The following is a 72,089-nucleotide window of genomic DNA, read 5'->3' on the forward strand; positions in this document are numbered from 1 at the left end:
TCCTAGACTGGTTTGGGTCCGATCGGGCAAAAAACCAGGGACTAGTTCGCAAAAGTAGGTTTTTAACATAATTGCAAATATTTCATGAACAATTTGATTGACAGCAATGGTTCTAGAGGCAAAGTTGTTCAATATGAGGAGATCTATCAAATGATATGCATATTTTGTGGATGTGTGCAACACCACGTGATTACAGAGCCATACAACTCGTTAGCGCCAACTAGTGGCTGATTTCTTTCAAAATTCTTATAGACCTCTAGGGCCATGAGTCAAACATGCCCATTGAGATTCGTTCTGATCGGACTCCGTTAACCTTGTCTAATAGGTGCTCAAATTTAATTGGCTGTGGCGGCCATGTTTTTTGAGATACGCCAATGTCCTTATAGACATGCATGGTACCTTGGACCAACACACTGCATACCAATTTTCAAGTCAATCAGACTAGCGGTCGGGTGGTTATAGCCCTTTTCCTGTTTTTTTTCGTGTTATAGCGCCACCAAGTGTTCAATCGTCGCGATTTTTATATCGAGACCGAGGAATGAGCCCATAAACATGTGTACCAAGTTTGGTGAAGATATCTCATTTTGTTCTTGAGTTATAGCCATTTTATTAAAATAGGCTCCTCCCACAACATTCGTTTTACGCCCCTTAGCAACCGTGAATAGAAATTTCAACTTTTTTTCGATAATTATTGATATTCAGACTCCAGAGAACATTTCTGCACTTGTTTGGTTCCGATCAAGCGCAAAACCTAGGACTAGTTTGCAAAAGTAGTTTTTTGACAAAATTCAAAATGGCGGAAAATCTATCACGGCGGAAATGAAATCGGAGATATACATTTTGTTCGTCATGGACTCACCTTTCCAATGATATAAGACACTTGAGTCTACGACATACGGTTTAGGAGTTATGAGTGGTTTCGCGCAATTGATTGCTTTAGCGCCACCTATTGGCCAATCTGGCTCATAATTTGATAACCTCTCCTCGATTTGTGTACTACCATCTGACAAAGTTTCAAAGTTCCAGCCCTTACGGTTTGGGCTGCACGATGCGTTTTATGGCAGAATAATATTATTTTGTGTGTAGTACAATAAAATGAACAGCGGGGGGCAGCAAACGACCACTTATTGGCTTAATATACCAGAACTCTGTAATTTCAATCTTTTTAACTGTTATAGAGGCAAATATTGTCCAATTTGTCTGAAATTTTTCATGCTTGTTTAGAGTTATAGGATACATGTTCTGACTTGTTTTTTAAGTAGATCTGAGCATTCATTGAATAGATATAGGCATTCGGGGACACTTGGTCAAGGCCACATCTTGAAATTACCCTGTTATAACCATTCAGATGCAAAAGTTGAACTTTTTTATTTATATATATAATTATTGCTCTAAATAGTCCAGAGAATTGTACTGCAGTGGTTTGGTTCGATTGGGCAAAAAACCTAGGACTAGTTTACAAAAAGAGGTTTTTAACATAGTTGTGAATATTTAAATAACGATTTGATTGCCAGTATTGGTTCTTGAGGCAAAGTTGTTTAGCATGTGGAGATCTATCATAATATATGCATATTATGTGGATGTTTTTAACCCCACCTGATTACAGAGATGGAAAATACCATTTACAGCCAATACAGGCAATTCACCATAGGGAATACATGGTTTTCAAAGCTTTTTAACAGTTATAGCGCCAACTATGGTCCGATCTCCATGAAACTTTGCATGCTTCTTCAACATGTTATGTCACATATACTTAACAATTTTCGTGAAGGTTTGAGTTTTCCATTAGGATTTATAGGCTATTGAGTGTATTTTGCTACGTCCCTCTTCTAAATGACCCTGTTATAGCCATCCAAATGCAAAAGTTTAACTTTTTTTCAATAATTATTGATCTAGAGAGTCCAGAGAATTGTCCTAGACTGGTTTGATTCTGATCGGGAAAAAATCCAGGGACTAGTTCGCAAAAGTAGGTTTTAAACATAATTACAAATATTGAATGAACGATTTGATTGACAGCAATACTTCTAGAAGCAAAGTTGTTCAACATGAGGAGACCTATCATATGATATGTATATTTGGTTGATGTGTGCAACACCACGTGATTACAGAGCCATAAAACTCGTTAGCGCCAACTAGTGGCCGATTTCTTTCAAAATTCTTACAGACCTCTAGGGTCATGAGTCAAAGACGCTCACCGAGTTTCATTCCGATCGGTCTCCGTTAACCTTGTCTTAGAGGTGCTCAAACTTCATTGGCCGATAGCAGCCATGTTTTTTGAGATACGCCAATGTCCTCATAGACATATATGGTACCTTGGACCAAGACACTGCATACAAATTTTCAAGTCAATCGGACTAGCGGTCGGGTGGTTAAAGCCATTTTCATGTTTTTTTCGTGTTATAGCGCCACCTAGAGCCCAATCATCGCGATTTTTTTATCGTGACCAAAAACTCAGCATATACACATGTGTACCAAGTTTGGTGAAGTTATCTCATTTACTTCCTAAGTTATAGCTTTTTTTAAATATTATGCTCCGCCCATTTTGACGTTTTGAGGCCCCTTAGCAACCGTTAAAAGAAATTTAAACTTTTTTTTGATAATTATTGATATTCAGACTCCAGAGAACATTTCTGCACTGGTTTGGTTCCGATCGGGCAAAAATCCAGGGACTAGTTCGCAAAAGTAGGTTTTGGACAAAATCCAAAATGGCGGGAAAATTTGCATACCGGAAATAAAAAACCTGCTATATTTTTTGTTCGGCTTGAGCCAAGGATTCCAATGATGTAAGACACTTGGATCTGGGACAAAGGGTTATTGAGATATAAGCAAAATAGTGCAGTTTTTTTGTTTTTTGCGCTATAGCGCCACCTATTGGCCAATCAGGCTCATATTTTGATAACCTCTCCTCGATTTTTGTACTACCTTGTGACCAAGTTTCAAGTCTCTAGCACTTACGGTTTGGGCTGCACGATGCGTTTTAGCGGAGAATAATAATAATAATAATAAAAATCAGTACAATTACAATAGGGTTTCAGCACTTCGTGCTTGAACCCCTAATAATAATAATAAAAATCAGCACAAATACAATAGGTGTTCAGCACTTCGTGCTTGAACCCCTAATAAAAATCAATACAATTACAATAGGGTTTCAGCACTTCGTGCTTGAACCCCTAAAAATCAGCACAAATACAATAGGGTTTCAGCACTTCGTGCTTGAACCCCTAATAAAAATCAGTACAATTACAATAGGGTTTCAGCACTTCGTGCTTGAACCCCTAATAATCCAGCATATAAATCGATCTTCTACCCACAATGTTTACATCTGTACAATCTGTACAAGTTATATCAGGCCCTTTGAAATATGAATAAGACCTCATATAGTAAACTTGGACATCTTGGCAATCTAAGTCAGATTCACTTCTGTCCCGTTCCTCCATGAATTTAAAAAAAGTTATGCATTGGAAAAAAGTTATATTAAAGGCCTTACTTAAACCTTACTTACTGTGATAAGGAGGCTGAAACATCCACATATTTATCATCAACATGTCCTTGACATAAGAAGCCTTTTTATCAAATCATATATAGGCCTATAAATGATTGACAATCACGTATCTGCAGCAGCAGTAATTCGCCACCAACAGTATGGCATTCGTATCCCAAACCAAAGTTCCATTTTTAACAGCAGAAGTTCATACTCTTGGCTACTTGCTCTGGAACATATTGAAAATGCAAGAAGACAGAACTTCATGGTGTTACTGTTTCAAGATGTCTACAAGCTCTGAAGTCTTTGAAGACAAATCATCCAAATAATCATTATTATTAATCAAAGCAATGTGTACCATTTTAAATCAAGACATGACCAAGTTGTATGGTGTTGGATAGGTCAGACTCATGGACATTTATTGAAAGGTGAAGCACCACAATGTCAATACTGTACCAACCTTTCTATAAAACATCCTTTTGGACTGCCCAATTTTAATGCTATGAGACAGCACTTTTTATCTGGATAAACTTTTAAGGACTTATTTATGGATCTAGAAAAACATATAACATTTTAGCACATATAGCACAAGTACATTTAAAGAATATTTTATAGAAATGTACTCATCTTATGTATTTTTTTTTTGTTTGTTGTCTAAGTTGATTTTTTTTTTATTACATTGTATTTAGGATATTATTGCTGTTAAATGCTCAATATGTATGTAATGTGATGCTGATATGGCTAAACTCAAATGCTACTATTGCAGTGACCCACCAGGAGGAGGACTGGGCACCCCTGCTCTATTATTATAAACATATAAATATTAATATTTCACCCTGCTTATGGGTAAAATATTAGTATTTATATATTTATAGTAGGCTACTCAAAATAAAATAAAGAATTAAAAGAATACATTTATTATACGATTTTTGAAAGAAATAGGGAGATAAAGTTTAAACATTGCACAGGCAGTCCAGATACACTTCAGAAGATCAAGACGTGCATTCGGAACAGTAGGTGGTGGTGCGTGCTCTTGACAGAAGCAGCTACGCAATCTCTGCGTCATTGCCAAAGACTTGGCACACTTCATGCAAGTAATGATGGAGGACGTGTACCAACCCCAGTTCAGCCTACACCTCGGTGCAAAAAGACTCATAATGTTAGCCCGAGATCTGTCGAGGGACCGATTGGAGTCCATTTTTAAGGTGAGTAACTAGTTATTTTTAATACTTTTGTGCATTCTTTTCCCTTTAGTAACTTTCGTTTATGGTAATTTAGCTAGCCAGCATAGTGATTTCGCCGGCGCCTCCCATAGGGTTAAATTGGAACGTAAAGTCCAAAGGTTAGTAAAAATGTCTAGTTTGTAACGTTAGTGTGTTTACACGGCAACAATGTGCAAAAAAAAAACAGACAACAACGCTGTCAAAACGATCTGCGAAAGTGACAAAAAAAATTGTTATGCATGCCAGGCCAACACGTGTTACCCCGCGAACGCTTAATGCCCATCCCTATGGTTAGTGACTGTAAAGGCATCGTTTTCAGAACCTTGCCCTTTGAAACCTTTTTTCAAAAACTTGCATTTTCAGCACCCCAAAATGTCGTTGTCGTGTAAACGAACGACCAAAACGCATAAAAGTTTTCGTTTCAGTTGAAAACAAAGTTAAATACCAGTTAGGAAGCTCTGGGTTTTCTTTAACCGTCGAGTTTACGATTTGGGGGTGTTTCAGTGGAAAATGGCAGAATCACAATACTGTATTGGTAATCTCAGCCTCAGACATTATGCTCACAGACCTTTGGCCTACATATATAGAAAGATGGTTCACTCCTACTAGTAATCCATGGGAGAAACGGCAACGCATATGTCAGAGCCAATCGCTGACCACCCTCATGAGAGATCGAGGATCTTTTGCTGTGTCGGGGACCAGCAAAGAACAAGCTTTGACACCATTTGCAGGTCCTTCAACACCAGTATCCTGTCGTCCAAAAGGGAGCATCTTTACACACCCATCCAATACGTTCCAAAACCCTCTCCGAAGATCCAAATCTGTAAGAAAGCAGATTTATGTTGCAGACATTGAGGATGGCGGGAAAATATCTCCATACAGTATGTACTTAAAACTCCAAATTTTTTATCTCATAAATTGTATTTCAAATGCTGTAGTTAAAGGGTTAGTTCACCCAAAAATTAAAACTGTCATTAATTACTAACCCTCGTGTTGTTCGACACCCGATAGACCTCTGTTCATCTTCAGAACACAAATGAAGATATTTTAGTTGAAATCCGATGGCTCAGAAATGCCTCCATTGGCACCGTGCACATTACACCGCTCAAGACCCATAAAAGCTATTAAAGACGTCGTTACGAAGTCCATCTCACTACAGTGGCTCTACAATAACTTTATGAAGCGACGGGAATAGTTTTTTGTGCGCAAAAAAACCCCTAAATAACGACTTGTATAGTGATGACCGATTTCAAAACACTGCATCATGAAGCTTCGAAGCGTTATGAATCAGTGAGACGATTCATGATTCGAATCACATGTCAAACCTCCAAACTGCTGAAATCACGTCACTTTGGCGATCCAAACTGCTGAATCGACTCACTGATTCATAACGCTCTGAAGCTTCATGATGCCGTGTTTTAAAATCGGTCATCACTATATAAGTCGTTATTTAGTTTTTTTTTGCGCACAAAAACTTTTCCCATCGCTTCATAAAGTTATTGTAGAACCACTGTAGTGAGATGGACTTTGTAACGACGTCTTTAGTGCCTTTTATGGGTCTTGAGTGTGTAAAGTACATTGTGCCAATGGAGGTCTTTCTGAGCCATCAGATTTCAACTAAAATATCTTAATTTGTGTTCCGAAGTCTTACGGGTGTCGAACGACATGAGGGTAAGTAATTAATGACAGAATTTTCATTTTGGGGTGAACTAACCCTTTAAAGGTCCCGTTCTTCGTGTTTTTTTGAAGCTTTGATTGTGTTTACAGTGTGCAATATAACATGTGTTCATGTTTCGCGTGTAAAAAAACACAGTATTTTTCACACAATTTACTTATCTGTATACCGCTGTTCTCACCGTCCTAAAAACGGCTGGTGATTTCCTTGTGCTATGAAGTCCCTCCTTCAGAAATACGTAACGAGTTCTGACTGTGCAAGCGGTTCCTGTGCTGTGATTCGACCACAGCTTAGCGCACGTGAAAGCGGTTCCTGTGTTGTAATTTGACAGCAGCTTAGCGCACGTTGGAAAGGTCACGCCTCTTAACGGAGAGATGTATGCGTTCAATAATCTCTACAGCGTCCCTGGGAAAGCCAAACAAAGGTGATTTGACTCCTGGATGAAAATAACCGCGTCTCGATGACATGGCGATAAACACACTCAACGCAACAGTTCCTTTTCTCCACGCGACCGTCCGCTTCTCCACGTGGGACAGCAACAAGACCGCGCCCCCTTTTTCGCGTTTCTTTGTGGGCAGAGGTTAGTCTGTTCTACTGCTCTACTGACGTAATTAAAGAAGGAAGTACCAGGATGTAGTCCAAGCCAGCCGTTCGCTGTAGGCTTTGAAAGGGAACTTCTGTTAAATAAAATATCTCGCTTGGCATTGAACTTTGAGCTTTATAATTTTACAGGTATTATTTATGCTCTAACAGCAACATTACACACTAACTAAAGTTTGAACAATGGAATCGCGAAGAAGGGGACCTTTAATGTTAAGTTGGATCCGTTGTTCTCAACCGTAGTCCTGGAGTACTACCATCACTGCACATTATAGATGTCTCCTTAATCAAATGCACCTGATTCAACTCATCAGATCAATAGTAAAACTCCCAAGACCTCAGATTGGTTTGTCAGAGAGAGAAAAAATTTGCAGTATTTGGGGTACTCCCATACTAGAGTTGGGAACCATATAACTGGATAATGAACACTTTCTCCATCTTAGCTACAGTGCATGTCACAATATCTGAAGGCCAGGGTGTGCAGGCGGGGGGACAGACAGTGCAGGAATATTTAAATTCCGCTGACAGCTACAGCATTTGCGATGCAAAGGGGCTGGCAATTGTGGATACATCAGAGACCGTCTCAGGTTACGTATGTAACCTCTGTTCCCTGAGAACAGGGAACGAAACGCTGCATCAGCTGACGCTACAGGGAACGCCCTCGGCGTGACTGGTGTCTGAAGCTACTATCGAATCACGGCAAAGTCTTTGACTGACGTCAGCCCATGACGTCATCGTCGTGCGACCCGGAAGTATATAAGGGCGCTGTGCCAACACAGATACATCTTTCGTCTGAAGGGACTGTATGGCAGATAGGCCCTGAAGCATGGCAACGAGACGCAGCGTTTCGTTCCTTGAGCAACTCCCCCTCAGGTCACACTGGGCTGTCAGCAACAGCATTCCCTACGGTCATAGCCCAAGCTATGCACCTAAACGGAACCCTAACACAGCTGCGTGAGGTTCTATCTAGACTGCTCAAAGGCCCGGGACCACTACTTCAACAGAAGGGGTCCCTTTAAGGGAATGTGGCCAGGGGACCCGAAGGAGCCCCAGCCAGTCACTGCTCGGGAAACAAGTTATCCCGAGTGCCACCAGGGAGGCCTGACCTGGTGCCCTAAGTGTTATGGACACTTCGGTTTAGCCAACCCCGTCTGTTCAGAAACAGAGCCTCTGGATGGTGCCCAGTAGGCATCCAAACTAAGGGACTGAAAAACTGGCAGTCCTTCTTAGCCCGGAACTCAGAGATGGGTTATCCTAGAGAGCAATACTCAGCGTAGCGCTTTACAACCCTTGCTAGCAAGGGGAGTCTGCCTGCTCAAATCAAGGATCTACCAGGTGCTTGTGTTTCAAAGCAGTAGGGAGGCCGGAAAGGCCTACGGACTGATCTAACAGGGAGGCCTCACGAGAGGCCTGCGACCGTCTGACCAGGATCAGACGGCTGTGTGCTCATAGACGACCCTCAGTGAGGGGAGCAGCTGAACCTGCCTGGCGGGTAACCCCCAGCTGTAGGCCAAGCTACCACAAGTTCTACCACAGAGAACTGGTAACCAAGAAGTGCCTAAACTTGGGAACTTTGCCTTCAAGGAGGCCCCGTGGGCCTACTACCTGATAGCTGGTTTTTCCCCCGGCAGGCCTATAGAGGCCTACTACCTAACAGCTCGCTATGCTAGCTACCCGAGCATCCTGACTCCGGAATCCACCCTCAGGGAGGCCTAGTGAGGCCTACTACCTGACAGCAATATATGCCAACTTTAAGAGCGTTCAAGCTCACCTTCAGGGAGGCCTAGAGAGGCCTACCACCTGCCAGCGAAGCATACTAACTGCTGAGGTTACGTCTAGGGAGGTCCCGTGGGGCCTACCACCTGATAACAGTTGAAGCTGACTGTCAAGATAGCTGGAAAACTGAAACTCGTTTTCTCAAGGAGGCCTAATGGAGGCCTACTACCTGACAGTCAAGCTACACAGGCTAGCCGAGCATTCTGACTCAGGAACTCGCCCACAAGGGAGGCCTAGTAAGGCCTACTACCTGATAGCCAGCCTTAGGGAGGCCTGGTGCGGCCTACTACCTGACTCTGGGGAAGCCCAGTGCGGGCCTACTGTCAGATAGCAATTTATGCTACTGTTCGAGTGACCACAACCTGGGAGCTCACCTTCAGGGAGGCCTAGTAAGGCCTTCCACCTGATAACCTGCTAGGCAGCATACCCGGACGCCGTGTGCCGGTGCTCGCCTTTGGAGAGGCCTAGTTAAGGCCTTCCAACTAACAACAGGCCTTCAGGGAGGCCTGGTGAGGCCTACAACCTGCTAGCCGGCAGGCTAGTTGTCCCGATGTGAACATCGGTACTTACCTCCAGTGAGGCCTGGTCGAGGCCTTCCGACTGATAATGTGCCTTATTCAAGAGGCCTAGTGAGGCCTTCCACTTGACAGCCGACCCTCAGGGGAGCGTAATGGCTCTTCTATAACCTGATAGCCGGCTAGGCTAGCTTTATCTCGATGCCAAAACATCGGTACCTGCCTTCAGGGAGGCCTGATAAGGCCTACCACCTGATAGCCTGCCAAGCTAAAATACTCCCGATGCCACACATCGGTACTCACCTCCAGGGAGGCCTGACTGAGGCCTTCCACCTGACAGCCGACCCTCAGGGAGGCTTACTGTGGCCTATAACCTGATAGCCAGCCGGGCTATTTTTTCCCGATGCCCCGCATCGATACTTGCCCCCCAGGAGGCCTGGTGAGGCCTACCCTAATAGCAAGTCCTGCTAGCTGCCCGAGAAACCTACTCCGGAAGCTCACCTTCAAAAAGAAGCCTGACGAGGCCTTCTATCTGATCGTAAGCCTACTAGGGAGGCCTAGTGAGGCCTACCACCTGCTAGCACTAACTCCACCGTGCTAACCGTCAAGTGACTGAGACTCAGAGCACTCCTCCAGTGAGGCCTAGCTTTAGAGGCCTGCCAACTGATAACAAACATTTTGCACAATGTGTTTAGTAACAAAGAAGACCCTGGGGGCTCGTCTCCACGGAGGCCTGATGAGGGCTACCACCTGATAGCCAGCCAGGCTAGCCATACCGATGCCACACATTGGCCCTCGCCCTCAAGGAGGCCTGATGAGGCCTACTATCTGATAGCAAGCCCTGCTAGCTCCCCGAGTACCCGACTCAGGAACTCGTCTCCAAGGAGGCCTGGTGAGGCCTACCACCTGGTAGCAAGCTTACACTGACTGCTACGAAAACCTTGACAGTCAGACCACTGGCTGACTAATAGCTACCCATTGTACTGCTATGGGGACCCGTTCCCAGAGAGGCTTGCAAAGCCTACAAGCTGTAACGAGTCTTACAATAGACGAAAAGTAACTACCAGACCTTTAATGAAAACTGGCTGCTACTTAAACCAAACGACTCTCAAATGAGAGTCAGAATCACGTAGTGAACAGCCAGAGGTGACGTCATCCACATCCCAACTGACGCTCCAGCGTCAGTCTCTATAAACACACTCTAAAAGAGACAAACTACTCCCACCTGCAGTGGCTTAGGGAAACCAAAGACACACAATAACCCTAAGCGGTAGACAAACACTCCATTCTCCCAGAAGGGCGTGCTACCGCTTAGTACTCCGCAAACATTTCAAAGAAAAGAGCTGCGGCCTAAACACCACTCTCACTATGAGAGGAGGCCCTCATTACATACATGTGATAACCATGAGCGGTGGCCTGCCTCGCGCCATCTTGACCGCCAAGGGAAAGCCAACACACGCTCACCTACACAGCCCAGAGCCTGGCGCTGTGATAAGCCACTTGCTACAGGGGAACTTCAGTTTTCTCTGACATAAACACCCATACTCTATACAGGAACCGGGGGTCTGTAAGAAATACATCTTTTAGTGTTACACACAAAAAATGACTACTCTCACCTGCGGCACGTAGAGCGAAGACTCACCACACAGCTCTCACCGCCATGTTCTACCGCCCTTGCATGCCTGAAAGCGGCGTTCTCACTGAGCAAGTCCGGGCGGGCCGTCAGAACATAGTTCTACTCATCATGGGCCCACCTCAGGCCTGATGTAAGAAGCGCCTGGGAAAAAGTAATTAAAAGACATTAAAAAGGAAAAAGGAGAGGGCTTAAGATGTAAACGCCCTCAAGGGAAGTGATCCATCACCAACACTGAGCGCGGTTGTCCTGGATCACTACCCTCAGGTCCTTTTTCCTGCGGGAGTTCCGTCTCCTCTGTGCCCTACTCCTCCACGGAGGGGGGCCACGAGAGGAGACGCTAACCCTCTGGTCCTGCCTACGGCCCTCAAGCCGTGAAGGACCAGGTCCCGCCTGCCTGGGTGGGGGCGCGTAGAGCCAGGTCTGTGGTGCGGCGCAGCTCAGCAACCGCCTCAGGGGACAGCCCGGCCCCCTGGTCGAGATCCTCCAGCAGGTGTGCCTGGTACGCCTGCAGCACCGCCATCGCGTGCAGGGTCGCACCAGCCTGACCTGCTGCTGCGTACGCCCTGCCATTCAACCGCAAGGTTGTTTTCAGCAGTTTGGATTGCAGAGTTGGAGCTCTCAATGTCGATGCCTGCCCGAAAAACGAGATAGTTCGCGAACGTCTTGTCTATGGGAGGCATCGACCCATACCCGTGTCTACCCACTCCCTCGACATCAGCGAAGCTTGCCCGCTGATGTTGGTGGATGCGGGCAGACAACGGGTTCTTCCATGCCGCCCGGACCTCAGTATGCAGGTCCGGGAGGAATGGAAGGCTCATCTGAGGTGCTGGCCTATGGCCGGGGAGAAATCGATCATCGAGCCTACCACGAGCGATCTCGCCCCCAGCGCGCCGCCAAGGCAGGCTCAGCCTGTCCGCAGCGCGCTCCATAGCATCCAGCAGCTCAGCATACGCGGGACAGGGTGGCTGAGAGGGTCCAGGCTGATCCTGGTCGCTGTTACCACCCTCCTCAGCCATCTCCTGCCCGTCCCGAAGAGCACCTGCTGCAGAGCTCGGCGGAGAACTCTCGTTCTCCACGTCGACCTGCAGCTCGCCCTCGTCAGCCGCCAGATCGTCCGAGAGAACCACACCTCTCTCCAGACGATCAGCAAGCTCCATCTAGGAACCCCACGATGTACGCCGCCGCTCCGCCTCAGCGCGAGCGGGACTCACATCGGCAGCTCCAGATGTTGTACCCTCTTCCCTCAGGAAAAGGGCCAGACGAGAACGGAGCGTTCTCACGGGAAAACGCTCACAGTTTGCACAGGCAGCTCCCTCAAGAACTGCCTGTGCGTGCTCTTCGCCCAAGCAGAAAACGCACAGAGTGTGTGTCTTCCGGTGTCAGAAACCTCTGACACGGGTCGGCACACTTCCTGAAACATTGTTTCTTCTCTGTGCGTTTCATCTCTATTCCTTCTCTAGTTTCTTTTACTTTACCAGATCCGCAGATACCGCTTCAAACAAACAGTCCCTGAAGACGAAAAATATGTATCTGTTTTGGCACAGCGCCCTTATATACTTCCGGGTCGCACGAAGATGAAAGATCAAAGACTTTGCCGTGATTCGATAGTAGCTTCAGACACCAGTCACGCCGAGGGCGTTCCCCGTAGCGTCAGCTGACGCAGCGAGAGTTCCCTTTCGAATGGGAACAAAGGTATTTCACTGCAAATGTCCACATGTTTATCCCCTAAACTTCCATACGTGTTTATCTACTTCACAAAGAGTCCTTTCACACAAAAGGAATGTGTTGGTTAAATATGTTTCAGTTTGTTCCCATTACCTTTTTAAGCAAACTATTATTGTGGTACACAAGAAAACTAGACAATTGAAAAATAAAAACTGGTCAAAATAAGTAAAAATTTTGTATTCATGGTGTGTTAGGCTATTGTAAGTGGTTTTCCACCATCGGGCTGAAAGGTTCTCATAGTGTAACCATTCCATTCCATGCCGATCCGGGCCAGCTGGTATGGTTTTGTTTTCCACTGAGAGGCTGATAACGGCCATTCTTTTGAATGTAATATAAAAGCGTCAGTCGTTACTTATGATATGAGATATAATAACAACCTTGCTATGGCGGATGATCAAATATTTATTTTAATTGTATTATTAATTTGTGTTTATGTTGCTCAAATAGAGCGCTTGGCCAGCTACAGAGAAACTGGTAGCCAGGCAACAGACAAGTGACCAATCATGTATGTCGACATCACTTGCATTCTACCAGTACGATTCAGGTTAGACAGCCTGCCAAGAATTCCGTGCCGAAAACGGTTTGTAATTATGCCGTGCAGTACCAGTGGAAACACGACTGGAACCGTTCCTTGCCATACTAAGAACCGTTCGGCCCAACGTTGGAAAAGCGAAGTGGTTCATGAAGCACACTGTAACATTGTGACTGAAAAAGCCCAACAAACAAGTGCAAGAAATTAGGTTTTCCTCACATATTGTTTGTGCAGTTTTTTTTTATTTTGTATAGTTTTGAAAATGTAAGCAGAAACTGTTAAATGTTATGTGGGCATAATTTAATAATGTTGTTGCATTTTAGATTTGGAATTTTGGAAAATATCGAGCCGGAAGGTATACGCCATCAGAACCGTAGACCTGGCCAAGCTCAAGACCGGAAGACTTGAAAGTGCCTCCAAAAAGTAAAGACAAGTTTGTTTTCAAGAATCAAAATGTATTCATTATAATTTAAGAACAATGTAGAGTTAAGAAGGTTTTGGGAAATCCAGCCCAAGTCTATTCAAAATTAGTGATAAAAGGAAAGCTTCTCTCAACCTTTAAAGCAAACAAAATTATTGTTACATGCTTAAATATATACAGTTATGCAACAATACACTGTATAGTAAAACCATTATCTATCGGTTACCTGTACATCTGTAACTGTACAGGTAACCGAACAATCTGCAATGCACTGCTTTGATCTCACTGATCAACAGTTACCACCTTTCATTCTGAAACTTATACCCTAAGCAAAGAAATGTTAAATGTTTAGAAATCAAACACCAAAATAGGGTTGTGCCAATAGACAATAGTATCATGTATATATTATATTATTATTATTATTATTATTATTGACGGGTTAGTTCACCCAAAAATGAAAATTCTGTCATTAATTACTTACCCTCATGTCGTTCGACGTAAGACCATTGTTCGTCTTTGGAACACAAATTAAGATATTTATGTTGAAATCCGATGTCTCAGAAAGTAAAAAATTGAGGGGGCAAAGGTCTATCCATATAAACTTCCCTTGTTCACTTCACGAAGTGGAACACGCTTCAAAATGGCAGCGGGGATTCCCTCGAGTGCTTAGGGAAGTTTGTGTCTAAAATGCAGCAGTGGATCATGTGTCAGAATGCCGGCTCCACGCCTTATTCTCAGCCATAAGTCTTAGTGTATCATGAATTTATGTTAGAGGCCCAGAATAAAGTTGAATAAAGTTTAGATTTTTTTTCTGCACACAAACTATTCTCGTCACTTCATCAAATGATTGTAGAACCACTGTAGTGGGATGGACTTTGTAACAACGTCTTTAGTACCTTAGAGAGGAAATGTCATTGCTGCCAATAGAGGCCTTTCTGAGCCATCGGAGCATCACAGCATATAGCCGGCACAACATGCGCATTAAATCTTGCATTAAAATACTCCTCATTGAAAATGTTTTAAAAACAGACTACAAAACTATATTCACAAATTTGGTCAAGAATGCTTTGAGAATTTACCAATATCTTGAACTGTTGTGAAAACAGCATTGTCATTGGTCAGTATTTTGTTTCATTTCCATAGCACATTAACAAAATGTTTATGATAGGCCTAATAATATAATACAAATGACAACACATAACAAATCATTATTTTATTATATAATAAAAATGTATAGCTAGTAACAGTCTATAATAGGTCCGCACAATCAGTGAACAATGAAAATTAAAAGCAACTTGTTAAACACCTACAAAAGCTGAAAGAAAACAAAGATCATAAACCTGAAGAACAGTGAAAAACTTGCAGTGACCACATACAAAAACATTAAGAATCTATTATGGTTTAATTTTAAAGTAACATTAAAAATTTGTAATAAAACTAATAATGATGACTTTACACTAACTCTAACTACACTAACCTCTTGATATTGTTGATTTTACTGATAGACTGCAGTGAATTGAAACTGTGATATTGTCTGTGAAGTAATGGACATGTCTTTTTCACCTTTTTCAGGGTTGGCTCTGAAGAAAATGAAGTTCTAGATGGCCTGCTTGACATTGAGCTTGAGATATAAAACTCTGCATCAAGGCTAGCTGAAAACATGTGTGAAAAATTTAGCGAGCTATCCATTTCAGTCGACCACATTAAGTCTAATGTCATGCAGGTAGTGCAACAGATTGAAGTGTTAGAGGAGATGAGAGAGAAAGTTTCTGAAGTGTCAAAGTCACTATCCATTGCTTCCTCTCTGCGAGATGCGTTAGCATGCAAGATGTGCACCAACATGCCCAATTCTGTGCTTGTTATAACTGCATGTTGTGGGCAGGTGGCAGGGTGTGGCCCTTGCATTCAGACGTATCTTAACGACAACGACAGCTGCCTTTTGTGTAAAGCAAATATGTTCACAGGCAAACTGGTGTTTTTAAGAGGCCTGAGTGAGGTGTTAGCTAAACTGTCGAATGCAGCGACTTAAATGGGTCTGGCTGACTGTGTTACTCTCAAGTTCGGAAATAATACTGTTTTACATATTTTTATATGTATTTGTTGTATTTTGATAGGAATCTTGGGCATGGGTTCAAGGTTTAGAATGGCATCTGTCTTGAGTAATTTTAGTTTTTCTGAATCACATTTTCCATGTGTAGGGGTGTAAATTCATAACAGCCAGCTGAATTTATTTCCGTAGTCCAGTGCCAAATACAGCATCTTAATGGGTATTACTGTACTTACAGCAGTTTTTGTTCCCTCATTTAAAGAGAGACACCCTCCATTTTTTTTCTATGTACACTTATATGAACCACAGGACATTTTGGCTCTCCTAGCAGAATGTGCTGCGCTGAAAAAAAATTGCTGTAAAAAAACGGCAAAATTTTGACAGTAAAATTCAATTTCCATTAAAACAGTAATATACCATAGAAAACAATGCATTCTGGGTAATATTTGTAATTTTCGAGAAAATAGCCAACAGGAATATACCGTGAATTAACAGTGCTCAAAGTCGACACTCAGAGGCTGTGCTCCAAATCACACCCTATACACTCATTCACTATTCCCTACACTAGTTTACTGATAGTGAGTGAAAATAAGTGAGTGAATTCAAACACCTGATGAACACCTGCTGTTATCACCGAAGGAAAGAGATACATGAACAGAAAAAAGTTGCTTTCATCAACTGAAGATAAAAGAAGACATTAAATCTCTGAAGATCTCAGCAGAGGAGGATTAAACAACTCCATAAACAGCATTACCAGCTTCACACATTACTAACCAGACTGACTTTATTTCTGTCAGACGTCTACAGAACATATTTTTACGTTACCATTATGGTGATTAGTGTTTGCTTTAGTTGGGCTCTTGACAGAGATGTATAGTAACGAAGTAGAACTACTACGTTATTAAGTACTAAAAGGCAGTATGTGTACTTTACTAGAGTATTATTTTTTTCTCCTACTTCCCCTTTTACTTCAGTACATATTTTTGATGAGTTTAATACTTTTACTCCGATATTTTTTTAATGTGCTGCATCGTTACTCGTTACAATTATAAAAATGTTATGAATCATTCTATTCCAAACCCACATTACCGCGCATGAGAGAGAGAGCGCGCGAGAGAGAGACAGAGCGCGAGAGAGAGAAAGCGAGAGCGCGCGAGAGAGCCCCGCGAGCGCGCATTCACGGTCTTTAAAACAACACGAGGGTCTTGCGCTCAAATTGCTCTCTATTTGTTTACATAGTTAATGTGCACTGTGAAGTAACATATACAAACAATGAACAGCTGTATTTTTATTAACTAAGATTAACAAAGATTAATAAATACAGTAACAAATGTATTGATCATGGTTAGTTCATGTTAGTTATTAGTCTAATACATTAACTAATGTAATGTTAACAAATCAGACCATATTGTAAAGTGTTACAAACAAATAATTTACTCAGAACACCTCTTGAAATGAGAATATAAGTGTGCTTACCCCATTTTTTTTTAGTAAGAGTGGTTATAGTAAGATTTAATCTTAATGAACTACAGTATTTTCAGGTTATTTATATGACAATATGTAGAAAAATTACCTACCAACATTGTGATTGTCCTTTAGCTTAATCATTTGAAATAATAAAAACAATATGATGTTCAAACTTTTGACTACTTTCTTTAATAACTACATAACACAATACTTGTACTTTTACTTTCAGTACTTGAGTAGTACATTTTAAAATAAACTACTTGCAATACTTAAGTACAAAAAATGTTGAATACTTTATGAATAATAACAATAGTTTTTTTCTATAGCTGCTCTAACTGTGTGTTTTAAATACATTTGTTATAGCATGCAAAGCCGAAAGAAAATGTAAACAGATGATGTTGACTATTTATTAATGGTCTGATTCACTGATCTCCTTCATAACTTTATGATGAAGCTTTATTTTTTGATAACCCAATAATTTTACAGCATGAGTTCCATCAGTGTTGCAACAACCAGAAAATTTGAAGGACAGGAAAAAAGCTTGTGGTCAATACATTTTGAATACTACAGTCATTCAGACTCAAATAGACATCAAGAATCGGCGTATGAATCTCAACAATGGTGACAATCAAAAGATTCATTCTGCAATTCATGCTGGGTACAGGCATTGTGCAAAAATCATCCGTGACTCCCAGCATGCATTGCGGCATGAATAAATTATGCTGATGAATAGCCTGGTTATTTTCTTTAATTCTTAATATTTACCTTTATTTTTGGTGTTGTTTTTGTGTTTACTTTTGGTAGTGTTTTGTGATGTTCAGAGTTGATCTGTTCATCTATTTTGTTGACTGTCACCATTGTTGAGATTCATATGCGGATTCTTAATGTCTATGTGAGTCTAAATGGCACCATAGTACAACCATTTATGTATTTCATGAGTTTAAAAATCCTTCATAACTGATTCTTAATCACTGTTTGATATTTTACAAACTGTCACAGTTTTGGTAATGAAAAATAGGGGTAAAATGAGATGTATATATTTAAAAAAAAAGGTTTTGTTTAGGGATTAGACAATGAATGAGATGAACGAACCAAGCATTCCATTACGTTTATGTCACAACCAATAACACCTGATCACAAGTGTTTTGCTACAACAAATGTGTCTAAGAAACACACAGTTATAAAAGCCAAAGAAAAACTATTGTTACAAAGTCAAGGGTCAAGAGCCCAACTGAAGCAAACACTAATCACCATAATGGTGACCAAACATTTTCAATTAAACATCAAAAGTTAATTTTATCTGTTAATTTTCTATAAGAGCTTCTGTAGATGTCTGACAGAAATAACGTAAATCTGGTTAGTAATAAGTGAAGCTGGTAATGCTGTTTGTGGAGTTGTTTAATCCTCCTCTGCTTTAATGTCTTCTTTTATTTTCAGTTGATTTCATCTAAGGCTGTGGCTGAAGTCAGTTGTACTTCTCTTTCCTTGAGTGGTTCTGCTTGTTAACAGCAGGTGCTCATCACTAATTCTCAATTATCACTTAATTAATATCTTAATTATCTCATTAACTTCAACAATGCTTCAATTACTCTAACACTCTGTAGTGTGGACACATATAAGTGTTCATTTAAAACTGAAGATTTTGCTGTGGAGTTTAAAGGGTTAAAGGAATTAGATGAAAATTAACGGTAAACAACTGTAAATTAATTTACGGAAAAGTACTGTAAAAAAACAGCAGTTTACTGGCAACCAGAGCTGCCAGTAGATTACCGTAAAATCAAAGAAAAAACAGTAATATACTGTAAAACGTAACAGTCAGATTATACCAGATGAATCAAGATATTATGAAAGTAAGTTGTGCAAAGTCTGTAACTGAAAAGGAGAGTAAATATTAAAATGACCTGTTTCTATGTGTTGTTGCACAAGATGATATAGAAGAGATCTTTTAGTTTAATTAATTCGTTTTGTGGTTCACCATTGTGCTGGAGAGTAGAGCATGTGCTTCAGTCCAGGATGAGCAGAGAAACAATGATGAAATGTTGCCTGATGCTTTATTTAAAGTCAGTGACTGTGTTTGCTAATGCAGTTATGAGCTGTTTGTTGAGTAATTTATCACATACATGTGTGCTATTGCTAGCGATGAACTGTAAAAATTGAAGTTAAAGTCATATACTTTCACTACTACACATTACATGTTTGTAGTTTATATTAAGAAATGTTCCTTTTCAGTGGACTCAAATTAAATGTTTACAGTACAAACTTCATATGAATACTAGTTTTAAAATGAGAACTGTTTGAAGCAATCAGTTTTTCAAATGAAAAGGGTTACCTTTCATGGTATTATTACGGTAACATACTGTAAAAAAGGAGAGCTGTAAATAAACAGTAGAGGGCTGTAAATTAACAGTATATTGCTGGCAACCACAGCTGCCAGTAGATTACCGTTATTTTACTGCACAATTTTTTACAGTGTGGCCTAGGGTCATTTCACTGTTCAAAAAAAAAAAAAAAGGCACGATAGTGATACTGTTACAAGTAGACAGGAGGCAGACACAGATGTAAACAGGTATGGGTAGTTTATTAGACCACAGTAGAGCAGGTGTTGTGGAGCAGGTGAGTAAACCGGTTGTTGGTAGATTAGAAGGTGATATGAGAGAGAGAGTTACTGTCTTTTGTTTTGAAGATGGAAGGACGCTGGAGCTTGGAGGTTATTGAAGATTGGAGATCGCTGGAGACTGGAGATCGCTGGAGTACAGAGGGACAGACAGGAACACACCCACACAGCAGACAAGGAACACGTAAGGAAGGAGACACGTAAGTATCAGTAGTAGAGTCCTTGAGGTAAGCATAGCCTGAAGTATATGCAAACAAGACCGGACGTGGAGTGCTGTGTGCGTGTGCTTCTTATAGTGCTGATGATGAGTGCCATGATGAGGTGCAGGTGATAGTGATCAGTACTCTGGGGATGGAGTGCGCTGTGATTGGTGGAGGGTGGAACCTGACGTGTCTGTGACTATAGCTGTGTCCCAATTCAAGGGCTGCATCCTTTGAAGGCCGTGTCCTTTGAAGTGCGCGGCCGACGCAGCCTTCAAAGGACGCACAGAGACTCGTTTACAGTGGAAGGTATAGCGGATTGCGTCACCGCGGCGCGACGAAGACTGTCCCAATTCGTAGGTCCTTCGAAGGCTCCTTCAAAATACGGCCTGCAAATGCGTCCTTCTTTTCCCATGAAATGAAGGATAGTTGGATGGATGCTTCGCAGCCTTGCCTTCCCCAGAATTCATTGCGCGCCGCGACGTCAGATTTTTGAAGAGAAATTGCCAGATTACACTTTTAAATGCAAGTATTGGGTTTCAATTTCCTCCAGTAATCTAATGTATCTACTGATAAAAATAAAATGTTGACTAATATGTTACCAACATACGATTTTATATAGTTTATATTCTTTATTATGCACATAAATGGGCCGAGGTAAACATCTTTAGCTGTTTTGTTTTTAGGCAGTTGAATATAACTTTAAAGTCCAGTATAAATGTTCATTTCAGTTCTCTTCAACGGCAGCTGTCAACAGTTGCTAAATATTACAAATAATGTAACGAAATACATTTACTCTGTATTTGAGTATAATTGTGAAGTACCTCAGATTTTTATTCAACTTCATCTCAGAGGCAAATATTGTGGTTTTATGAAAAACTGACTTTTTACACATGGATATTACATTTTGATATAAGTTATCGTTTAAAAAAGAATCTAAAAATAAAATACACTAGAAATATGTCTTATAGATCAGAGATAGGCACCGTTGGTCTTGGAGGACCACTGTCCTGCAGAATTCAGCTCATAGAACAGTTATGCATGTTAAAATATTTTATGGTTTGATTTGAGGATGTGAGGTAATTTAATTTATTCTTCCCTCTTTCTGAAAACATCTTAGCGACATGGCAGCCGTCGAATAAGTCAGCACTGCAAACCTGTTGGTAGACAGTGGAATATGCACTGATCCCAGATGATGTCCCGCTGACCCAGAGAGGCTTCACCACGGTCAATAAAGCCCAGCTCAATAAAAGACTACATAAAAACATTTTCTTCCATCTGTTATGTACAGTTAATTTAAAAATTTATTTAGTTTTTCTAATCTTAAACGTAACTTATGTAGGCCTAAATAGTGGTAAAAAGTACTGTAAATAAAAATGTAAAGAACAATTAATTTTTTCATTTACAAATTAATTGACATGACAAAAATAAATGTACAGAATTATTTATCTTATTAACAAATTATAACTTGCATAACAAAAATAATATGTAGAACGATAATATTTAATTTACACATTTTAATTTACAAAACCAAAATTTTAGTTCTCAACAATCTCTCAAGAAGAGAAAACAATCAGTCCATTCTCTCCCTGCTCTCCTCTGTCTGTCTCTTCATGTCCTCCCTCAGTATCTCCATCAGCTCATCCTCTCAGTCTCTCCATCAGCTCATCCTCTCGGTCTCGTTTCCTCTTGGTGGAGTTGCTCCTCATCTTGGTCATCCTCTGCTGAACTTGGCCCTGGTGTGTCCTCAGGGATGGAGGCAATGAGGACAGTGGGGTTGTCCCAACACCTCATTCATGAAGACAAACCATGGCCAAGTTTCCCAATTCCTCACCTGTCCCAGGACACTTTCAATACTAAGGCAGAGGAAATAAACATGTCACTCAATAACAAACACAACAGCACAATACATTTCAGTAAAGATGTGTCTGTTAACTTGCATACTTTGTTTGTTTGTTTTTAAGTTGTAATTTTTTTTTTAACCTGCAAGGCAGGGGTGCAATCTTAAGAAAATTAAAAAAATATGATGCATCAGTAGCCTACAAACATACAAAATACTCCAGAAATCATATTTATAGATACTCAAACTCTATATTCTTTTTTTTGTGGGGTTTGTATAGGATAAAGCCTCCCTATAGCCTAACGTTACTACACAAGAACCTATGGAAATACTACAAATGGGTCGTACTCCAATCCACACTGGCCGAGTTTTTCGGCCCGCTAAATAAATACTCATTTGCTGCCCTCATTTTAATAAAGCTGTCATCCATAAAACTTCATCCATAAAACAAAACGAAATATTACATCAGATCACGTAACGAATAAAGCCGTGCAGTGGTAACACAGAAATAAAGACCACCGGCTTTTAAAACGTTTCGTTGGTTATTTGAGTAAATGAAAAAACACAATACTTACATTTATAAGTGTATTCCTCGGCCGCGGGATGGGCAGAGGAATACACTGCGAAGGATCCACTTGTTCTGGTTGGTTCTATCCTATGGTTCTATCAGTGTTGCCAACTCTCGCGAGACAAATAAGCAACCGCAGCTTCAAAAACAAGCCCAAAACAAGCCCAATATTATTATATTATTTATTATCATCAATATTATTTATAATAAATAATTTTTTTATCAATAAATGAGCCTGCAACATATTAAACTGAAACCTCTCAGAGTTTGAAAAGCAAAAACAGATGTGATTTTATAAAAATCATCAAATTCCAATAAAGGACACACAATATCCTCCGATCAGCTGTGAACAGAAGAGGTTTGGAGAGTGAAGAGTGACATGGAGGCCAATTATGGTAACCCATAGTCGGAGTTAGTGCACACATATTAGGGGCAGTAAGTAGTGAACACACACACTGCAAACCGTGAAAAAGACAAGCCCTGCATCTCATTGTGCACACTATCTGCCCTAAATAGTACTGAAAATTACTAATGTCACACTATTTAGGATGGAAAGTGTGCACATTGGGACACAAGCACTAGAGCGCTGCAATATAGCCACATATTTAAAATAAAATAAATTCGAACCATACCTACTGTTATTATTAATAGACTTGTTTTTTTATAATAGCCTGTAATTTTAAATACATTACATACACAAAAATATTTTTTTTAATTAAATTAGGTGTCTCTCCTCCCTCTTTCCTCTCCATCTCTGCTTGTGCTATTGTTTGTAAAAATGTATACGTCTATTTATGTCTACTGACTATCATTACGTGCATTTATAACGTCACATGCCTGCACGTTGAACGCGATTTTTCTTCAATGAGGGGGAGAAGGAGGCGGGATATAAAAGGACGGATTACTACAGCACTTGTATCGTTGCACTGAATGGCTATTAGCTGTGAGAAGACAGTGTCAGTCAATGTATTGGACAAAACAGCGACCATAAATGTAAAGAAACGAAGTTGCTTATTATATTTTCCTAACAAGCAACCACATTTTTTAAAATAAGCCCAAAAAACCGCAACCCGCGACTCGTGATTTTTTAACGCGACTTGCCAAAAAAAGAAGCCCAAAGTCGCGTGTTATACGCGGACATGGCAACTATGGGTTCTATCCTTCGCGGCCGGGGAGAAGGACGGTGGGTAGGGTTGCCAAGTCTCTGCAACAAAAGTAGTCCAAAACTGCCAATGCGATTTTCTCCATCGAGCGGCCAAATTCTCCACTGGAGTTGTACGTTTGGGGGTGTTGGAGCGGCGAAATCGTACTTATGGGGTAGAAACAAACCCGCGGAAATAATTTTTCACCCGCGGAAACAACTTAAAAGTAGCCTAATTCGGCTGAAAAGACGCGGACTTGGCAACACGAACGGCAGGCTGCATTTGAAGGCCCCTTCGAATTGGGACAGCCTTCGTCGCGCTGCAGTGACGAAATCGGCCTTCAAATGCGGCCTTTGAAGGATGCAGCCCCCGAATTGGGACACAGCCAGATACAAGGTTTGTGTATCTTGTGGGGTTATATAAGAAACTAAATTCTGAATTTAACAAATGTTATAAATGCTTTTATTATGGTAATTAGCATGTTAAAATAAAACTTGCCTTTTCAAATGTACTTGTCATTAATACCTGTTACGTGTGACACTTACCCTACACCAAGTTCACGATAGTCATAGCTGATAAATACAGTGACATGTTGAGTTACATAAATCATGTTAATTAATGCAAATAATGTAGTATGTCCTTGTACTGTTGCCAGAGGTGGTCAGTAACTAAGTACATTTACTTGAGTACTGTACTTAAGTACACTTTTTGAGTATCTGTACTTTCCTTGAGTAGGCTAGTATTTTTTCTGGAAACATGACTTTTACTTCACTACATTTGAAAGACAAATATCTTACTTTTTGTATCTGTCATGCCAATTAAGAACAATTTGACAATATATGATGAGGTTTATAGAGAAATTAGCTTGAACCATGGACTGTTTGAGCAGTTAAGAGTAGACCACGGTCGTGAATTTTATTTGTGTCTTTATCAGCAGGACAATCTCGAAGCCCTTCAAAACAATACCTACCGCCTTCCATTCATTTAAAGTCAGTCCAGGCAAAACCATGCCGCCGAAAGAAAGTGGGTAGAAATAAATACTTGCATTAACTATCCTATCAAGCATGCTTTGTGTAATCTTACGAACAATGGTTTCTTGGACATGGATGATCACTGTGTATCTTACATTGCTTCCAAATGCTGCTTGGTGGGATTACAGAACTTCGTTCCTGCGTGGAACGCACACACGATTCCACACAAGGGCATTCCTGATGTTCTGTTCGCAGCCCATCTGAGGACCGCACGAATCCCGTCTCACCTTATACCACCCGCCGAGGATGTGGCTGCGGACTATATTAGCAATGGAGGGAGTTTAACATATCCATCTCCCTATGGACAAGACCCCCTTGATGGCTACCCTGACCGCCAACTGCAGAGGGAAAATTTGTGGTCGTCAACATACCAGTGTGACCATATTTTTTATGCCACTCTCATTGGTAACAGTGGTGTCTTTTGGGATGCTCTGGACATGTACATGAACATTACACACCGAACATTACACACCATTACACATGAACTTTGTTTCCACGGCAACATTGAACTTTTCATTGAATAGGCCTATACTGCTTCTCACATCTTCTCGTGCCCTTAAATTTAGCAGTCATTAACTCGGTTCATTACAAGTCGTTAGCCGAGAATGATAGGCTTTGATATGCTTATGTATATGTAGGCTATAATGATATGCTGCAAGTCAAGAGTAGAGGATTCATAATTTGTATCGGTTAATTATCAAATGGCGAGTTCTTAAACCATTCGTGTACATCGAGGCATGCATCAATATAATAAAGTGTGAGTGTGTGTGTGCGTGTGTGTGTGTGTGTGTGTGTGTGTGTGTGTGTGTGTATGTATGTGTGTGCGTGCGTGCACTAATAACAAATAAGTATAGATAAATACAAACCAGCGAGCGAAATAAGCCAGGCCACCGTTTTGCCCGCTGCTCCCGATGGCCAGACCTGAATTCTACATTTAGCACAGTATTATTATTATATATTTATTAACAATAAAAACTATGGCGTCCTCTGTGTTAGCCTTTTAAACTATATAAGTTACTTCTCAACGTGCACGCAGGCTATACATAAACAATGTAAAACAGTCCGCGACCCTCCCCCGCTATATGGCACAGTCCACGTAAATTGGGAAAAAATAGGAAAATAAAATCGGTTAGATTTCAATTTATTCAAAAGATAATTTCTTATGTCATAATTTAGCAAAAGGAAATTTGAAAAAAGGAGAGAAAAGGGCAAAAATCCACTGATGAAGTAACCAAAAAAAGGAAAAATGGACGTTTGTTTCAATATTTTATTTTTTGCATTTGCACCATAAGGTCTGACAATTGAATTGTGAAGCGTTACACGGACCCATTGTGTCCACGGCAAGCAAAATAAGTATTACATGATAAATAATGGTTAAATGATTACAGAAATGTTATTCATTTTAGAGTTTTAAAGTTAAGTTTTGTTTAACGTAATCCTTTGAACCAAGTTTGCAGCAGAAGTCACAAACAGCGAAATGTTTAGTGATAACTCAATAAGTGCCATAATTAATGAGGATTAAACTTTCACTTTAGAATAGGGGCTCAAATTGTCTTTATTACATATTTTAGCAATTTATAAAGGCAAAATCAGCAGTAATTAAACATAATTACTAGCTTATTGTTCAGTTAACTTAACAGAAAATACACAGACATAATTACATCGCTACAGAAAAATAATATATGGCTTATTAAGTTGTAAATAATGTCTAATATGCCCTTACTGTAATGTTAAGTTAATCATTAATAACTATTGTGTCCATGCTTAACTAATCCATAATTGTGAACAAGCAAATAATTAATTACTAGTTTAACTAATGCATAATTACGGACCCTTAAAATGTAAAGTTAATCATTAATTACTAGTGTGTTCGTGCTTAACTAATGCTTAGTTGTGAACAAGTTAACCCTTAATTAATGCTTAACTAATGCATTATTCTGGACCCTTAAAATAAAGTGTTACCGTTACGACTAACCCCACGTTAGGTTGTTGCCCGCTCTCCCCTCAACTTATTCTACAATTCCTAAAACTAACCATTACCGAACAGTCTTCTAAAACTCTTTTAAAGTTATTTGAGAACAACACAAGGGTAAGTAAATTATGACCTTTTATTGTAGGAAGAACTATCCCTTTGATTATTATTAATTGGTTTGTTAATTACTGCATAAATAAGGACTAATATACCTTTACCATACATTCAGTTAATCATTAACTACTGGTGTGTTAAAACTTAACTACCACATAATTATGGACCCTTAAAATAAAATGTTACCGTAAATGTCTTACTTAAGTTTATTTGTCATCTGTTTTTTGTGTTTATTTAAAATAAGACAAATCTGATATTATTGTAATCGTATCTGTTATTTAACAGTTGATATAGTTCTTTAATGCTGATCAAACAGCAGAAGACACAAGCCGGGGTTAAATCCCAGTTGTGCAGGCGGGGTGTGTTGTCACGAAGAGCCCCTATTAGAATTATGATATTCTGTTCTCTACTTTTATTAATTCTTTTGAGAAACCATGAGAAAAAGGTGAATAAAGACTGAGAGTCAATGTTCAGAAATGATTCATTATTATTATGTTTATAACTATGCTGTATAGCTGTATTTAGTGATGTTTTCGCTGTCAAACTCAAAAATTAGATTATGTTTATTGATTAAAAATGCTATAATTTTATTTGAAAAAGTTAATATTTGTATTTTAAAATATTTTGGTTTGTCTTGTATATTTTTTTATTATATCAGGTAACATTTTAAGCTGTCGTATGTTCATGTTACAATATGCCCCTCACACCTATGGGGCATGTTGTCACATTTCACTTCCATTCTTTCAGGGTAAATCAAGAAAAAAATCTATACACTGCTAATGAAACAAAACCACATAATTGTACTAGACATGTGTGAAATGAATGTGGGGAAAAATAAATACTCTGAACCACAAGTAGATTTACACAAACTTAGAAAGTCAAAAAGCATTAGGTTGTGCCTCTAGTTTCAAAGTTACTTATAGTCAGCAGAATGTCTGTTGGGGGAACATCAAAATAAAGTTTTACCAACTTTATCTCATGCATATTATCATAGCATCACAGTGGAAAATTAGGAAACGATTAAAAATACAACAGTAAAAAGATAACAGAATGATCATTAATATTTCTCATACTTTTACAGAAAGAAAATTATTTTAAAAGGAAAAACAGACTATGAGGCCAACCATCACATTTATTTATTTTTCCTCATTTGGATCTTTCAGACCCTTTTCCATATATGCCTTATAATAAATGTCTGAATAAAATATTATACCAATTTTTTTTAGAAAGAAATAAGTCATAATAGTTAGTCATACTATCACACTATCACGTTTCCATGAGTGTGAAAGCCAGTCTTTTATAGAAGTATTTCTTGAACTGACACACAACCCATATATAATTGAAAAGGAATCGCAAAAACCGTAATGACCCATGTGTTGTTTTGCATGATTTGAATAAACATGAATCTAATGGTCTGTCTTGTTGCAGCACATCCGCTCAAGTAATACAGAATGAACGTAGTATAAACAGTCGCAATTAATGTAAATTATTGAATAATAATTTATTTATTTTGCCACATAAAATATCAGTTATGAAATAAAGAAACATTTAGAAACCTACAACCAATGTGGCTTCAGTTCCACATTAATTAAAATTAGACAATATGCATGTCTGTGGGACTAAACTAAAAGTGTGTCAGGACACTCATCAGAGGAACAAGTAACAGCATCAGAGAAGCACACAGACAAGAAGCCTCAGATACCTTCACTTGGTCTGGGACCCACTCATCTGTGAACAGGGAATATAATGCAATGCAGTGAAATGTAATGTATTCACATTAGAAATCATCATAAACCTTTATTACAAATGATTAAAATTAATGAAATGTTCACCTGTGTTTCCTCCAGACCACACCAGAGGACCCATGGATATGGAAGCACTGTCATGGAAGTCCAGAGACCTGCCCTCTCTCCGCTGGTGTCCAGAGTCACAGTCCTGATAGAGAAAAGAGCAAAATCCAGCTGTGTGAATCCCTGTTAAATATCACTGAACTAACATTAAACAAAGGAAAGTCTCCAGCAGAGGACAGCAAACACAGGTATTTCAGTAGCGTTACACACTGACACTGAAGCATTTAATAAAAGTTCTAATACAGTATTTAACCATAATTTTTATATAAAGTGTTCAATTACATTTATTATCAGTTACTCATGAAACATTATCATTATGAGAGGTTTTGTAAACTGACCGTTGGGCAGCGATTGCTTGACAGAAGGCAAAGGTGAACAGCACAGTGCAGGTAAAGCTTAGTGGAGTTTGCAGTGAAGATATTAATCCCAAAAGAGAAACGACTGAATGACGATACACCGTTCTGCATAAGATTCACTATGTCGTCATTTGGATTGGGACGCCTGAGAATATCAATAATAATAATTTTACAAACATTGAATCCTGGGCCTTAGTCTTGAAACACAGACATAAAGTATCTCAGGCTATCCAAAAAAGCACAGCTTTACTCTGAAAGGATGAGATCCCAGCGGAGGCTGTAATCAGGATCATTCACAGGTGTAGCCCAACACGTGTCCATCACCATGGCAAACTGGCGGCTGTCGACCCCCTCAACACGAACTTCCACATGCATCTTCTGGTTGAGCTCTGCATCCACTCTACCAGTGAAGGGCCGGATAAACTCATCATCCTCATATGGAATCATCCGGACCCGATATCTGGCTCCACCAGCGGGAAGAGTCTTGTGCACAATGCTGATGAAATAGGAAAAAAAGATTAGTTAACCCAACTATTTTATTTCTGGCATCATTTACTCACTTGCGGGTCATTCTAAACATTATGAACTGTGACAATTTTTCTTTCATGAAGCACAAAAGGGGAAATTTTCAAGGTTATAAAAGTGTCATTAAAATAGTTCATACTCTTGCTCTCTTTTTCTTAACGCATTATAGTCCTTCATGTCTATTGTGATCTCAAATTTCTGGCCAGTTAATAATACTTAGAAAATCAAAATCAACTGCTGGCGGTAGATCCTTTTCCTATTTAGCAGCCAAACTGTAGAATAGTCTTCCTAGCCTTGTTCGGGAAGCAGACACACTCTGTCAGTTTAAATCAGTTTTAGTTTAGACTAAAAACACAAATCCTATGGCCAGCTTCAGCTCCATACTGGCATGATAAATTGATCTTCAAACAAAAGGAACTGAATGAATATTTGAATGCTACTAATGCCAATCTGAATTCTGACTTTTGATGCTGCCTGAATTATAATGACACCGTGTTCGTTCGTTAGCCAGAGGAGAACTGGCCCCCCGACTGAGTCTGCTTTTCTCCCAAGGTTTTTCTTCTCTCTCCATTCTGTCACCTGATGGAGTTTGGGTTTCTTGCTACTGTCGCCTCTGGCTTGCTTAGTTGGGGTCACTTAATATTCAACAATATTAACAAGTTTGTTTGGCCATATAATCTTAAGATATTAGGTTAAACTTATTTGACATGCTGTCCACTGATGAGGGGATCAATGAAGCAGCTTCAACTCAAGCTCTGATACACCCCACATTGGCTAAATATAGAATATGATTATTTAGGGCAAGGTACCTAAGATGTATGTGGAGTTTGGGGAGGTTGTGGGATGCTGAGACTGAGGAAAGGTAAGCAGCTGCTTATATACTCTGGCTGTTGATTGGAAGATTAGATGGGCTCTCTCCTCCCTAAATGATGTTTTATTAACAAGGTTCGGGAAGAACACGTTCAGATAATTGACACAGGTGGAGAGCACTCAGCCAATCAACAATAGAGGTATATATATATGCAGCAGTCCTACCTCAGTTTGTTGACTGTTATCAGCAACCCTCCACCACCCCTTCTCCACAATTTTAGCGCTGACCACTTACATATATACAGGGGTACTCTGGGTTCGGGCCTAATTCCAAGCTCAAAGCCCTCCCCCCGGACAGCACGCCAAATACGCATTTAAATTTACTCTCTATAAATTATAGTATGTAAGTGTGAACTCGTGAAATCATGTTTAAGAACGTTTCGGTTACTAACGTAACCTCGGTTCCCTAAGATGAGGGAACGAGTATTGCGTTTTGCTAAAACGCTATGGGGGAATTCCTTTCCTCGAGATATTGAAGCAAATTTTTATCCAAAAATACCTTTTATACGCAGTGCAGCTGCACAACTCTCAGCAGGAAGCAGCTGCGTGCTGATTGGCTGTGCCGCTGCAACTGCAGCAACCTATAGCGAGACCGTGGGGCGGGACGGACCAATCAGGTCCTTCCAAATTCCCGCCACAAGGGGCAACAGAATTTGCATAGCCTAGGGTATATAAGACCCACTCTCGCAAGGTTAGTCAGGTTAATCGACTGAAGCGACTCCTGAGCAAGTGAGCAAGCACGGCAAGCAAAACGCAATACTCGTTCCCTCATCTTAGGGAACCGAGGTTACGTTAGTAACCGAAACGTTCCCTTACGAGAGTACTCTCGTATTGCGTTTTGCTAAAACGCTGTGGGGGACCAATGCAAAACGCCGTGCTTGCTTAACGGCTCTAAAGCCGACGACACCAAACCCAGGCCAACCTAGGTGGGCCCGTAGTATGATATCAATAATTCAGAATGAGCCAGACCTGAGTCGGGCCCTCATGAAAATGAACACGATATTCGTGCAATAAAAAGTATAGACCAGACATAATCGGGTGAGGAATAATGAGTGGCCAGATACTTCGGACCGTATAAGGAATATGCTTATGACTTAACAATATTCAACCCAGGCCGGACTTATCGAGCCTTAAGGGGTTAAATCTGTTCATACAGCAAGAAGCCCAGCTTGTAAAGCCGGAACATCTAAATTATAGAATCTGATAAAAGTGGACGGGGAGGCCCAGCCTGCCGCCGCACAGATATCATTCAGAGAAATGCCAGTAGACCAAGCACACGAAGAGGCCATGCCTCTAGTAGAATGGGCTTTAATGCCTAAGGGGCAACTGAGATCTTTAGACTCATAGGCCAGTGAGATAGCATCCACTATCCACCGTGACAGGGTCTGCTTTGTAACCGCGCACCCTCGGGTGCGGCCGCCAAAGCATACAAAGAGCTGTTCAGTTTGCCTGTAAGCAGCGGAACGCTCTATGTATATTCTCAGCGCTCTGACAGGACAGAGCAAATTAGCATCTATTTCATCTGACTGTGATGAAAGTGCCGAAAGTGAAATGACCTGTGTTCTGAACGGAGTAGAAAGCACTTTAGGTACATATCCATGTCTTGGTTTGAGGACGACTTTGGAGTCGTTTGGCCCAAATTCCAGACACGAGGCGCTCACAGAGAGCGCGTGCAGATCACCCACTCGCTTAACTGATGCAATCGCTAGCAGAAAAGCGGTCTTTAGTGACAGGAGCTTTAAGCTCACAGAATGCAGAGGCTCAAATGCAGAGCTCTTCATGGCATCCAGGACCGTGGACAGGTCCCATATAGGGACTGAAGGGGGGCGAGGTGGGTGAAGCCTTCTAGCCCCTTTAAGGAAGCGAACAATGAGATCGCTCTTTCCTAGTGACAGTCCGTTCACTTGAATGTGATACGCTGCTATAGCAGCCACATAAACTTTGAGCGTGGAGGGGGAGCGACCCGCGTCCAGAAGCTCTTGTAAAAATGTAAGCACCTCTGACACTGCACAATCATGTGGGGTCAGACTTCGCGCTTTACACCAGTCTGAAAAGACTGACCATTTGCCTGAATAGAGCCGCCTAGTTGTGGGGGCTCTAGCTTCAGTAATAGTATTCATTACGCTTTCAGAAAGGTTCTCATGTACCCGTTGATGGGCCAAACATGAAGCGCCCATAGATCGGGACGGGGATGCCAGATCTGCCGTTCCGCCTGCATGAGGAGGTCTCTCATCAGCGGGATCGGCCACGGAGCTGTATCTGACATCTGACTCAGCAGTGAGAACCAAGGTTGATTTCTCCAAAGCGGGGCTATTAAAAGCACAGCGCATTTGCTCTCCCTGATCCTCTCTATGACCTGAGGTAACATTGAGATTGGGGGAAACGCATAAAGAGGAAGGTTGGGCCATTCGTGGGCCAACGCATCCTCGTACTTGGAGAAATATATTCGGCATTGAGCATTGTCTTGTGAGGCGAAAAGATCCACTTTTGCCTCTCCAAACTTGCCCCAAATTATCTGAATTATATTTGGGTGAAGAGACCACTCTGTTGGGGACACTTTGCCCCTGGAGAGCATGTCCGGACCCAAATTCAGAATGCCTGGCACGTGAGTCGCTCTCAGCGAGCTCAGATTGTGCTCTGCCCATATTAGGGCTTCTTCCGCCATTGAGTGCAGATCGATAGATCTCAGACCGCCTTGGCGATTTATATAGGCTACCACCGACCTGCTGTCCGTTCGGATCAGGACATGGTGGTATTTTATGTACGGAAGGAAAGCTCTTAGCGATATCGTGATCGCTTTCATCTCTAGACAGTTTAAATGAAGGCTCTTCTCCGAGTCTGACCAGAGACCGGAGATCGGCCTGCCCTCGTGAAGGGCTCCCCAACCTAGGTTGGATGCATCTGTCGAGATAACTTTCCACTTCGTAACAGTGCCCAAACTCACGCCCGTCTTGTACCAGACGGGATTTTTCCAAGGAGCCAGAGCCAACACACAGCTGTGGTCTACCTTGATTTGCAATCGGCCCGAAAGCCATGCGTGAGCTGGAACGCGGCGATTCAGCCAGTGCTGTAGGGTGCGCATGTGCAACAGACCCAGTCTGAGAACTGGCGCCGCCGAGGCCATGAAACCCAACTGTGACGTCAGCCGCGCGCTCATCTGCAGTGAGTCCAATACTGTTCCCAGAAACAAAACTTTCTGTGTGGGAGACAATAAACTCTTTGCCACGTTGATTCTGAGTCCCAAGCATTGTAAATGGTTGAGAAGCCAAGATCTGTGGTTTAATAACTGTCTCTCTGACTGAGCTATTATGAGCCAGTCGTTGAGATAGTTGAGAATTCTCATTCCCCGAAGCCTCAGCGGGGTTAGCGCCGCTTCCATGCACTTTGTAAACGTGCGAGGGGCTAGAGATAGACCAAAAGGTAGCACCTTGTATTGGCATGCTTTCCCCTCGAAGGCGAATCTCAAGAATGGCCTGTGATGGGGGGCTATTTGTATGTGGAAATAGGCATCCTCTAGATCCACAGTGAAAAACCAATCTCCCGGGCGAATGTGCGCAAGGATTTGTTTCATTCTCAACATTCTGAACGGGCGCTTCATAAGGGCTTTGTTCAAATGTCTGAGGTCTAGGATGGGTCTTAGACCACCGTCCTTTTTTGGTACAAGGAAGTAACGGCTGTAAAAGCCTGACTCGCTCTGTGAGGGGTGTACGGCTTCTACCGCTCCCTTTATTAACAGTTTTGATATCTCGGTTCGAAGCACGTGACTTTTGTCGCTTCTCACCGTTGTCTCTTCCACGGCGCGAAAACGCGGTGGTCTGCGAGCAAACTGTAGCGAGTAACCTCGTTCTATTATGTTCAACACCCATTTCGAAATGCCGGGAATGGCCCGCCAGGCCTCGGCCTTCGAAGCCAGGGGCTAAATTAATCTGTGGGGCGAGTCGCTGAGTAACAGGGACTCGGTGGCCAGATAACCTTGCGCTAAGTTGGCGCTTATGAGGGAATTGTTTCCCGCCGCCTGAGTGCAGAGTATTGGTGCTTGTGTACAGGCGAGCGCTTGAGTGCGGGCTCGTTGACTGTGAGAATAATGTTTCCAGCCACCTGAGTGCAGGGGGCTGGGGAACATGGGGGAGTGCTTGAGTGTAGGGGTACATGCTTTAATGCTGGCACACTGCCTACAGAGAAAAAGCTCTTTTTGTGACTCATATGGGTCGCCGTGAAAACGGCGTTTGTGTACAGGCGAGCGCGCTTGCTTGCGGGCTCGTTGGCTGTGAATGTGGCGTTCCCAGCCGCCTTGAAGGGAGCTGGGGAACGTTTTAGAAGAGAGTGAGGCGGTGCACCGGCCGAAGCGGGCACTATCCGCCTTCTCTTCTCTTCTCTATCCATACCTCTGGCTAGGACAGCTTCAGAGGCTCAGGTTTCGACACATTGCTGGGTCGTGGACCTCGACGCTCCGGCGGTCTGCTGCGGCTCGTAGAGCGGGAACGCTGACCGGGCTTGGAAGCCGCGTGAGGCTGGCGAGCTGAAGGCGGCGCCTTGGTGGGCTGGGCTGGTCCAGCTTTAGCTTGACGGCTAGCGGAGGAGCTGGAACGCTTGGGCAGGAAATGTCGCATTGCCTGCGAAGCCTTCTGTGCCTCAGTGAAGCGCTCCGTGAACCCAACCACGGCGGAACCAAACAATCTTGAAGGCGAAATGGGCGCGTCCAGGAAAGTGGTCTTGTCCGTGTCCTTCATCTCCGTTAAGTTAAGCCACAAATGGCGCTCCAACACCGTCAGGATGGCCATGCATCTGCCGATCGCCTGAGCACTGGCCTTGGTGGCGCGCAGGGCCAAGTCAGTGGCACCGCGCAGATCCTTCAGAGCCTCGTTATCAGGAACAGACTCGTCCAGGGAACGGAGGAGTTTGGCCTGGAAGACTTGAAGCACCGCCATGGAGTGTAGCGCTGATGCCGCCTGGTCGGCGGAGGCGAATGCTCGACCGGCGAGGCTGGACGTAGTGCGGCAGGCTTTGGAAGGGTGCACGGTCTTTGACTGCCATCCTCTGGCGGAGGGCGGGCAAAGGTGTGCAGCGACAGCTTCCTCGAGGGGAGGAAGGGCTTGATATCCTTTTTTCTGAGCGCCATCGACTACCGAGAGCGCTGGAGAAAAAGAGGATTTGGCGCGAGAAGAAAATGGCGCCTTCCACGATTTTGTTAGCTCCTCATGGACTTCTGGAAAGAAGGGAGCGGGTCTTTGAGCGGTCGGTTGACGGCGGTTCTCGAAATACCACTCATCCAGTCGGCTTCTCGTGGGCTCCTCGGGCTGAGACCAGTCAATGCCGAGGTCGTCCACGGCCTTGGTGAGCAAGCGCATAAGCTCAGCGTCGACAGCGTCCGACCACCCACTCCCGGATGCAGCAAGGGAAAGGCTGTCATCCTCTTCCTCCTCCGGTCCGCCGAACGAAACAGCAGCAGCCGCCATGGGAGGGGAGCTGTGCTGCTCGTCGACGAACAACACGGGCGGTGGCGAGGCACGCGGGGACATGCCCGGCGTGTGCTCGTCAGAGCGCTCCGGTGGCCTCTGGTCGCGACGTTTTTTCTTCCGTGGCTCTAGAGGCTGGGAGCACGGGACGGGATCCGAGTCGAAGCTGGCGAGCCGAGCCCGAAGGGTCTGCAGCGCCAGCTCGTCGCACTCAGGGCAGCCGCCCTGGTTGAGTGCAGCCTGCGTGTGGTCTCATCCGAGACATGACACGCAGATGATGTGCCGATCCTCGTCCGTGATGAAACCTCTGCACGAGGCGCAGGAACGAGACATTTGCAACAATGTCTCGGCTCTTTTTGAATGTTTGAAGAACAGAAGGTATTAAAGGATATGGTGCCGGATGGCGCAGCTGGAAGACAGGCTGAAGGCGGAGAATCCGACGTCCTCAGGCTGCGTGTTCCGCTGGGTGCGTGTCGACGGCAGGCTTCGATCCGGAGCTCAACGATTGCAAGTCGCTGAAGAAGAATTAATCTGACTAACCTTGCGAGAGTGGGTCTTATATACCCTAGACTATGCAAATTCTGTTGCCCCTTGTGGCGGGAATTTGGAAGGACCTGATTGGTCCGTCCCGCCCCACGGTCTCGCTATAGGTTGCTGCAGTTGCAGCGGCACAGCCAATCAGCACGCAGCTGCTTCCAGCTGAGAGTTGTGCAGCTGCACTGCGTATAAAAGGTATTTTTGGATAAAAATTTGCTTCAATATCTCGAGGAAAGGAATTCCCCCATAGCGTTATAGCAAAACGCAATACGAGAGTACTCTCGTAAGGGAACTTCACTTAATGAGTTTGTTTGCCCATATAATCTTTAAGATATTAGGTTAAACTCATTTGGCTTGCTGTCCACTGATGAGGGGCTCGATGAAGCAGCTTCAACTCAAGCACTGATATACCCCCCAAAAAGAGCAGAATACATTTGGGACAGCAAGTTGGTTTTAGCATGATAAAACTACTTAAGGATTTAAAGTATACGGGATAACCAAATGCTTAAAGCATGATACAATACAATACAATATAGTATTTAATTTTACACCACATTTAAAAACAACCAGGGCTGACCAAAGTGCTGTATATAAAATTATCAAACTAAAAGATAAAGAAAAAAGTACCACACAACAATATTTAAGCAATAACCGAGCCTTAGATCAAGGAGTATTGAAGGATTACAAGGATACACCCCAAAAGGAGTGAAAAATTGAAGCGGTATGAAAAATAGAGGTGAGAGATGTCGAGTGGCTCTGGTGATCTTACGCCGGAACACGAGGAAGCTGTTTATCGACCTGGAGTCGTGAATGAACACTGCTGTTCCAGCATCCTTGTGATATTTAACAGGGCCTCCTACAGGAGGTGGGCTGGAATGCTTCTCCCTACTATGTCCACCATGTGGAGCTATGAGCAGGTTTCTGCTGCCGCAGTATTATTGTTTAAAGAACTCCGGCGGGAGCTGGTTTTTGAAAGCGTGTGCCTGCATTTGTTGCTGCTGTGTGAACAACTTGAAGCTTGTAGAAGTTTGATTAGGATGCAACTAGCCGCTGCACTGCTGCGGCAGTGACTTTCTAAATGTACTCCTTCGGGAGTATCTTGGGACTAGAGGTTTGAGTACAGTGTCTTCACTTTTATCTTTTTACACATTAATTTCCCACATATAATTGAATGAGGAAAGAAAAAAACAAAAACAAAACAGCAACAACAGACTAGCATGACTATTTGAACATACATTTAGCTCTCCTTTCTTTCTGGCCAGCAAATTTCTCAATGACTCTCTGATTAAAGTCAATCATCTCAGTAGTGTCATGACGTTTGCATTGTTCAGTTAGATATTTGAGGTCTCTTACCCCCGTTGTTGTCCACAAAACTTCAGTACCGACACTTTGAAATAAAAGACAGGGAAAGCAATAAAAGGCATTGCTAACAACACATCCAGCCAGCCACCTACGTTTCTCATAACAAGCGCGTGAAGCTCTGAGTGCAGCTTCATCCTCTGTCACTGGCCTGCTGCTGGATTTGTAAATCGCGTTGGTCCGGGATCCTTTATCCTTTTGTTTTGTTCCAGTGAACGCCTTGTGAAAAAATTTGGTTGAACTGCTGCCATCTCTACGAAAGTGATCATAATAACAAGGTTTTGGCGGAGTCGGAGTGACTGTGTCGCCCGCGCACTTTCGCTTTAGTGGCCAAGAGCGGAAAATTGAATGACAGGTGACGAGAACCAATCAGATTGGATAAAATAACACGCATCCAATTCTGATTCGCCAGGGATGCAGCGACTTGCGTCCGGAGGAGGATCTTTAAAAACCAGTTAGAGACCAGCTTCAGGTCACATGTAGATTTTTGGACTCAGATAGACATCCATTTGTCCGGCATCCCTCACGCATGAAACTGCATGAAACATATTGAAGAACATATTAGTTAACCGATCAAAGACAGTTTTTATTAAATGCTGAGGCTCTTACTAACAGCCGGCACGTCGTATGAATAAACTATTTTATTTTTATTTAATTTTTATATCATTTTTGTATACATGTATATTTCTGGAATTTTGATGGAGGCGGCACCCCAGCGCCCTCTATTGACCAGCCGCCACTGCCTAGAAGGAAGCAGTAGCGACACCTGACCTTAAATTTAGGCAGGGCAGATTCTGGGTCTTAGCGCTAGTTTATGATTGTTACGTACGCCGTTCTACGTAAATGTGGTTTTTTTTGGTATATGCTGTGCATATGCGTGTGTATCTGTTGCAGATGTGGAAAGTGATTGGAGGACTGACGTCAGACGCTGACGTCTCCAATTGCACAATCAATCGCCGGTCACTGGGCTGTTTATGAATGGCGCTAACTTTAATGGCGAGAGACACGCTCTGGGTTGGGAGAATGCATGTTCGGTGAAGACGGTTCTCTCGTTTGAGAGACCAGTCTGAGAGATTGATCGATGTCTGGGGGTTCACTGCTGTTATGATCTAGCAGTTGGATCAGTTCTCTGTGTTTGTACTCGTGCTTGTTTGTCTGTTTGTATTTGCGACAGTAACTGTTTGTGACTGCTGTTTTTCCTTACACGTCATCTCATTCATCATTTAATGTTGTGTAAACGGGTAGGAGAGGTTGTGAGTCAGGGAAGCAGGTCGCATGACTTTGTGGTCATCCTTTTGCAGCTCCCCTACTGTCTGAACGCACACACACTCAAAAGGTGTTATGTCTGATAATATATCAAGACAAATTAACATCTAATTAACGAGGGCCGTAACAATGAAAATCATTTTGTAAACTTTATATTCTAATAGCTGAGCACATCAAACTTACTTTTGACAGAATTTACTTTTGTCCTTGCGTTATTCCATCTGAGGATGGCGCTCAAGTGATGATTTACAGACTTTATTACACACAACAAATGCATAGCATTGGGTCTTAGAATTGGCTTGAAGTAGTATTTATTGCAACCGAATGTTGTTTTAGAATATTACAGGTTCTGGAAAACAAAGTAATGTCTATTCGCAGAACAAACATGAAACAAACACAACAGAACTGTATATAAAAGCTATTCACACGAACACGTTTAAAATTAGGAATTAATAATCTCATTAATTTGATACGCTACTCCACATATGAAGAACAGACAAAGCTGAAGTGGACTGGTATCGTCTTGGTGTGGAGCGATAAGTCACGTGCAAAAACAGATTTACATTGGAAATTTGTGGTGCGCTTGTAGAGCTATCATAAAAACATGCCTGCCGAATCCATGCACTACGTGTTAATATATCCTGCTCTAGAAAATCAGAAAAATATTGGTTGCAGAACGCTGAACACATTTATAATTTATTATTAATTTAGTGTATATAGAGGTTTATGTTTGAATTTATATTTTGGTGGGGCTCATACGTGTTAATATATCCTGCTCTAGAAAATCAGAAAAATATTAGTTGCAGAACACTGAACACATTTATAATTTATTATTAATTTAGTGTATATAGAGGTTTATGTTTGGATTTATATTTTGGTGGGGCTCATACGAACGAGCCACAGCTGGAAAGTTAGTACAATGGAGAAAGTTGGAATAGTTGGTTCTTGCCTGGGGAGTAGAGTTAACTGCATGTGGATATACATATCATGAGAGCTGGGGAAGCAGTGAAGCTGTTCTTCCATGGCCGCTGTTGTTGGCCGGGAGGAAAGAACTGGCGGACGAGGAAGTGTGTGCGGCAGCCTCTGAATTAGATGTTTACGCTCAGAACGCCGGGCCGGAAGAGAAACAGAAGTGGATGAGGGCTGAGTCTTGAGATGTTGAAGTGTTTTTGGGGATTCTGGAACTGTTGTTAGAACTGATGAATAGATCATAGAGTTGAGCTTTTGATGATCTGCGGGAGAAATGGATTCCAGAGCTGGAGAGGATTTGATGTAGGCTTGTTCTTTAGAGTTGTAGAGTTGTTCTTTTGAGTCAGATCTTTTCAAGGAATCCAGTTCACAAAACAATGAGTCTGACTGCTCTGCTTCTCAAGCTCATTACGCAAAGCTAGGGAATAATTCAGAGGACTTGTAAAAGTCATCTTTCTTGAAGCTTGAAAGTCTCCATGAGGAGGACTAATTGCATTACAATGTTTTATACTTCAACTGGACAAATAAAGACATGATGGTTTAAACAACATTAGGGTGAGAAAATGTATATATTTTAGTTGAACTACTCCTTTATTAAGTAAGGCTGAATATGTATGTGACACACACCGCTCTAGTGGGTTGTTTTCCACCTTCATGGAAAATGTTTGTGTTTGAGGATAAACACAGCGGAAAGAAAGCTTCAGGCTTTTCTCTGACCTCGGTGTCCCCAGATTAAAGTTATCGTAGATGAAGTGGGTGCCGTTGGCCTGTGGACAACAAATATAACGTTTCGTAATTTAGCCTACCAGTCTCTTTTATGGCATGGTGTTGTGCACCCTCCCCTACTGAATCTCTTTCAGACACTGAGAAGTCTTTAGGGAGGTCTGTTTTGGCTCTTTCCTTGGTTGTTACAGATTCATTCTTCAGCACCCTTACAGACCTCCCTAAAGACTTCTCAAAGTCTCATAGAGATTCCCCTGGTGGTCAAACTCTATTGGTTCTATCAGGTACTACAAATCTGTGGATGGTGTATTTGAATAGATTGTACATGGTTAACCCTACCAGAAGATTTGTACCACATATGTGTTCATCATTACTGAAATGGAATTCCACTCTGCCATTCCGGACCGTTCCTTTGCAGCTGGGATCATTGAGGTGTAAGACATCAGCTGGAAAACCAGCCTCAAAGAGCTGACAGCGAGATACAGACATGGAGCCAGAGCTGCTTTCACAGGTTTCTGAGAAATCTGAGAAAAATAAACAAAGCTAATTAATCACTGGGGAAAAATATAAATATTTCAACAACAAAAAAATGTTGTGGAATGATACCAACCAAAAAAGTCAGAATGTGGTTGTGGTTTGTTCTTTTTACATAAACAGCCATAAACACCATTTTTCATCCCACACCTTTCATCCTCAGAGCAGCTGAGCTCAAAACAAGGATCTCTCACATCTAAGAGGAAAAGAACAGATAGATGAAATACAACACAAAGACACCAAGTCATGTTAATCTGGCATCTGAGTTAATGCTTAAAAGTAGGACTTCACCCCAAAAAATATTTTATTATGTGAACATATAAACGTATTTACAAGTATTTAGACAATGAGGGGAGACGAGGAGTGATTTTATATAGTGCTACTGACGAGGGTGATTGCTGGCAGGTGCAGACTTTGGTCTTTATTAGCTGCCCGTGAATGTCTACCTTGCCCCACCTTTAAAGACTGTAGTTGTAGGTGAGACTGGAAGAGTTTGGTTTGTATTGCCAACTTTGCTGCACTTCAAACGGATGAGGAATCGCACTGGATTTGATACAGAAAAACCAATGCCATTGTTTCTGTTTGTATCACTGTACATCGAGCACTGAAGAAGCCTCCGGAGCTGAAAATCAGTTATGGTAATGGCTGTTTCATTTCCAACGCGCTACTATCGGTAGACCAATCACAACAGACTGGACCATCTAACCAATTACAATAGAGAAGGTCTTCGGAAAGGTGGGGTTTAGAGTACAGAGACCGATACCAATACTCGGGTGTTGGTCCGATACTGTTGTGAAGTACTCTTACTCGTACTCGTAAAACTACACCGATACAATCGCACCCGATACCACTTTATGGCAACACATCTTCGGATGCGGAGCCGCACGGAAATTTACATAATTTGCCGTGCACACCGCGGCGCCAAGTGCAAAGGGGTCTCGCGCTCTCAAAGTGCACAACTGCCATAATAAGGCTTCATTTTTGCAGAGCGCTAGTGCGAACGTGGCGAGTATAAACCAAGCGTAACCGCTCGTGAGGCAGATACCGCTCGGTAGTGAGTGCTGAAAGTGAAGGGCTGTTTAGTAGGGATGTGCGCAATGACTAGCCTAACCCCGGTTAGTATAACAATCCTAAGCAAGCGTAATTGTTATACTAGTTTGACATGACATGGAAGAAAATGGAAAAGTTTTGTGTAAGCTTTCAAAATCCTCCTTCACCCGAATGGAGATATATCTGAAGCCTCCGCGAGCGCCAGAGAAAACCAACGCATGCAAAACCTGAGGTAAAATTAAATAATTTTGTTTTGCTGCAGATATACACTTTTTTTAAAATAATATATTAATTTCAAGATATAACATTAACACGACAGTAATTTAAACATAGCCTTTGTAAAAAATATATATATATTTAAAGCAAAACCTTAAATGTGCCAAAAAATGTAAACGACTAGTATTTTCCAAGTCGTCTTGCAGCACTAACGTTTAATCTACTAGTCTCGCACATCCCTAAGTTAGTTCAGTGTCACACATTGTAGATGAAAACAGAAACAGGCTCATGATAATGCAGAGAAGCTTCTTTTCATCAAAAAGAACCTGCCTCTCACTTTTCCGAAAAGTGCTGTATGGCTATGATAACATATAATAATTGAATTCAGTTGTTCTGCTATTATGTTGTGTGGTACTGGAATCCACAAGAATGTTACAGGTTATATTTATGTGAAATGGGCAGCAGTGCCATGTTTGTTTAGGAAAACACCAAGTTGAATGTTAAAATGTCAGCAACAGCATCAATTTGTGTATTTACTTTGTTACAGTCAGAAAGTGAAAAACATCTGATGAAAATAAAACATTGTTATAAGAACTGTAATGGTATTATCAAGTACTCGTATCAGTACTCAGTATCGGCAAGTACCCAAATGTAAGTACTTGTACTTGTACTTGGTCTGAAAAAAAGTGGTATTGGTGCATCCCTAGTTTAGAGAGACTAAATCTTTGAACAAACTCTTTTCAGACTCTTTGAGAAATGAGGTGATGTGCAATGTATGTTATAAGAAATTAAAGTCTTTTTTTTTTCTCGGATGTATGCTATTTTAGGAGACTCCAAAGCAAAATTAGGAAACTTTAAAATAAACTTTGAGTTAATGTTGTGCTTTCTTTGAGCCAAATCAGCAATGAAAGTACTATTTTACCTTTTATCTCTGTACATACATACATACATACTATTCACTAATTTTGCAATAACTTTTTCTACACCCTTGTGAAATGGGTTAATAAAAGTAGGTTTTATAAAGGAGTCAAGACTATACTTTACCAGCAGTTGTGATTGGTGGCGTAATGGACTCTGTGGGTAAGATTGTCTCTGTTGTTGTAGACACTGAGGGGATGGACTGACTTGTGGATTCTGGTATTAGAAACATTTTATATCAACAGGAATCATTTTCAAAATAAATGACTGAAATGCATATGAGTAAAAGCTCTCCTACCTAAACAGTAAGCTCCGCAAAATATTGGCTTGACAAACTCATAAACATGGTAATTTCCTGGACAGGCTTTAACTCTTATAGCATGGGATTTGTAAGTACAGCAGCCATTCCATGAGGAGACACAGACCTGACGGGTGACCACTCCATCTTCCAGCTGTGGGTGAGATCCGTTGAGCCACAGTGGCTGATAAGTGCCACACATGCCTTGATTAACACATGATTCTGGCATCTGAGCATTTTGACCATTGTAGAACAGCCTGTACCAGCCATTCCACTCCACATTATAATCACACATGCCTAAGTTATAATGGTCAGTGGCCCTCCACATCTCCTTCAGACTGGTATAGTTGTAGCAGGGGTCGACACTTGGGGTGATGAAAAGTTCTATTATGAAAAATTATAAAGAAAGCATTACATACTGAAGAGTAAATGCATCCAAGTAGAAGACACTTTAACAAGTCTGCACAGGTAGTTATCATTTGAAAATCTACAATACAATCCATGATTATCACGACAAATTCAAAGATGAACGATTGTACCTGCACAATATACAGGAGCTGGGATTGACAGAGTCGGCCTGGCAAATTTGTAGACATAATAATTTCCAGGACAAGCTTTGACCTGGATTGGGTCGGATCTGTAGCGACTGCACTGACCATTATGGGAGCCATACATTTCACGAGTAACAACTCCATCTTCCAGCCGAGGATGAGAGTCACCAAGGTACAGAGCACTATAACCTCCGCATGACATGTCAGACATACACCACTCAGGCATCTGAGCACTTGATCCATTAATGAAGAGTCGATACCAGCCATCCCATTCTACACGAGTGTCATCATGTCTATTTCCATTTCCATCTGTATTCCAGTAAATGGATGTGCCTCTCCAGTAGTTATCGAGTACATTGTAGTTATTGCAAGAGTCATAATCTGTAATAGTGAGAGATCAAAACAAGGAACTTGAACCCTAATTTGTTCTAGTGACATCTAATCTAAATTAAAATCATAAGGCACTTTTGGCATTTGTACTGTACATGACATGACTGTCTAATATGATATGAGATGCTACAAGCATAAAAGGTGCCATTTTAACCCCTTGGGGTCGGTGGTTTCCCCAGCATGACCACCTCACTTTTTTCTTATCAGTGTGAAAGAGACTCAGTCAATTTTGGTCATACAGATAAATGTTATACACCATTCAAAACTTAATTGCCTACTTTCTGCCGTCTCAGTCTCTGTGAACTTTTTTCTGAAACGCATTTCAGAAATGAAATGAAACTCAGCGAATACTTGCCACACAGACATGAGAGATATGTCTTTAAAAAGCTTGAAGTGTATACTAAGTCCTTATTAACTATATGAAATGATTGTTTATGATTATGTGAATCAACTGTCTATTCTGTTACTGCTTGTAAAGTGTCTTTGAGCCTGGGAAAGGCGCTATATAAATTAAACATTATTATTATTATTAATATTATTATTAATAGTATTGTATTAGTATTATCTGCTTTTCATTGAGTTTGGAAGATGTGCTGTGAGGAATTTTAAATAAAAGTTTTCTGTAAAGTCAAATTATTATTATTATTTTATGCAGCCATAAAACCTGGTGTTCTTTATTCAGTATTTTTTGTGTAATTTAAATCAGAAAAATCACACTTAGATTTCCCCACCAAATCATGCAGCCCTAGTTGCCCCTGATATCAGCAGTGCTCCTGATTCTGCAAAGTGTAATGTAGAATAATTGCAAAAATAAGCACATTCTGCATATTTCTTAATCATACATTATTATATTTACTGTATACAACTTACTCAAGGTCATTTCGGATCCAGTGATTATATCTGGACTCACAGTGGAAACCGCCTGTGAAATAGTGCTGATATCTAAAAAGAAGGAAATTCAAAACATGACTGAAATCATTTAAAAAGGTTTTAAAGTCGTTGTTAATACGGGGGAAAAGCACAGTACCTGTGCAGTATCCAGCACACCCAAATTGTGGATTCACAAATTCATAGACATAGTAGTTTCCTGGGCACGCTTTCACTCGGATGGGTCTTGTCTTGTAATCACAGCAGCCACTCCAATAAGTCCCTCCACAGACCTCCCTGATCACCACTCCATCCTCTATCTGAGGGTGAGGATCACTGAGCCACAGATTGATGTTTGTGTTACAGGTGAATGAACTAACACAGCTCTCTGACATCCGGATGTCCATTCCATAATAGAAGAGCCGGTACCAGCCATTCCAGGAGAACGAGTTGTCACAAATGTTATCTCCACTTTCATTGTTGGCTCTCCAGGGACGATCCAGAGACTCATAGTTGTAGCAGGGATCGCTGCTGATGCTTTGGAAAGCAACTGTCATGGACAAAAGAGATCTTTGTAAAATAACATTACATTTATTTAAGACTATTTAGCTTTAGACCTGACTACAGAGACACTAGGACAAGTGGTTTGGAGAATGGATGGATCATTTTGTGTTATATCCTAAAACTACGATGATCGGTAATTTCATGTTTTTTGAGCAATTATATGTTAACCCATGGTGTGAGGTAAAGTCCAAAAGAAAGTAAGAAAGAAAGAAATTCTGCATATTCACAGTCCTGCAAAGTAACACGATTCGCTAAAAGAAGAGAAAAAGAAAAACTCTGAGCAGAGTGACATTAATAATGTCCTGTTCCTTCTTCCTTCAGCTCTGAATCAGCAAAAAGCTGTGGATGGACTGCAAACCACTGATTCTAACAGGCTAAAACAAGCTTAATTTTGTTAAACAAACCATTGATACATGTAAAATGATCTAATGAATAGCCTACTACAATTACTCTTGATACCAACATAAAAAAAAATCAAAGTAATCAAAGTAAAGCAAGAGTTAAGGCACTTCACACCAAGGATAAGCATTCTAATATTATGAGAATAGCAGAGCCCACACCACAACTATAATGACACAGAGAGAAACTATTTTGTTTGAGTCAATTTTCTTTCTTTTTTTCAGCTGATGAATGATAAAAAACATTGGCAATTAGAATCAACAGGCTTTAAAGAGCTCAAGGTTTTAAAGGGGTCATATGACGGCTCTAAAAAAAACATTATTTTATAAGGATGTTTTATTAACAAGGTTCGGGAGAAGCACGTTCAGATAATTGGCACAGGTGGAGAGCACTCAGCCAATCAACAATAGAGGTATATATACGCAGCAGTCCTACCTCCGTTTGTTGACCGTTATCAGCAACCCTCCATCACCCCTTCTCCACACTTTTTAACTCTAAACCACTTACATATACGGGGGGTACTCTGGGTTCAGGCCTAATTCCGAGCTCAAAGCCCTCCCCCCGGACTGCACGCCAAATACGCATTAAATTACTCTCTATAAATTATATGTAAGTGCAAACTCGTGAACCATACATTAATTGTTGCTCCTCTATGTCCCTCCTTTCTGAAACGCGTCAATTTTTACAAAGCTCATCATTCTGAAAAGTGTGGTGTGCAGAACAGTTTTCTGCATTGGTGTGGATGCTAATATAGTTCCCTTTCGTTCAGTCACTACGACGTAACGTTAGTGACTAACGAATGGGGGTTTCGCTTAGAAGCCTATCATCTTCGAGCTTAGAGAAAACGCCCAATGGCGTGCCAATGCCATGGGCATGCGGAATTTGCATACGTGACTCCGCCTCACTGCGTGAGTATATAAGGAAGTACGTGGCAATATCGCATTATGTTCTGCTTTCGGAGCCAAGGGTACCTACCTCTTCACTCCTACAGCCTTCTGAGACTCTGTCAGCTTTTTCGAGACGAGCAGCTTTCCAGTCGGTGTTGGTGTTACGGCGCGTTCCAGTGATCGCATACTTCCTGCCTGCTGATCTGCGCAGTGTTCCGTTTGACAGCTGGTGTGCGTTTCCCTGGGCGCTTCGGCATCGACTGCGAAATTTCCTCTCACAAAAGAGCTTGCACGTGGCACATCCTTTTCAGGATGTCTCGCCCGTGCACTTCTGGGTGCGGTAGATTTCTCTCGCCTTCTGATGGGCACGAGCGCTGTGTGACGTGTTTGGGCTTTCAGCACGCTCAGGCAGCGCTCGTGGATGATTCATGTTCTCACTGCGGGAACATGATCATCTCAGTGTTACGGTCGAGACTCCGTGACCTCCGCGCGGATGCCGGAGCGAGAGTCCCCTCTGCCACACCCCAATCTGCGGTCTCCACCGGAGGCGGCACTTTGGCTGGTGGCCAGGGTGACCTGAGGGTGACGGTGTGGAATAAAGCTCCGACGCTCGTGCCTCGGCCCACACCCCCCTCTCATACACTTGACCCGCCCCGTGTTCAAGCGTCTACATCGGGGCCAGCTCCTGCTGTCCCGACTGTGGCGTTTGGCGCGGCGGAAGACGAGGAAATGTCTATCGCCGCATCACAAGGTGGGCTGGAGTCATCTGAGGATGATGACTCGGCTGTGCTGCCACCTTCGGGTGCGCCAGCATTGCCCGAGTCGGACCCAGAATTGACAGCCATGCTCTCTCGGGCCGCCACGACGCTTGGGTTGGAGTGGAACCCTCCGTCCCGACCTGAGCGCTCGCAGCTGGATGATTGGTTTTTGGGGGCGGCGTGTCCGGACACCTGTCCGGCCACCCCTCCAATACCTTTCTTACCCGAGGTGCATGAAGAGATCGCGTGGTCCTGGAAGAACCCGTTGTCTTCCCGCGACCGTTTGGCGAGCTCTTCCGCCTTCTCTGCCCTTGATGGAGCCGCGGCTAAAGGGTACACTGGGGTTCCCCCAGTCGAACGCTCTGTTGCGATGCAACTGTGTCCTCAGAGTGCTTCGACCTGGCGTGGTGACCCAAAGCACCCCTCCAAGGCCTGTAGGTTTTCGTCGTCCCTGGCGGCGAAGACCTATAGAGCTGCGGGGCAGGCCGCCGCTTCGCTGCATGCCATGGCAATCCTCCAGGCTTACCAAGCCCAGTTGCTGTGCGACATGCACGAGGGTAGAGCGGATCCAGGACTCAGCAATGAGTTGCGTGCCGCCACGACCTCGCTCTCCGGGCGACGAAGGTGACCGCACGCTCCCTGGGTCAGGTGATGTCCACTACTGTGGTCCAGGAGAGACACCTATGGCTCACCCTGGCCGATATGCGGGACGGCGAGCGAACCCGGTTCCTCGACGCACCCATATCCCAGGATGGGCTATTCGGCGGGGCGGTCGAGAGCTTCGCCCAACAGTTCTCGGCCGCTCAGAAGCAGACTGAGGCGATAAAACATATCCTGCCCCGGCGGTCAGCTGCTGCCTCCACACCACCGCCCGCACAGGTGCCTCAGTCTGCTCGCCGCCGAGGGCGCCCTCCCGCGGCTCCCTCAACCTCTGCGCCACCCAAGCAGCAGCCTCCACCCGGGCCGCGCAGAGGTAGCCGCAGGAAGGCGTCCCAGTCCGCTCCAGCCCCGCAGCCCGCAAAGAAACGCCAGGCTAAGCGGCGCTCCTGATGCGGACAGCTCAGGGATGGGCAGTTCTTTCCTTCCCCCGGTGGAGCGCCGGGGGAGAATCTTTTGATCAGCTGCTGGCCCCCGGGTCATCAGCACCCTAATGTGGTTAAAGAAAGAACTGACAATCCCATCCCTGAGCACCCAGAGATCGGTGATGACAGTGCGCGCCACCCCCGGGTCCCGCCACTCGCATCCCTCTCTGTCGCCAGCCTCCTTTCAGAGCAGACCCCAGTGGAACGTGCGTCCTTCCCTGGTCTCCTCTGTCAGGACGCAGCCGTTAACCGTGCCCCCACACCGGGACGCCCCACAGCCTCCCATGTCCGGGCCGGTAACGCTGCCTCGCTGCCCCACCCTGGGTACGTCGACCGTCCGTATGACCCCGTTGGTGCAGTTTCTGGAAGCCTGGCTTCAGCTTCCGGGGCTGTCCCGCTGGGTATCGCAGACCGTCAGGCGCGGCTACGCGATTCAGTTCGCGCAGGCTCCTCCCCGCTTCAGGGGAGTCCGCTATACCGTGACCGGGGCCCATGCCCCCGTCATGCGTGCGGAGATTGCCACCCTGCTGGCGAAGGGTGCGATGGAGATTGCCACCCTGCTGGCGAAGGGTGCGATCGAGCCTGTCCCTCCAGCCGAGATGGAGTCGGGGTTCTACAGCCCCTACTTCATTGTACCCAAGAAAACCGGTGGGTTACGGCCAATCCTGGACCTTCGCATCTTGAACCGATCCCTTCACCGGCTTCCGTTCAAGATGTTGACTGCGAAACGCCTTTTCGAATGCGTTCGTCCTCACGATTGGTTTGCAGCGATCGACCTGAAGGACGCCTACTTTCATGTCTCCATCCTTCCTCGACACAGACCGTTCCTACGGTTTGCTTTCGAGGGGAGGGCATATCAGTACGCGGTCCTCCCATTCGGGCTATCTCTGTCCCCTCGCGTCTTTACGAAGATTGCCGAGCCAGCCCTTGCGCCCTTTCGGCAGCACGGGGTTCGCATCCTGAACTATCTCGACGACTGGCTCATACTGGGCCACTCTCGGGAGCAGGTTTGCGGACACAGAGATCGGGTGCTCCAACACCTAGCCCGTCTGGGCCTTCGGGTCAACTGGGAGAAGAGCAAACTCTGCCCAGCGCAGAGGATCTCTTTTCTCGGTATGGACATCGACTCGGTCGCCATGTACGCGCAGCTTTCGAGCGCGCACGCGCAGTCTCTGCTGACTTGCCTCCGTCAAATCGAGAGCAAGAGTGCGGTTCCACTGAAACTATTTCAGAGGCTCCTGGGGCATATGGCTTCTGCAGCCACGGTAACGCCGCTCGGATTGCTACATATGAGACCGCTTCAGCGTTGGCTTCGCGATCGAGTCCCGAGATGGGCATGGCAGTCTGGCACGCTCCGGGTCCAAGTGACTCGGCCCTGCCTACAGACGCTCACCCCGTGGTCGAACCTCAGTTTTCTACGGGCAGGTGTCCCCTTAGAACGAGTTTCCAGGCATGTTGTCGTATCGACAGATGCCTCTGCCACGGGGTGGGGTGCCATGTGCAATGGACAAGCAGCCGCGGGCTCCTGGACAGGACCCCAGCGCCTCCTGCATGTCAATTGCCTCGAGTTGCTGGCAGTACGGTTCGCCCTGCACCGCTTCCGAGCGTTGCTGAAGGGTCAACATGTGCTTGTCCGGTCAGACAACATGGCCATAGTAGCGTACATCAACCACCAGGGCGGTCTACGCTCCCGCCGTATGTCTCAACTCGCCCGCCATCTCGTCCTATGGAGTCAGAAGCGCCTGAGGTCCCTTCAAGCTGTCCATATTCCAGGAGTCCTGAACCACGCAGCCGACGAGCTCTCGCGGTTTCAGCCTCTCCCAGGAGAATGGAGACTCCATCCCCAGACGGTCCAGCTGATTTGGGAACAGTTCGGCGACGCACAGGTAGATCTGTTTGCCTCCCACGACTCTTCCCACTGCAGCCTGTTTTATTCCCTGACCGAGGGCACGCTCGGCTCGGATGCACTGGCGCACAGCTGGCTGCGGGGCCTACGCAAATATGCGTTCCCCCCAGTGAGCCTACTCGCACAGCTCCTGTGCAAGATCAGGGAGGACAAGGAGCAGGTCCTTTTGGTCGCCCCGTACTGGCACGGCCGGACCTGGTTCCCCGAACTCTTACTCCTTGCGACAGCCCCTCCCTGGCCTATTCCTCTGAGACCGGACCTCCTTACTCAGAGATGGGGCACCCTATGGCACCCGCGTCCCGACCTCTGGAACCTCCACGTGTGGCTCCTAGATGGGACGCGGCAGGTTTGAGTGGCCTACCACCTACGGTGGTCGCCACCATCACTTCCGCTAGGGCAGAGTCCACTCGGCATGCCTATGCGTCGAAGTGGAACCTCTTCGTGACCTGGTGCTCTTCCCGCCAAGAAGACCCCTGGAAATGCCCGATCGGGTCCGTGCTTGAGTTCCTCCAAGAGGGGTTGGAGCGAAGGCTGTCTCCCTCCACCCTTAAAGTTTATGTGGCCGCTATTTCTGCCCACCACGATATCTTGGAGGACAAAAAGGTAAGTCAGCACGACCTGATCATCAGGTTCCTGAGGGGAGCCAGGAGACTGAATCCTCCTCGCCCTCCTCTCGTACCCTCTTGGGACCCCCCAGTAGTTCTAAGTGCTCTGCAGAGGCCTCCCTTTGAGCCTTTGCGGTCAGTTGATATTAAGTTCCTGTCGATGAAGACGGCTCTGCTGACCACATTGGCCTCTCTTAAGAGGGTCGGGGACCTGCAGGCATTTTCGGTTGACAAAGCGTGCCTGGAGTTCGGGCCGGCCAACTCTCACGTGATCCTGAGACCCCGGCCTGGATATGTGCCCAAGGTTCCTACCACTCCCTTCAGAGACCAGGTAGTGAACCTGCAAGCGCTGCCTTTGGAGGAGGCAGACCCAGCCTTGGCATTGCTCTGTCCAGTACGCGCTCTCCGCGCCTATGTAGACATGACGCAGTGTTTCAGGACCTCAGACCAGCTCTTTGTCTGTTATGGTGGAGAGCGGAAGGGAAGTGCTCTCTCAAAGCAAAGGTTGTCTCACTGGATAGTGGACACCATTGTTTTGGCTTACCAGCAGCAAGGTCGACCATGTCCCCTTGGTGTGAGGGCACACTCCACTCGGAGTGTTGCCTCCTCTAGGGCTTTAGCGCATGGCGCCTCGCTAACAGACATCTGTAGAGCTGCAGGCTGGGCGACACCTAACACATTCGCCAGATTCTATAATCTCAGAGTGGAGCCAGTGTCCGACTATGTACTCGCCCCCCCCCCGAGGGGCCGGTAATGGACCAGGCTCTGGTGTCTTCGCTTGCTCGCCACTCCACTCCTCGGACTGGATACGTGCGATATTTTCCCTCAGGTGAGCTCCCAGAGAGCCCTGAGTTCCTCCAGCACTGCCTACGTCGATACCTGTGTGTCTGCCCTCTAAGCGAGCCCAGACCCTCGTCTCCGGCCAGGTGCCCCGTGTGCATGGTTCCCCTCCGGCGACCCCCACACGTGTATTTCACCGTAAGTCTCCGCAGCGAGCGGGTTTCTTCCCTTGGCGTGTCCCCCGCCAACCCTAGGGTTAAAAATCCACCTTCGGCTGGTACCCTAGAGATCTCCATATGCAGCCCCTAATCGGGTCATGTGTGTCTCTTAAGTCCTCCCCACGGGTAGGCATCTTGGCATTTCCCTCACTGGGATATGCTTCCCAGTGTACCTTGGTAATCCTGTGTTAAGTGGGAGTCCTTTGTCCGTACTAGTCTTACGACAGGGTACTCGCACTTACGCAGGGCACTGGAAGACAGCTGAGTGGCGTGATTTTATTGGGACCCCCATTCGTTAGTCACTAACGTTACGTCGTAGTGACTGAACGAAAGGGAACGTCTCGGTTACGGATGTAACCCTCGTTCCCTGAGGAGGGAACGGAGAGGTAACGTCCCTTTGCCACGTCAGCTGTGCTACCTGGAACGCGGAGTTCAGTTTGGCTCCTCAAACAGGTAACATAATGCGATATTGCCACGTATTTCCTTATATACTCACGCAGTGAGGCGGAGTCACGTATGCAAATTCTGCATGCCCATGGCATTGGCACGCCATTGGGCGTTTTCTCTAAGCTCGAAGATGATAGGCTTCTAAGCGAAACCCCCATTCGTTAGTCACTAACATTACTTCTCCGTTCCCTCCTCAGGGAACGAGGGTTACATCCGTAACCGAGACGTTTTCATTATAGTTATTGCTCTTGCTGAGAACAGGCCTTTAAAATAGTACCTGCACAGTACATGGGCCTAGGGGCTGATGTGATGGGTTTGACAAATTCATAGATGTAATAATCTCCTGGACAGGCTTTGACTTGGATGGATGTGGATCTGTAGTCGCCACACTGAAGGGAATACTTCCGCCATGAACTAGTTCCCACAACTTCACGGGTCACCACTCCATCCTCAAGTGTTGGATGAGAACCGTTGAGATACAGACCAGTTTCACCACCACATCCAGCATTAATCACACACCACTCAGACATCTGGGCACTTTCTCCACTCAAATACAGCCGATACCAGCCACTCCATTCAACAAGGGTGTCATCATATCCATTGTATTGGCTTTTCCATATGTCTCTCCAGGATTCATCAAGAGTGTTATAATCATAGCATGGATCAGAGCTGGAAGTTGTAGGTTCTGAGAGAATAAAAGCAAACAAACAACAGACATATCTGTGATGATACATAGTCATTTACTACACTACTCTTTCTCAATATTGTCCTTATTCTTACTGGGTTAAACAGTTTATCTGCATTAGGCTTGAGACAGTTTTAGACAGCATAATACATTTAATGTGTGCTTGTGTGTATTAACCCAAGCCTAACTTACTCTGGGTATGTCACCTCCAAAACTCCTACAAAGAGTTAGTTCAATGAACCTTCTATTGGTAACCAAGTGTGCAAGCTCTCTCTGTCTGTCAGTCTTAGTTAGGAGTTAGTTTCCAACTGATAGTGTGCAGAAAATTCTTTGTGTTTACATGAAAAGGAAAAATTACAAAATGAGCAACGACATTGAGATAAATATATCTGATCCTGAGCCTAAAACTACAGCTCGGGCCCTCTTTTTGTATTTTACCTCTGCATTCAATACGATACAACCAGAGCTTCCTAAAAAGTAAATCCTTTAGTAAATCCCGATTCATTGGTACTACTCTTTTTTATAGGTAGGACACAGATAGTTAGAGAACATCAGAAATATTAAAATCCCATTGTCACTTTTTCAGCAGCGCCTCAGGGTTGTGTAAGTTCCCCTTTCCTTGTTCCCCTTTAATCATACAGCTGTAAAACATATGTAATACTCTGAGGATATTTATGCATTTGGCAGACGCTTTTATGCAAAGCGACTTACAGTGCCCTTATTACAGGGACAAAATCCCATTGTCACTTTTTCAGCAGCGCCTCAGGGTTGTGTAAGTTCCCCTTTCCTTGTTACCCTTTAATCATACAGATGTAAAACATATGTAATACTCGGATGATATTTATGGATTTGGCAGACGCTTTTATCCAAAGCGACTTACAGTGCCCTTATTACAGGGACAAAATCCCATTGTCACTTTTTCAGCAGCGCCTCAGGGTTGTGTAAGTTCCCCTTTCCTTGTTAACCTTTATTCATACAGCTGTAAAACATATGTAAAACTCGGATGATATCTATGCATTTGGCAGACGCTTTTATCCAAAGCAACTTACAGTGCCCTTATTACAGGGACAATAAAGTGCCTTGCTCAAGGACACACTGGTGGTGTCCGATGGGATCGAACCAGCGACCTTCTGCGTATCAGTTTCATGGTTTAACCCACTGGACCACCATCTCACAACATACAGGATGATACATATGCTGTTGTCTTTATTGCGGCTTGAAGATGATTCCAGTATGCATCAGCACTGTGGTGTGAGAGGAATTAATTATGTAGTTATAAATGAAAAGAAGACAAAGGAAATTATATTTGGTCTTCCAGAGTATACGCATCAAACACAAGTGACTATACATAATTCACTGATTGAACAAGTATCGTCTTACAAATACTTGGGTGTCTATGTGGACACTGTTTTATCACGGAGTGCACATATAGATAATTTTTGCTGTAAGGTACAACAACGTATGTACTTTCTCAGGAGATTAAGGTAATTTGGAGCAAACAAACATAACTTGCTCTTGTTTTTTTTATCTGTAATACAGAGTGATGTAAAATATGGTATGCGCATGGTATAGCTGTCTGTTCAACTCAAAGCTTGACTGGCTAGACTGATATCTATTTGTTCTAAGATTGTGGACCAAATGCTTGGGGCAAGTTTGAGTTAAACACTAAAAACAAAGTTGTCCCTGAAAGGTAAAATTATGTCAGACTCTTCCTATATTTTATATGAGGGATATCGACTTTTACCATCAAACAGAAGATTTAGAGTACCATGTGCTAGACTGAACAGATTACATACATATTTTGTTCATCAGTCAGTAAAAATAATAAAGCAGAATTGGGGGTCTAAGCAGGCCTCAGGATTCTGAAGAGACTTAAGCGTTGCACTGCAGCTGGATGTGTATTTTTTATGTTTTATTCAAATGGTGTCTATTGTAGTGTCTTATAATTTTATGTGTAGTGAAGAGAATTAATGTGAGACAATTTTTGGAAGATCAATAAAGTGAAAATTTAATTGACTTATTTATCATTGAAAGCAAAACTCATTATTTCTATAAGGCATGCACATATTTAATTGAGCTATGCACAATCATTTCAGCAGCACTTATCTCACAGGAACAGCAATCTTTACCACAGTAACACATATCTTCAGAAATATGAATAAGAAAATTAACTTGAGTAACTTGAAACATAATTATATGTATAAATGACTGTTAAAAACAGCACCCAACCCTTTCAATATTTATATTGTTGTGTTAAGTGGTTCTAATTGCATACACATTTTGCAATTGTATGTGTGAAAAGGTTATGAAATCAGGTTCTGCAGTTAGCACGGTTACTTACATACCCTGAAAGTTACCTCAGGGCACGAACCAAAAGTTGAAGTTTTTCGTTTACCCAGGTATGCTGTATAGCCTGCTTTTCTGGAAAACTTCGAAGACAGCGCTCCTGACCGCATTGGCCTCCATCAAGAGGGTAGGGGACCTGCAGGCATTTTCAGTTGACGAAGCGTGCCTGGAGTTCGGGCCGGCTTACTCTCACGTGATCCTGAGACCCCGGCCCGGATATGTGCCCAAGGTTCCCACCACTCCATTCAGAGACCAGGTGGTGAACCTGCAAGCGCTGCCCACGGAGGGGGCAGACCCAGCCTTGGCATTGCTCTGTCCAGTACGCGCTCTCCGCGCTTACGTAGACAGGACGCAGTGTTTCAGGACCTCAGACCAGCTCTTTGTCTGTCATGGTGGAGAGCGGAAGGGAAGAGCTCTCTCAAAGCAGAGGTTGTCTCACTGTATAGTGGACACCATTGTTTTGGCTTACCAGCAGCAAGGTCGTCCATGTCCCCTTGGGGTCAGGGCCCACTCCACTCGGAGTGTGGCCTCCTCTTAGGCTTTAGCGCATCGCGCCTCGCTAACAGACATCTGCAGAGCTGCAGGCTGGGCGACCCCCACACGTGTATTTCCATCATAAGCCTTCTCAGTTAGCAGGTGTCTTTCCCTTGGCAAGTCCTTGCCACTCCTGGGGTTAAAAATCCACCTTCAGCTGGTACCCCAGAGTTTCCCATATGCACCCCTTAGCGGGTCATATGTGTACTCTCTAAGTCCTCCCTACGGGTAGGCATTTTGGCATATCTCCACTGGAATATGTTTCCCAGTGTACCTTGGTATTCCTGTGATAAGTGGGAGTCCTTCGTCCATACTAGTCTTACGACAGGGAACTCACACTTACGCAGGGCACTGGAAGACAGCCGAGTGGCGTCATTGTATTGGGACCCCCATTCGTTAGTCACTAACGTTACGTCGTAGTGACTGAACAAAAGGGAACGTCTCGGTTACGTATGTAACCCTCGTTCCCTGAGGAGGGAACAGAGACGTAATGTCCCTTTGCTAAGTCAAGTCAAGTCAAATTTATTTATATAGCGCTTTTAACAATGCAGATTGTTTCAAAGCAGCTTTACAGTGTTAAACTGGAAAATAATGCAGCATAATTTTATTCAGCCGTCTAGCCATTCTGGAGAACGGTGATGTCACGGTGATGTCATCAGTTAATTTCAATTATCATACAGTGACAGTGTGGGCTTTAGATCAGTAATTAGATCAGTAATTTAGTTTATATGGTTAATTTATTTCGATATTTAGTTGAAAAATTTAGCTGAGCACGCCATGCCAGAGGCAACAGTGGCAAGGAAACCAAAACCCCTTCAGGTGACCTAATGGAGAAAAATAAACCTTGGGAGAAACCAGGCTCAGTCGGGGTGCCAGTTCTCCTCTGGCCAATTAACAAACAGCGTATGATTATTATTCTGGAAACTTTACAGGTCAGAGGTCATAATAGATCGGAATATTCGAAGGATCGGAGGTTTATTGAGGATGACATATCGATTTAAGTATTATTAAATTGTAATATTTGAACAATCGGAGTCATCACGCCGGAGACGGGTTTATTGAGGATGCCGTGTCGACGATGCAATTTCAGGGGGAGTCTAATTGACACGGTCTCTGCAGACACTTCAGGGTCATGTGTTGGTCTTCTCTGGGCACAGGTCCATCTGATCTGGATAAAACAGAGACTATCATTAGCGTAGATGCCATTCTTCTGATGATGTAACGAGTACATCAGGTGTTATGGGAAGTGTTCCCGGTTCCGGCTGACCTAGTTAATGCAGCCTAACAATCATTTAATTGAAAAAGTGTTTTATGTGTATGCCATAGTAAAGAGATGTGTTTTTAGTCTAGATTTAAACTGACAGAGTGTGTCTGCTTCCCGTACAATGAAAGGAAGACTGTTCCAGAGTTTAGGTGCTAAATAGGAAAAGGATCGACCACCTGCAGTTGATTTGGATATTCTAAGTATTATCAACTGGCCAGAATTTTGAGACTGCAGTAGACGTGATGGAGTATAATATGTTAAGAGCTCGCTCAAGTATTGGGGAGCTAAACCATTTAGTGCTTTGTAAGTAATTAGCAAGATTTTAAAATGTATGCAATGTTTAATAGGCAGCCAGTGCAGTGTTGACAGAACTGGGCTTATATGGTCATACTTCCTGGTTCTAGTAAGAACTCGAGCTGCTGCGTTTTGGACCAGCTGGAGTTTATTTATTAAGCGAGCAGGGCAACCACCCAGTAGAGCATTACAATAATCTAACCTTGAGGTCATGAACGAATTAACTAACTGTTCAGCATTTTGCATTGAGAGCATGTGCCATAATTTAGATATATTTTTAAGATGGTAGAATGCAGTTTTACAGATGCTAGAAATGTGGCTTTCAAACGAAAGATTGGTATCAAAGAGCACACCCAGGTTCCTCACTGACGACGAGGACTTGACAGAGCAGCCATCAAGTGTTAGACAGTATTCTAGGTTACTACTTGTGGAGCTTTTTTGTCAAATAATTAAAAATGCATTTTTTTCTGAAATGAGTTGCAGGAAATTACTGGTCATCCAATGTTTTATATCAGCTATGCATTCCGTTAATCTTGTGAATTGGTAAGTGTAGTCAGGGCGTGAAGAAATATAAAGCTGAGTATCATCAGCATAACAATGAAAACTAACGCCATGCTTCCTAATGATATCTCCCAGTGGTAGCATGTACAGGGTGAAGAGCAGCGGTCCTAGCACTGAGCCCTGCAGTACTCCATACTGAACTTGTGATCGGTGTGACATCTCTTCATTTACTGCTACAAACTGATAACGGTCACATAGGTATGATTTAAACTATGACAAAGCAATTCCACTAATACCTACATAATTTTCGAGTCTATTCAAAAGAATGTTGTGGTCGATAGTACCAAATGCAGCGCTAAGATCGAGTAACACTAATAGAGAGATACAGCCACGATCGGATGATAAGAGTAAATAATTTGTAACTCTGATGAGAGCAGTCTCAGTACTATGATACGGTCTAAATCCTGACTGGAAATCCTCACAGATACCATTTCTTTCTAAAAAGGAAAATAACTGTGAAGACACTGCCTTTTCAAGTATTTTTGACAGAAAGGGTAGATTTGAGATTGGTCTATAATTGACTAATTCTGTAGGATCAAGTTGCGTTTTTTTTAATAAGTGGTTTAATAATAGCCAACTTAAAAGTTTTCGGTACATATCCTAATGACAAAGATGAATTAATTATATGTCACGGGGTGAGGAATCACACGACAAGGCAGGTTGAGTGAAAAGGCCCCGGAGGGTGGGTTTTATTTACAGTGCTCGTGATAAACGTGAAAACAGTTCGTGAGCCGGTGTGTGATGGCTGGTGAGTCCTCGTCCCGTGTGGTGCTCGATCCTGGTGAAAGTGGGTGTCCCAAACGTGCTCCAGTGAAGTGGGCTGTCGGTCACTCGCTGCTTTCTAGGAGAACAAAGAGAGAGGTTAGTCCAGCAGTACATTCAGCTCGAGACCAGAGTCTGACTCTCTGCTCAGCCGTAGCTGCTTATATGCCTCCGGGCTGATGAGGTGCAGCTGTGACCGATCAGCCCATGGTGATGACGTGCAGGTGCGTTGTTGCCAGGGCGACGCTGATTCCTCTGGGTGGACACGTCACATTCCCCCCCCTAAGTGTCGATCTGGTCCTGTGGACATATGGAGACAGTAGGGGTGAAACAAAGGGAGGGTGGGGAATGACCCCTGACAGACCTGCATAAGCTGTCCATATCCTCGAGAGGCCGTCGGCGTTCGCGTTGGCGGCCCCGGCCCGATGACGTACCTCAAAGTGGAAGTCCTGGAGCGCTAGGAACCAGCGAGTCACCCTGGCGTTGGTGTCCTTGGCGCGGGCCATCCACTGTAGGGGCGCATGGTCGGTGACCAGGGTGAACTTGCGGCCTAGCAGATAGTACCTCAGCTCCAGGACTGCCCACTTGATGGCCAGGGCCTCCCTCTCGACGGCGGCGTACCTCGTCTCAGCCGGGGACAGCTTCCTGCTGATGTAGACGATCGGATGCTCCTCGCCTTCCTGGATCTGGGACAGGACGGCTCCCAGTCCCGTGTCGGAAGCATCCGTCTGCAGCAGGAAGGGGCAACCAAAGTCCGGAGCGCGGAGTACCGGCGACGACGTCAGGGCTGTCTTGACCCGGGCGAAAGCCTCTTCGAGGGCTGGGGTCCAGCATACTTTCTCCGGCTGCCCCTTCCTGGTCAGGTCTGTCAGGGGGGCGGCTAGAGAGGAGAAGTTGGGGATAAAACATCGGTAATACCCTGCCAACCCCAAAAAGGCCCGTACCTGGGTCTTCGTCTGCGGTCTCGGGGCGGAGTGGATGGCCTCAACCTTCTTCTCCTGGGGCTGGATGAGTCCCCTTCCGACTCGGAAACCCAGGTACTTGGCCTCGGAGAGGGCGAGGTGACACTTGCGGGGGTTGGCAGTGAGCCCAGCCCGCCGGAGCTCCGAAAGCACCCTCCGCAGACGTTCCAGGTGGTCTTCCCATGCCTCGGAGTGGATGACGACATCATCGATGTAGGCCGCCGCGTAGGCCTGGTGGGGCCTTAGGATGATGTCCATCATCCGCTGGAAGGTCGCTGGGGCCCCGTGGAGCCCGAAGGGAAGGGTCCGGTACTGCCAGTGGCCACTGGGGGTTGGGTCTTGGGTTTAGCGGATTCAGAGAGTGGTACCTGCCAATAGCCTTTGGTGAGGTCCAAGGTGCTGATGTACCGGGCCCTTCCCAGTCGATCCAGCAGCTCGTCGACCCGAGGCATGGGGTACCCGTCGAATTCGGAGACTTCGTTCAGGCGTCGGAAGTCGTTGCAAAAGCGGAGGGTGCCATCCGGCTTTGGGACCATCACGATGGGGCTGGACCACGGGCTCCGGGATGGTTCGATTACCCCCAACTTCAGCATTTGTTGGATCTCTTCCTCAATAGCCTGCCGACGTGCCTCCGGGACACGGTAGGGCCGTTGCCGGACGATGACTCCTGGCGAGGTTCGGACGTCGTGCTGTACCACGTTGGTCTGCCCGGGCTGGGTCGAGAACACATCCTGGAACTGACTGACCAGGTGCTGCAGCTCCGCCTTCTGGGCAGCCGAAAGATGGGGGTTTACGTCTACAACCACGGGATCGGTGATGCTTAGGGCCGCTACCTGGTCCCGGGTCCCCACCCACTTCTTCAGGAGGTTGATGTGATAGAGTTGCTCTGTCTGGCGTCGTCCCGGCTGTCTCAGGCGGTACGTGACTGGCCCAATCTTCTCAATCACGGTATATGGACCCTTCCAGGTGGCCAGGAACTTGCAGGCAGAGCTGGGGACCAGGACCATGACGCGGTCTCCTCGGCTGGAACTCCCGTGGTTGGGCTGCCCGGTCATACCGGCGTTGCTGCGCTTGTTGAGCCTTGCTGAGGTGTTCCCGGACTAATGGCATCACCCGGTTGATCCGTTCCCTCATCTGGCGGACGTGCTCGATGAGGGTGCGATGAGGGGCAGGCTGCTGCTCCCAAGCTTCTCGGGCGATGTCCAGGAGCCCTCGTGGTTGGCGGCCGAAGAGAAGCTCGAAGGGGGTGAAGCCAGTTGAGGCCTGGGGCACTTCGCGGATCCCGAAGAGCACATAAGGAATCATGAGGTCCCAATCCCGCTTATCCTCCGCCGCCACGCGTCTCAGCATCTGCTTGAGGGTCTGGTTGAACCTTTCTACCAGCCCGTCCGTTTGTGGGTGGTAGACTGTGGTCCTCAACTGCTTCACCCGCAGCAGCCTGCAGAGATCTGCCATTAGCCGGGACATGAACGGAGTACCCTGGTCAGTCAGTATCTCCGTTGGTATGCCCACCCGGCTGGCCAGCAGGAACAGCTCCTGGGCGATGTTCTTCGCGGTGGCCTTGCGGAGGGGAATCGCTTCGGGATACCGGGTGGCATAATCGACGATGACCAGGATGTGCTCATGGCCACGGGCAGACTTTGGCAACGGCCCCACTATGTCCATCCCAATCCGCTCGAAGGGCACCTCGATGATGGGCAGCGGAATGAGTGGACTGGGGGGAGGAGTCCTGGGCGACGTGACTTGGCAGGTCGGGCAGGCCTGGCAGAACCTCTTCACCTCGGCCTCCAACCCAGGCCAGTGGAACCGGTCGCGGATGCGTTGGGTGGTGTTAGCTGCCCCGAGGTGACCTGCCATAGGATGGGAATGAGCCAGCTCCAGGATGGTTTCGGTCTTGGTCCGAGGTACAACTAACAATTTTTTCTCCTCCCCCCTCCGCTGTGCGACACAGTATAGCAGGCAGCCTGCTGATACACATCAAGAAATGGATTAGTGGATTGGGAGGGGGACTCACCATCTCTCCCGCTGTCGGAGGTTAGAAGGGCTGGTCGGCGGCGGGGTCCACGCGGCCGTCTCCGTCTTCGACGGTTCCCCTCCCGGCTGGCAGGCTGGGTGGCGGCGGTGAGCAGGGCGTTGAAGCCCGGCCAGTCTCTACCCAGCAGTACGGCCACCGGAAGATCCTCGACCACGCCGACTTCCACCGGCCAGGTGCCTTGGGGCGATGAGATGGTGACTCGACGGGTCGGCACTTGGCGAGTGTCTCCGTGCACACAGGTGATGGGGAGGAAGCTCTTCCCGCCTCCTCGGGACCCGCACAACCTTGGCTGGATGAGGGTGACCGTACTGCCGGAGTCCAGCAGGGCTCTGAAGTGTCTCCCGTCGATCACCACGTCTGCTTCCGGGGCTCCCGATGGTATCCGCTGGTGGACGATGCAGCCTGCCAGCCACGCACGCGGAGGCTGCATGGGTTCGGCGCTGGGCATGGGCTCGTCTCGCGGCGGGGGAACCGTCGGCCTGCCTACTGGTCGCGGGGCCCCTTCGAGCGGCCGTCGCTCCTGGACCACCCTCCGGGGGAACGGCAACGCTCGCTCCCCTGCCTCACGGTGGTGAATGGCATCCGCCAGCTTGATCGCCTCCACGAGTTCCGCGGTGTTGGAGGGATTTCTCATACCGACCGCCTGCCGGATGGGACGGGGAAGAGCACGGAGGAGGCGATCGACCACCACCCGTTCCGCTACCTGAGCTGCCGTGGGACCTCCTTCCATCAGCCAATGTTGAGCGATGCGGTTGAGTTCGGCGGCTTGGGCACGGGCTGGCACCCGGGGCTTGAACTCCCATTCGTGAAACTGCTGGGCGGCGCAGATGGATGAGAGTCCCAACCTCGCTAGGATTTCACGCTTGACTTCGCCATAATCCTCAGCGATCGCACGGGGAAGTGAGAAATAAGCCCGCTGGGCTTCTCCAGTGAGTAGTGGTGCCAGCGCGCGTGCCCAATCGCCCTCTGGCCACTCCTCACTTTGCGCAGTCGTTTCAAATACCTGCAGGAAAGCCTCCACGTCATCATCCGCCGTCATCTTCGGCAGCAGGCGGGTGGCTTGGGCACGCGGATCAGGTAGCGGAACGCGCTGGGCAGCGGCAAGACGGATGGCGGTCAGTTCATCTTCCGTCCTGCCCTGGCGGGTGGCGAGATGTTCCGCGATTTGTTGCTGGCGGATGCTCACCTCCGTGAGGCGCTGCAACACTTCCTCCATCTTCGGGGAGCGAGCGCGCTACTTCCGGGTCCTGGCGTGCAGAAAAAAAAACAAACAGAGAAGATTAGGATTTGGGGTGCGGTGAACTTGTCGGTGATTCCTCACGCTTCTGCCCGCATTCTCCACCACTGTCACGGGGTGAGGAATCACACGACAAGGCAGGTTGAGTGAAAAGGCCCCGGAGGGTGGGTTTTATTTACAGTGCTCGTGATAAACGTGAAAACAGTTCGTGAGCCGGTGTGTGATGGCTGGTGAGTCCTCGTCCCGTGTGGTGCTCGATCCTGGTGAAAGTGGGTGTCCCAAACGTGCTCCAGTGAAGTGGGCTGTCGGTCACTCGCTGCTTTCTAGGAGAACAAAGAGAGAGGTTAGTCCAGCAGTACATTCAGCTCGAGACCAGAGTCTGACTCTCTGCTCAGCCGTAGCTGCTTATATGCCTCCGGGCTGATGAGGTGCAGCTGTGACCGATCAGCCCATGGTGATGACGTGCAGGTGCGTTGTTGCCAGGGCGACGCTGATTCCTCTGGGTGGACACGTCACATATAGTAAGAAGAGGATCTATAACCTCTGGTAGCATCTCTTTTAATAGCCTAGTCGGTATAGGGTCGAGCATACATGTTGTTGATTTTGATGATTTAACGAGTTTAGCCAATTCTTCTTCTCCTATAGCAGTGAATGAGTGTAATTTTTCCTCAGTGACACTACAATGCTCTGTCTGATGTGATACTGTAGTAGACGGCTGCATGGTTAAAATTTTCTTCCTAATATTATCAATCTTTCATGTAAAGAAGTTCATAAAGTCATTACTGCTGTGCTGTTTACAAACATCAGAAGTTGAAACTTTATTTTTGGTTAATTTAGCCACTGTATCGAACAAAATACCTCAGGTTGTGTTTGTTTTCTTCCAAGAGAGTCGAGAAATAAGCAGATCTAGCAGTTTTTACGGCCTTTCTGTATGCGATCATGTGCTCTTTCCAGGAATAACGAAAGACCTCTAGTTTTGTTTTCTTCCAGCTGCGCTCCATTTTTCTGGCTGCTGTTTTAAGGGCCCGAGTGTGCTCGTTGTACCACAGCGTTGGACTATTTTCTTTTCTTCTTTAAGCGCAGGGGAGCAACTGTGGTTAAAGTACTGGATAAGAGAGAGTCAATAGTTTCTGTTGCAACATTGAGTTCTTCTAAGCTATCTGGGATGCTGAGGAGATGATACTGATTTGGAAGATTATTTAAAAAGCAATCTTTAGTGGCGGTGATTGTCCTGCCATTTTTGAAGCGAGGGGACGGCTTTGCAGCCTTAGCTAAATTAAGTATACATGATACTAGGTAATGATCTGAGATGTCATCGCTCTGCTGCAGAATTTCAACGGTATCAACATTTATTCCATGTGACAATATAGGGTCTAAAGTATGATTTTGGCGATGAGTGGGTCCTGACACGTGTTGCCTAACTCCAATAGAGTTTAGAATGTCTTTAAACGCTAATCCCAATGCATCTTTTTCGTTGTCTACATGGATATTAAAATCACCAACAATTAGTACTTTATCTACGGCCAGTACTAACTCTGATAGAAAATCAGCATATTCTTTGATAAAGTCTGTATTATGCCCTGGTGGTCTGTATACAGTAGCTAACACAAATGTTAAACAGGGTTTATCATGTACACTACATAACGTTACATAAAGCACCAAAACTTTGAAGGAATTATATTTGAAACTAGACTTCTGAGTAATAATGAAGATATTATTATAAATTACAGCAACCCCTCCCCCTTTACCTTTCAGACGCGGCTCATGTTTATAACAATAATCTTGGGGGGTGGACTCATTTAAAGTTATGTAGTCGTCAGGTTTTAGCCAGGTTTCTGTCAAACACAGCACATCTAGATTATTATCTGTAATGATATCATTAACAATAAGCGCTTTTTGGGAAAGGGATCGAATATTCAGCAACCCAAGCTTTATCAATTGTTCATCTGTATTATATCTGTTGTTTATTTGTTGGACATCAATTAAATTTTTACTGTTGAATGGTTTTGATGGTTTTTTTTTTTTGTATTTACTAATTCGGGGAACAGACACTGATGATAATATCTAGGTGAAAGAGTCTCTATGTGCTGGGATTTATCTGAGTCCAAAGACTCCTGTCCTGCCAAGGCGCCCAAAGACTCCTGTCCTGCCAAGGCGCCCAAAGACTCCTGTCCTGCCAAGGCGCCCAAAGACTCCTGACCCGCCATGGCCGCCCACGGCTCCTGACCCGCCATGGCCGCCCACGGCTCCACCCTGGAGGCACCCCAGCCAGTCAGACCCCAGTGCTCCCGTCCTCAGGACTCCAGGGTGCCCACCCTCCCTCCCTATTTTTGTCTTCTACGGCGCGAGGACGCGCCTATCGGGAGGGGGGCGTTATGTTACATATCTGTGTATCTGTCTGACTTTAGGTTTTGTGTATGGACTTCCTGTTTTCGTTTGTCACATGTTCCTTTGTTCGTTTTCCCGCCACTCATCTGTCTCCATGGTCACCCTCGTTAGTTTAGTTCTGTTCAGCTGTGTTTAGTCATCTGTTTGTATTTAAGTTCCTCTTTGTTCATTCATTCTTTGTCTGGTCACGGTTTATGTACTTTTATGTAAGGTGTGTTATGTTAAATGTCAGTCTCCTGAGTATCCTGAGGATTAAACGTTGTTTGAGTATTCTACTTACCTGTCTTTGCCTTCCTGCCTGAGCACACCCGTAACACCAGGAGGGATGGATGCCATCCTTCTTCAACCGATCAGGCCTGCCCTAAAAACTTTTCCAATTGTCTATGAACCCTATGTGATTTTGCGGACACCACTTAGACAACCAGCCATTGAGTGATGATAGTCTGCTAACTATCTCATCACAGCCGGAACCGAAGAATGTACAGAGTTCACTAAGCTATTCGCATCCAAATCAGTATCTAAAACTGTTACATCCTCACTACTCTCAGATAAAGTATGGATGCGTGTTTCTAATTCTGAAATCTTCTCCGTCAGCCTAACTATCTCCTTACATTTATCACATGTGAAGCCCTGTTCGCCAGCGGAGAAGCCTATACTGAACATGCAGCATGCCGTGCAACTGACAATGACAGGAGATGACATGACTTACCGTGTTTGTTGATTAATCCAACTTACCACAATTGTTTGCTGGACACTATTTACTAATCCAACTAATGAACTCAGAAAACAGGAGACCCGGGTGCAGAGATGACAAGCTAACAGGCTAACGAAATGCTAACGTGTGATGGTGATTTAGATTAAAAACTAGCGATGTCAAATTTAATGTGATAGGCAATATTTAAACAATGTATGGTGATGAGTAAGTTATATTTAGCAGTAGAACAAAGAATATATTTCAAAATAGAGATTCAAACGCAAGCAAGGCTGTACAGAGCTGCAGACCAGCAGGAGGCAAACAGGAGACAGGAGCAATCGATCAGGAGCAATCGACCAGCCTTTGCCACTTCCGCCGTGCTGCTGGAACAGCCGGAGTTCAGTCTTGGCTCCGCAGCAGATACATAATGCGATGTTGCCAGCGTACTTCCTTATATACCCACGCTGTGGGGCGGAGTTACGCATGCAAATTCCGCATGCCCATGGCATTGGCACTGCCATTGGGCGCTGTTAGACTCCTCGAAGGTAATTGGCTTCTAAGAGAAACCCCCATTCATTCGTTCGTTAGTCACTAACGTTACGTCTCCGTTCCCTGAGGGTTACATACGTAACCGAGACGTTTTTCTCCTTAACCTCTTGCTGTTCCTGTCGCTTAAGAATAGAATAGTAAAAAACTGATGTGACGAGCCATCAGAACCGAACCGAAAACTGTGGTTAAAAACCGAGGTATGTATTGAACCGTTGAACTGTTTTGTTGCATCCCTAGTGGAAATCATAATTATCAGAGGCAATTATTAAATGACAAATGCTGGTGTACTAACATTACTAAAATTGTAAGAGATTGTTTATTTATTTATTTATTTTTGTTTACAATTATGGATGCCAACAGTTTCTATGGTTCAAGAATGTGCACCATTTCACATGTAAGAGATGTTGCTGAAATGTTTTACAATCCCTATAGTGTTTAATAATGTTTGAAGGATTGTTTCTAATGTTGGCTTACATTACACAGCATTGCTGGTTTACAAAGAAACATATAATTTATTGTTAAAATGAAAACCTGAAATATTTAATGGCATACTTCAATAAGTAAATAAGATTCAATATACAACAATATTTTATTTTGATTATGTTTTTTAATTTTTTTTATTATAGTTCATATTTTCTAGTTTTCATAGTATGTGTATGAATTCTGGTACTTTTACCTTGAAGTGACATATTAACCATTTGGTAGAGGCTTTATTTACACCTATTTATGCATTTAAAATCTCTAAAGCTACCTGTATGTGACAAATGCAATAGCCAGACTGCACAGTGCCAAAAATACCTGAACATTTTTGTTTGTATGTTGGAAATAACAGGTTGTGTGAGTAACACGGAAACAAAATATTTGTATATATCATCATATTTTGATGATTGTAAAAATAATAATTTTGTTTCTTAAATATATATAATAGATCTCATTTCACATGCTTTATTTATTATATTTTATAAGCCTAATAAGGAAATGAAGTGTTCTGCGTGAGAATTTTTAAATATAATTTCTTGGTAAAGAATGGCAGTGTTAACACAGCACTGTAAACATTTGCTTAGGTAAAATTGTGCTTAATTTAGTACATTCTTACTGTTCAAATAAAATATAACTTACAACTGTTACAACTGAGTTAGAAAAGGATCTTTCACTACAGCAATTATTCATTCTACACTTCTTAAATTTATGTATTTTAAAGAGGAATTGAATATTAGAAGTAAAGCAAATGATTGTGTTGTTTGTCCAATGGTTATTTCATAAGAAATACACAATATAGGCATAATTTAGTTTTGGGGAAAAAAAATATTCAGTCATTTTAAATGACGGATTATAAAACACTCACCAATGCACAGCAGGGACACACACAGTGAGATCAGAAACATCATTGTGACGGCGCCTGCAAACACACAGATACAACATACAGACGTTGTGTCTCTTTTTTATTGTGCATAATTGTAAAAATAACTTAAATGATAATGTTCACAGATATTTAGATAATTTCAGATCCATCAAAGCCAATGGCATTAAGAGTGATTTCATCAAATGCAGAGAAATACCTTTACCTGAGGTCAGATGCTGAGCAGTGCAAACTCTCACAATCTTTTCAGTGCCTTTAACTGCATATACCGATCATATAGAAAGGCATTCGTTCTATTTGTGTTTGAAAAATGGGTGGATCTATAGAATATTTGTTGTGTGGAAAGGAGTTGACATCTATGGGGGTGGCGATTTGATTACGCCCTGCAGCTCAGGCTGGAAACCTGTACTATTTCTATCCTGCTTCTACACTCTAAAAACGTTTACTATGATTTACTCAATTTTTTTGGTGAAACACTTTAACACTAATAAAATTGAGTAAATTTTAAACCAGTGAAATCTATTACATACACCGTATGAGCTGAGCAAATGCAAGTAAAAAAAGTAAGTAGATCTGTGTAACTACATTTGGTACATTTACAAATAAAATTGAGTAGAAAAAATTGGAGGAAAAACATTTAAAAACCAATATTTAAGAGTAAAATTAACTGTTTTTATTTATGAGTAATATTAACTTTTATAGTCTAACTTTAATTTCCTCTAAACCTTTGTAAAATACTCCACACAACCACACTTATACATGACATTGGCCTTTATTGTCGATGAGTAAAGCAATACAGCCTATATTAGTGTTTTGACATGTATACAATATTTTACAACATATTTACAACATTTAAACTCATGTAACAATCATTTTAGGAGTAAAAATTAATCATTTAAAAGTAATTCAAGTGTAATCAATCTGTCTGTAATCCAATTTCCACCGTATCAGCGCCGTTTCTCGAGCCTGAGATGGACTCGCGCTCTGCGGGTGGACTTTGAACTTCAGACCGCCGTCCTGCATTTCACTCGTAGCTCAAAGATGCTGCAACGCGCCTGACTCCATAACCTGCCAATTAACAAACAGTGCACAGTTTTAAGAACATATTATCATCCAAATTAATTATATTCATTATCTTAAGGAATGAAGTCGTGTGTTTTGAGCAAGGCAGTAGCACCAGGGGCTTCAAAGACAGATGCAGCACTCGTTTACTCACATTGCGTCCCTGTATGTTGTTTTCCATTAAATAAAACATTTTTAAGCTCAGTAATGATTTTATAGATAAAATAAAACACACAAAGCTGAATTTCACAGAGGAAATTATCCAATTCTGCGACACTGAGAAGAATGAACTTCTCTGGAGACTGAAGAGAATTCAAACAGCCCACACTCACTCAACCGTCCAGCCGTCATGACGTCAAGGGGCGGGGGAGGGGTGCAGTGTTATAATCAAGTAAACTTACTAAATTTCTTCAGTGTGTGTTAAATATTAATAATCTTGATTTGAATTAAGTCATATTTGTGGTTCTTGAAATAGATCGATTTAATTCTTCTTTCTCAAATATGTTGATAGAAATTTCACAAATATATTAAGTTTATTTGAAATAAATAATTGGTTATTCGAACACTAAATTCTTTTAGTGAAAAAAACTTAAATATAACTGTAAATTTGAGACAAAATTAACTGTTGGATTTTTTGTCAATTATTTTGGTATGTTCAACTCAAAACATCAAATAACTGATATTTAGAAACTTTATTAAGTTAATAAAGTTAATTATTACTGTGATATTTACTAAGCCACTGAATTATTTTTTAGAGTGTATTGCAAATTTGCGTGGGTACAATCACAAACCGGCTTATCCACCTGGTGCGCTATTGGCGGGTTTAACAAAATGATAGAGAAGCAATGGATCACTGGTCTGATTGGTTGAAGGACTATCCAATTTAGTGATCGACCGATATTGGTTTTTTATAACCGATACCGATATACTAATTATTTGCATGTTTATGTCCCCGATAACCGATATATAGAACCAATATTTAATTATTGTTATTTCTGTTTTTGACCATTATTACAACAGCACTGAACTGAATACACTGTTTTAATCAACATTTTTTTGCTATTTTTTTGCTATTTTTTGCTATTTCACTCCCTTCTTACATACAAAACACACTTCTACATCAATTAATAGAGTCTGAAAGAGTGCAAAAAATTAATATATATATATATATATATATATATATATATATATATATATATATATATATATACTGTATAATAATAAAAAAACATATATATATATATATATATATATATATATATATATATATATATATATACACACACATACACACACAGTGCACTGTCACTAAAGTGTATTTTTAACATTACTGCTGTTGCATCCTTTTATTTATACCAGCATATTAACAACAGGTAAAATACACTTACATAGTCTAATGTTTTCAAATGGAGAACATAAATAAATGACAGGTGAGTACCAACGAGGTGTTGTGAATTCTTTAATTATATGGCTTTCAGTATTATATACAGCTGTATTGAATATCTATTCAGGGTGTTTTATGTAAGATACTTAAAGGTCCCATGGCGTGGCTTTTTTTAAATTATTTTATAATGTTTCCTGAGTGGTAATTATATTGTTAGTATGATTTTTACATCACAAAATGTCATAATTTAGAAATAAAAGGCATTTTTCTATCCTGATATTAGCCCTGATATTGAACGCGCGCCAGGCAGTGTCCCACATTGTCCCTCAGAAACATACCCCTTGGGCTTATTAGCAGGTGGTCACCCTACTTGATTCACTGATGCATTACGCTTAGGGCATCAAGACGGCGTTCATTAAACGATCTAGAAAGAACGTCTGAGTGAACTTGAATGATTAACTGCACATCAGAAATCACTGATCAGGCTGTCACAAGTATCCACTGACGAGGTGAGTTGTAGGACCCAAGTGCAGTTTAATCAAAAATATCAAAAACATAAAACAAAGACTTGGCAATAATCAAAAACAAAGACTTGACATGGCAAACATGAACCTCACCTATACAGCAGTTAACAACATCAATACTTGACAAAGACACATGGCAAACATGAGGGCTTAAATACACACAGACTAATGACAAGACAAGTGACACCTGTGAACAGTGATGAGACAATGAACCAATGACATGACAACACATGAGGGCATGGGAATCACATGACAAGACCAGGAAGTGCATGACACGACTGTGAACATGACACTAAAACAAAGCAAGAACATGATAAACCAAAAACATGAACGAGGAACGAGGAACAAGGAACATGAACCAACACCAAAACACCCTGTGACAGATCCCCCCCTCTATGGGCGGCCCCTGACGCCCAAACAATACCATAACACCAATGGCCTAACAGAGAGTCTCAACAAAAAGTCTTGGGGGGCGGTCTTGGGGGAGG

General features: G+C 43.8%; 1 long non-coding RNA gene across 1 annotated transcript; it reads left to right on the forward strand.

The window, feature by feature from the left end:
- Window positions 1-19,624: 19,624 nt before the first annotated feature.
- On the forward strand, window positions 19,625-27,173 carry LOC307136782. The gene is made up of 5 exons (XR_013817824.1): window positions 19,625-19,664; window positions 19,782-19,922; window positions 20,009-20,119; window positions 24,397-24,485; window positions 24,622-27,173. It is a non-coding gene; the product is annotated as an uncharacterized lncRNA (long non-coding RNA).
- Window positions 27,174-72,089: the final 44,916 nt, after the last annotated feature.

The sequence above is a fragment of the Gobio gobio genome (assembly GCF_949357685.1).
Source record: "Gobio gobio genome assembly, chromosome: 14".
NCBI classification, from domain to species: Eukaryota; Metazoa; Chordata; class Actinopteri; order Cypriniformes; family Gobionidae; genus Gobio; species Gobio gobio.